Raw genomic sequence first — 72,089 nt, 5'->3', positions numbered from 1 at the left:
AATTTGCTAACAAATAAAAACAGTAAAACTAACTACTCTCTAACCTCATCATGATGTGATAAAATATTACCTTAGTAAACAAGAAGTTCAGAGCAAACAACTTAAAAACTATAGAAATGACAGAGACAGCTAGATACCTGGATAGTCACCCAAGGTTCCTCTGCAACACTGGGGCAACCATCTTTGCCCTACAGGCCTAGACTATCTGACAGGCTTTTCTGTGAAGCAGGAATTTTGAAGGATTGGCCTACCTTGTCTTGTCAAAGTTCAGCAGTCACTTCCTTTGTGTCCTGCTTGCCCAATTTGAACAGCATACTGCCAGCACTTGAGACAAGGGCAGTTTCTTGCCCAGTGGTTAGCTTTGCCACAATGAAAGAAAACTCCATAGGTTCTTTGATACCCATCATCTTCTCTGAAGTAGATTGATGCTGTCAGGAGCAAATATATCTCACTGTCATGAAAAGCTATGTGTTATTAAAACATCTTAAATGCCATATTCTTCAGATCTCTGAAGTGTTTGAAGACCAGCTATCTTCCTAAAATATATCTGATTAACCTTGAAAAGATACCCAACATGACTACAAGTTTGATTGTTATAGAGGACTATCTACTAACCTGCATTTATTAATCATCCTAAATAGTTTGTAATGATAGCTTTCAAGGACTAGAACTTTGCGTCACATTTTTACATGAGGTACATAGGTACAATGCCTTAAATAAGAGTATAAACATATGTAGAGTGTATTCTAAACAAAAACTAACCTTAAATTTCTATCAATACAAAAATCCACACCAATGTAAAGTATTTCAGACTAATAATTGCTTTTTAGTCTAAAAATAGAGTCAATAATCTAACCTTTAATCATATCATTCCTATATTACCTCTTTTTTTTCAGAAAGAGATCTCTGAATCTAACCTCCTTTGTTCAATTTCCTCCCGGACTGTAACCAACAACAACTTGCAACCATACCCTCCTAAAAATACACGTCATCCTTTCCTATAATAAGGATGAAGATTTATATTACAGTTTGGTTATTCAGTCCAAACAGACTTCTAACGCTGACAGATATCTTTTATCTTCTCAAACATAGAACAGGGAATCATCTTATTACAGATATTCATAAACCACTGAATGACCAAAAACACCCACCCCACCTCTCAGGAATATAGGCATCATGTTCTTAAAATTACTTGCCGATATCTGAGGGCAATGGCATCTTTAGAGGTTAATAGCCAAGTCCTGGGAGAGCTAGCTGTACCATTTGTTGCCCCATCTCTGTGTGATGGGAAAGTGCAGGACTTATCTCAAGTCCTGGCTGCAGTAGTCTTTGAGGATGGACCATCTCAATTAGCAGCTTGGAAATTTTGGATATAGATTTTAGAGGAAATTGCAACTGAGGTATTAGAGAGACTAGATAACGTGGGATACTTGTCTTTATTGGTATCTGGTCTTTTTTTTCCCTGGAAACACATAAACTTTTAAAGGTAGCATTTGTATCTGCATTAACACTTTGGAATGTGTAGTGTTCATAAATCAGATAAAGAGGATTCTCTGTTCTGTGTCTGAGCAGGTAAAAGGCATCTGTCAACTTTGTAAGTCTGTTTGGATTGCATAGCTGAACTATAGTATAAATCTCTATTCTTGCCATATAAAAGGATGGCATGTAACAAGAAGTCATGAGGACTTGTAGCCAACAAGATCTATCATGTCTCATCCATTCTTAGAGGGTTCAACACATACATCACATGTTTTGTAGACTTTCTTAGTTTCTTCCTTCATGTCTGTAGTCAAGACTTTCAGTTCTTCCCTGGTCAAATCTAACCTTTATTAATATTTAAAGAATCCATATCTTTTTGTTTCCTGTGGAAACAAAGGCATTTCCCCCAACATAGCACACTTCCTGACTTAAATTCTGAAGTTAAGACATCCTTAAAATATATATGCTGGTTTAATTCAGCAGTTTTTTTCTACAATCCAGTGTCTCTCCGCAGTGTTTGTTTTTTCTCATTAGCATTAAAATATTTAAAGTTCATAAAGCACTATAAAGGATTCAGACACCCTGTGCATTTCCCATCCTTATGTGACTTATTCTTTTTATATTACTTTACTCTTTCTTTAAAGACTTCACTTTATTAATTTTAAACTGTTTTTTCTATGCTGTCTATACTCATTTTCTTTCCTTTTTTCAGCATATAAGAACATTTCAAGAATATTGTATCTGTTTAGAGGTTTTCTCAGTCTGAACCTGGTTTTTTGCATGTCTGCAGCCTTCTCTGACCATGTTACTAAGCCTTAAAGGACCAGGCTACCCATTGCATGGTTCTGCTTGGTACATGGCACCGGTGCCTGGCTCCGTCCCCACTAAAGTCAGTCCAGCAGGCTACCCCACTGGCTCTTGGCTGCAGTGTTGTTTACCTTTCCATGAGAGCATAGCCTCATGCCTAAGGCATCAACAAGGAGCCACTTTTATCCACCCCTGCATCGAGATGTTGGTGAGCCCGAACTGAGGCAGGTGTTTCTATCAAATTTTGCCTCCACAACAGGACCTCTTAAAGGAGCCAAGTTCTTTTAAACCAAGAGCATAAGGCCTGTTGAGAAACTGGTTGCTAAGAAACTGACTCCGTATTTGGATTTTTTTTTTTTTTTTTTTTTTTTTTTTTTTTTTTTTTTTTTAGCTTTCTCAGGCCCTATGTGGATATTCAAATTCCACAATGGGTGCCAAATGTGGTTGGACTTTTTTAGACTGCCAGCTCTCAGATAATGACATGGATACTTCTTGTTAAATATGAAAGCTTAGCTTTAGCTTAGGTTTGTTCCCAACTAGATCTTAGAACTTAAATTAACCCTTTTAAATTAATCTATGTTCCTCCACGTGGCTCGCCACCCCTCTTCCATACTGTATGACCCACTTACTCTACCTCTTGCTGTTGAATCCCAACCCTCAGATTCCTTCCAGAGTTCCTATCCCTTTCTGTAAGTCCTGCCTAGCCTCTCATGCCTGTTTATGGGCCATTCAGGTCTTTATTAAACCAATCAAAAAGTGCCTTAGCAAAGAAATATCTTCACAGTATACAACAAGATTATCCCAACACTTATGCATATATATTGTGGTGGTTTGGATAAAATGCCCCCCTCACCTCATATGTTTGAATCCAGGCTCCCCATTTGGTGGGACTGTTTGTGTAGGAGGTCTGATTCTGTTAGAAGAAATGTACTGCTGGAGGTGGCCTTCAAACACCAGTCGGTGCCATTCCCAGGGCTCACTCTCTCCTGGCCTCCTGCTTGCAGATCTAGATGTAAGCTTTCAGCTCTTTCTTCCACCATGCCTTTGCTCTACTTCATGGACTGTGGCTCTCTGAAACCAAAGCCCTTAATTAAATAGTTTCTTTCATAATTTGTCTTGATTATGGTGTTTTATCACAGCAATAAAAAAGTAACTAAGATACACATTATAACACATACACAGACACACACACACAGAGGATAGAGATTATTAATATAAGATGGAGTAAGGAGACACATGGGAGGAGTTAGTGGGATGACAGAAGTGGGAATCAACCCAATTACATTTTAGTTTTTAAAATTTAATTTTAAAAAGGCCAAACAAGTTGTTGAGATTGGAAAATCATTATGTTAAATAAAAGAAGTTGGCCTTAAAGTTTACATATTTTTTAAAATGTCAATTTTTCCTTTAAAAAGCCTAAGAGAAAAGTAGCAAAATCAAGCTGTGAGCTTACAACAAAAGTTTTGAAATTAATTTTGTGTTCAGCTTCCTTGCATTTTCACGGGTCAGAGATGGACCACTAATGTTATTTATGAGTCTCTTATTGTTGTCCTCTTTGCATGGTGTTTCACTTGGTGTAATTTTCCCCTCAACAGTCCCCAGCACAGTATAGAAACTGAGGATTCTTCTTCCATTTGCTCATTCATTTAACAAAGAATTTGAGCCTTTAGGATCTGTTCTAGGTGCTGGGAATACCTCCATTTATATAGCAAAGATATTCCTCTTAGCGTCCTAGGAAATGACAAGCATAAGTAAATAAATGCATAATAGATAGCTAAGTAGAAAATCAAGAGACTGGGCAAGAAAATAGGTCACAAAGGAACTGTATTTCAAGCTGGTGGTCAATCATGCACCCTCTAAATACACTTGTGTGTGATAGAGACCTAAAGAAAGTGAGAGCGTTTTTCTACAGCTGATCTTTTTTGGTAGGGTCTCATATGTCTCAGGCTGAAATCATATGACCTACGATGACTTTGGAGATGAACTCCTGATCTTGCTTTCTCATGAATGGATGCTCATTGTAACATTATTTGAAGCCAACAGAAAGTGAAAACGACCCCCAAATATCCACCAAATGTTGGTATCTTTATGGTTTTCCTCTTGGGGTTGTTGGGACAAGTGAGGAGAGCTGACAACTTGCCAGTTGTCCACACTGGCACAAACTCCTCCTGGTCCTGCTTCTCCCTCCTGAGCTCTGGAGTTTATAGGTATGTGGTGCCACATCTTGCCCACCTTCAAAGGTTAAGAAAAGGCAATGAAAATTTAAGTCTGAAGAGAGAAAATTTAAGGGTTTATTAGAGTTTGCAGTAGGATACAGGGTATGAACCTTAGGCTTAGGCAGGGCAGGAGAGTTGAGAAGGGTCCTGCTGTAAAAGCTGTGTGGGCAACCTCAGTCTTGGGGCAACTTGGAGAGGAAGATGATGAGAGAGCATCTGTCAGATGTTCTGCTAGGTTGTGTCCTAATAGCAACAAAAATTTGAGTATGAGAAAGGACTTGTTCTTTACCCAATGGTGCTACTCAGTAGATCAAGCTTTTCCCCAAGGTCCTTCAAAATTCAGTTTAGAACAGAAAGCAGACATGCCTCTTGGGATGCTAGTATGAAATGCTCTGGCATCACAATCCAAATTCAAGCCTACTTCCACATCACTCATGTAATATGGTAGAAAAATTGATTCTCCACATATGTATTAGTTGGGATTTTCATCAACAGTTCAATCACGTAATTATTCTTCTACTCTTCAAGTTTCTGGTGGTCCTAAGACAGACCATCATCACAGTATACAATCAGAATTCTTGTCCCTCTCTATAAGTGATGAACCCTGTTAACCTGATCTTGTGTCTGATTGTCTTTTTATAGAAGACATGATTTTTTTCTTCTTCTTCTCCTGATGACAGTAGCAGAAAGATGGGAAATGGCCCTCATCTTGACCAGGGTGTTACAGGACATTGTTTTATCGGGCTATTTTAGGCCCGTTCATTAAGTTCTGAAAGTACCTTGAAAATTGGACATAGTAACTTCATAATTTGGCACGATGATTTGAAAAAATTAAATCTACAGCAAAAATTTCATACAGAAAAATTATGTTCCATATTTTTATTCTTATATTTTTAAGATTGCAATGTAATTGCATTGTTTCCCCCTTTCCTACTGAGCCTCCTCCACCTCATATACCCCTTCTTGTTCTCCTTCAAATTCACGATCTCTTTTTTGTTGTTGTTGTTGTTGTTAATTTTTGTTCCGCATTCATTCCACTGAACTTTGATGTTAGGGCTTTGTGAGGAGCAGAGTGGTTTCTGCATAGGAGTGGCACGACTCCCCGTCACTTGGAGTAGGAATGCCAACTGCAAAAGTCTATTGTACCATGAAGGAGGCATTTCAGTTATCTACTGTCTTTCATATTGCAATGCTTTCTTGTCAGGCATTTTGGTGCTTGTAATAGAAAACATCCATGTTGGCAGTCGCAAATGGCTGCCTGTATTTTGCTAATAAATTAGAAAATATAAATTCTCAGTAACCCATGTTATTAACATTTCATTTGAAAAGCTTAATGGCTATGCTTGAGAATGAGTATGCTGCCTAACAGAGAATTCCACAGTGATGTTCTCTAGAATTCTAGCCCAATTGAACATAAAGCTATACTGTTTCATTCTAAAGACTTTAGAATTTTTATTTAAAGAGTTTAGTTGATGTAGTACTGATCATTCGAGAAGTTAAGTATTTTTACATGTACATTTTTATATCAAAATGACAAGGTGGCTGAAAAGTCTCCTGTTGACAAGAGGTGTCGATGTGTGGTCAGAAAAGGCAGCAAAATGTTTCCCTTCATGGATTCCTCTCCAGATATGATTTTCAAAGCCTTTCTGTCATTCAAATTTTAGAAATTTTAGCATTTTCAAAGTGTGCAGGGCATTTGCACAGGATCTGCTTATAGTGAAATTTGTGCAGGTTACATTTTCATGTGTGAACATTGGAAATAACTTCATATTAGCATTTTCTGATCTTAATTTTTAAAATCTTATTTAGCGAAACTTTGATCAAAATATTGTTTCTCTTTCATTGTGAAATCACTTATAAAAATTCATCCCTTGAAAAATTTGGATTCTTTTTAGTACCACAGAATTGGTACTGTTTTCTTGCTTAATATATTAAGTATATAAGAAAATAAAATTTGTCTTTTTGTGGCATCATTGACCTTAGGGGTATTTTATTCAGTGTTAGCACCATACTTTTTTCCATATTTATTGGTGTTAAGATTGTTGGTCTTACAGAATCCATTGTAGATTTGCAACTTGTCTGTGTTAGCACCATACTTTTTTCCATATTTATTGGTGTTAAGATTGTTGGTCTTACAGAATCCATTGTAGATTTGCAACTTGAGATATGCTGTGGCATAATGCTCTTGTACACTGTAAAGATTTCTCACTCAGATTGGTTTAATAAAAAGATGATTGGCCAATAGCCAGGCTGGAAGTATAGGCAAGGTGGCCAAACTAAGGATGCTGGGATGAAGAAGGGCAGAGTCAGAAGTCACTAGGCAGATGCAGATGGAGCAGGAGATGAATGTGCCATGTTAATAAAAATACTGCCACATTGCAGAGTGTAAACAAAAAAGATGGGTTAACTTAAAATGTAAGAACTAGTTAGTAATAAGTCCAAGGTATTGGCCAAGCATTTATAATTAAGATAAACCTCAGTGTGTTTGTTTAAGAGTGACTGTGAAACAAGAAAACTCCACCTACACAGTGCATAGATTTTTCATTGGCCTGGGGATTGCAGATGGAGCACTATAAACTGATGCATTTACTGCACCTGGTCTCTGGTTTACACTCAGATGTTCTGGTTCTAAATGTCCAATTCTGTCTCTGGTAATGGAGCTATGTACCAACTGAACAGAGTCACATTTTTTTTAAGTTTTAGAATATATTAAACATGTAAATTATCATTTACTTTTAAGAAAAAAAAACTTGATTTCTGGACTGACTGATAGAAAACCTAGCCTGGATGAGAGACTGAATTCAGTCTCTGGCATCATAACACAGCACAGCAAAAGAGGGAGCTGGGTCCTGCCAGGAAAGTGTGGTGAACAACTGTGAGGACCTGGTACAGTGAGTGCAAGAGAGTCACCGTTTCTGTGACAGCCCCAGTCAGAGTCTGAGCTTTCTTTACACAGAAGAGAAATCACCATCCATGGACCAGAAAGAGGATACAGGAATCTTTCCTCCTATTCCCTGACAGATCAAGTGATCGGGTGGTGGGAAGAGCTCCCAGAAGGTTGAATCTGGTGTACTGGCAGAGTAGAGCCTTAGGACACAGCTCTATGAGAGGTACCGGTGACCATGATGTTGAGCAATCTGTGTCTCCACCCCTGCTGTGATAGCACGCCTTAAGGGATGGAGCAAGCTAGCAGGAAGGGTACATGGAATGCAGTGCAGCTTCCTGATGGGAGCGACAGATCCTGAGCTGCGGAGAACGCAGTGGATAGCGTGAGTGGAGCAAGATGGTCTGAAGCCTAAGGCCTCAACACCCTCTCCCCCGGCTGTAGCAGGAAGGGGCGGTACAGACCCCACAGACGCAGCAGTAGCATTGTGACAGAACTCCGTGGAGTAAACACTAGGAGGAAGCATTGCCTGAGACCTGATACCCAGGTTTCCTTCATTCCTCACTCATATTTGTCTCCGTTTAATCATTAATTTAAATGTTTTGTTTGCATTTTATGTTTTTTGTACACAGGTACACAGTTTTCAAAGTTAGTAGGTACACTTTTGTACTGTAGGTGTCCAGCTACTACACGGTTACTTGTGTTTCAAGAATAAGAGTTTTCTGAGAAACCAAAACACTGACTTCCATAGTGGTTGCACAAGATTGCATTCCCACCAGCAATGGATGAGGGTACCCCTTCCTCCACAGCCTCTCCAGCAAAGGTTATCGTTGGTGTTTTTGACTTTAGCCATTCTGACAGGTGTAAGATGATATCTCAAAGTTGTTTTGATTTGCATTTCCCTGGTTGCTAAGGATGTTGAGCATGTCCTTAAGTGTCTTTTGGCCATTTGAACTTCTTCTGTTGAGAATTCTCTGTTCAGATCAGTGCCCCATTTTTTAATTGGGTTAATTAGCATTTTAAAGTCTAGTTTCTTGAGTTCTCTATATTTTTTGGAGATCAGACCTTTGTCTGTTGCGGGGTTGGTGAAGATCTTCTCCCAGTCAGTAGGTTGCCTTTTTCTCAGGAAATTCGGGATCAACCTACCCCTGGACCCAGCAATACCACTCTTGGGAATATACCCGAGAGATGCCCTATCATATGACAAAAGCATTTGTTCAACTATGTTCATAGCAGTATTATTTGTAATAGCCAGAACCTGGAAACAATCTAGATGCCCTTCAATGGAAGAATGGATGAAGAAAGTATGGAATATCTACACATTAGAGTACTACGCTGCGGTAAAAAACAATGACTTCTCGAATTTTGCATGCAAATGGATGGAAATAGAAAACACTATCCTGAGTGAGGTATCCCAGACCCAAAAGGATGAACATGGGATGTACTCACTCATAATTGGTTTCTAGCCATAAATAAGGGTCACGGAGTCTACAATAGGTGAATCTAAAGAAGCTAAGTAAGAAGGGGAACCCAAGGAAAAACATATAGTTATCCTCTTGGCTAAGGGAAGTAGACAACATTGCCGGGGAGAAAATTGGGATCTTGGGGGTGGGGTGGGATGGGGGTAAGGGGAGATGGGGAGAGAAAAGTTAGAAGGGAAGGAGGTCGGGCCTTGGGAAAGCAGGAGGATTGGGATAAAGGAAGGTTGGACAGGGGAGCACGGAACCACAATTCTTAGTTAAGGGAGCCACTTTAGGGTTGGCAAGAGACCTGACCCTAGAGGGGCTCCCAGGTACCCAAGCCGAGGTCCCCAGTTAGTTCCTTGGGCAGTTGAGGATAGGGAACCTGAAATGACCCTATCCTAGAGCAATACTGACGAATATCTTGCATATCATCATAGAACCTTCATCTGGTGATGGATGGAGATAGAGACAGAGACCCACACTGGAGCACTGGACTGAGCTCCCAAGGTCCCAATGAGGAGCAGATGGAGGGAGAACATGAGCAAAGTAGTCGGGACCACGAGGGATGCACCCACCCACTGAGACAGTGGAGCTGATCTATTGAGAGCTCACCAAGACCAGCTGGACTGTGACTGAAAAAGCATGGGATAAAACTGGACCCTCTGAGCATGGCGAACAATGAGGGCTGATGAGACGCAAAGGACAATGGCACGGGGGTTTGATCCTACGTAATGTGATGGCTTTGTGGGAGCCTAGCCAGTTTGGATGTTCACCTTCCTAGATATGGACGGAGGGGGGAGGTCCTAGGTCTTACCATAGGGCAGAAAACCCTGACTGCTCTTTGGACTGGAGAGGGAGGGGGAAAGGAGTGGGGGGAGGGGGAGAAGGGTGGGAGGAGGGGGAGGGAAATGGGAGGCTGGGAGGAGGTGGAAACTTGTTTTTTGTTTTTTTTTTCTTTCTCCTTTTCTCAATTAAAAAAGAAAAAAAGAATAAGGGTTTTATGTGGCAGTTCTCAACCTGTGGGTTGTGACCATTGGAAAACCAATATTTCTGATGGTCTTAGGAACTCCAATCATAAATTTATTTTTGTTGCTACTTCATAACTGTGATTTTGCTACCCAGTGGTGTCTCCGGTTATGTCTTCCTTTTTCTTCGAACCTAATATTTATTATTTCTCACTTTCCTTTTATATTTCCAAAACATTGTAGTTTCCTTCTTATTCTTACTTTCCTTGCGCCTGTCCTGTTCCCCATGCCCTCTTTACTTCACTATTTAAATATTGATACCAACTACAGACTGTGTTTTCCCCGATTAGTATCCTAGCACTATCTCCAAACCTTATGGGGGACACAGGCGAAATGCACAGATGTCCTCTGCCTCGACCAATGCTGGGACTGCTTGTTATGTGGCAGTGTCCTCCAAGATTGAAACTTTCCATCTTGAAGGAAACTTGCTAAGACGGGACATTTACAGGTAGGAGAAACGACGGGAAAAGGGAAACACTGCAGGGAGGCTTGGTAAGACTGGAAGTACGTAACTCAATGCAGCACAGCACCAGGAAGCCCCTGGAACTGCCCAGATTCTCTAGGCCACTTCTCCCTGGGCACATAAACAGTAAAGACTGCCAGAAGAAGACCAGACCACACGAATGCCTGGGAGAAACAGAGACCAGCAGCGCTGCCTGAAAGAGGTTTGGACCAACTGAGCCATCTGGACAGGACACTTTCCAACATGTTGAGCTGCCCACAGGCTGTGCTGTGTTCTCCAGGTTGCCTGACTTTGTGAACTGTCCCCCATGTGGGGGTGGGTTTTGTTGGTGCAGTTGTCTTTGAGTCATTTTTGCTCCAATAAGTAACCCATCACCCCTATTCCTGTAAACAACTGAAATAAAATTCATTAGCTCACTGACCTGGACTTTGATTTGATTCCTGTACTTTGTATCTGTATCTGTACTTTGGAATTATATGAGCTCCTTGTCTGTGCTAAGGAGATGTGTGTGTGTGTGTGTGTGTGTGTGTGTGTGTGTGTGTGTGTTCTCTCCCTAGGAAACATCTGTCACATAACACTGTTGTCTAACTATCATAGTTCTCATTGCAGTCAAAACTCTCTGAACATCAATATAAGTGAAGGCAACCTCCCAGAAGAACTCAACAAAACAAACTAAACAAAAAACAGAGAGAAAGAGGCAGAGAGAGAGAAAACATATATTCCAACATATGAGTAAAGTGCAATGGAGGAACAACATCAAAAAACCAAAATTCTACTATGAGACTCACACAAGGTGATGACTTCTGGATGCTGGGAAACAAAGATGTTAAGAGAGTTGAAATGCCAGAAAAAGCTTTCAAAGTCCACTTTTAAAAAGGATTAACAGCCAAATGGTGCACTCAAAGTTATGAAGTTAATCATGACTTAGAGAAGACAATAACAAAAGTGGGTGAGAGAATCAGTAATTCAGAAGAATTTCTCAGAAAAAAAATGGAACGACTGATATTTAGAGTTATTGAAAGATGTGTGTTGCTTCTTGTCGTTCTGTTGATGTTGTAGTGCTTGGAACTTTCTTAGTTTTCTTTAATGAGTGCCATAGTATCTTTTTTTCCTCCTGTAGTGTGTTTATCCTTCTCTTTAGACTGACATATTCCTCCCAGTATTCTTCTTAGGAATAATTTGGTGGTCATTAATTCCTTTAGCCTGTTTTTGTCATGGAAAGTTTGTCTTTCACTATCAATTTTGACTGTTTTTCTGAGTGTATTAGAATGAATTAGCAGTTCTTTAAGAGTTTCAAAGACATCAGTCTAAATCCTTCTTGCCTTCAAGGTTTGTGTTGAAAAGTCAACAGTTATTCCAATAGGTTGACCATTGTATGTTACATGGTCCTTCATAATGATTAGTATGACTATACATGTCATGGGTGCAATAGTGGTACAGATATTATAGGAGTAACCAACTACTTTCTCATTGAACTTAAGGGCCACTGTTTAGGAAGAAACATTTGCCTATTACTATAAATCTGGCCAAAACGCATGAATGGAGATCTTCTAGGCTCCCAGAGTGGAACCAATTGCTATTATTTTGTTAAATGACATAGTATCAAACTGCTTTCTAAACTCCTATTTTGATACTTCATAGATCAGTACAGCTCTCTGAGCTCATTAGAGAAGTTTCTTGTGCAGGAGATAGGAGTTAATGCATAACTGATCAAAGTGCAGAGAATAAGTGTCTGTTGAGTGCTCAACCCAAAAAAGGACACCTATATAACCTGCCACTCAAAGCTCAGGCACTATCTCAAAAGAGAAGGTGTGGATATTATAAGGTCCAGAGGTCATGGAGGAGTGGAGGATAACAATGTCTTCTGGACATGGCAGTACCACTACACACATGAACTCACAGCAACTGTGGATTCCTCTTAGTAGGTTGAACACAGTCAAGTGGGTACTAACTTTCCCTATATAGTGTTCCTAATAACTAACCCAGTTAATCCCCCTCCCACTTCTGAGATAAGGTCTTACTATGTAGTAGGGCTTGAGAATTTCTTAATTCATCCCCTCCCCCGGGGTGTTAGGTTTACAGATCTGTCTCCTATTGATTCTTTAATCTCTTTTCATTTCTCTGAGAACCTTGACTAAGACAGTTAGCAATTGTTATTTCTGTTTGCGACATAGAGCAATACTCTTTATCCTGGTTCTTTGTTAAAAAGCACAATCTGTAACCATAAGACAACCCTTCATTTTAATCTTCCCAACTCTTATGGTAGAGGGGAGAAAAAAAAACTAGGTAAAAAAAAAATAAAGATTGTTTCCTGGAAAGGTAACAAAGAGGCAAAATGCTCCTGGCAGGTTTGGAGATGAGGAGCTTGAGTGGAGAAAGGTTCCATTTAAAAATGTAGTGAGAGTAAAGAGTGTTGAGAGCCAGGATCTGCCTGGGGCAAAATTTAAAAAAAAAATGGCATAGGCATTTTGAAAACACCCAACTTTCCTCAGGACAGGAACGGAATCAAAACCTGCTTCTCCAGCTAGGGGTATAAGTTATTCAATGAACACACCTTACACATTCAAGGCCCCAGGTTTGATTCCCTGGCAGAACACACAAAAGTCCCCTTTCTTCTGTCCATCTCTGTCTCCTTGATTTGGGGTAGTGGCTAGTGGAGTTTATGAGTTCTAACCTTAGGATTTGGGGATTCTTTTTTTCCTTTGGAAATGGAGTGTTGGTGGAGTTCTGTGAGGCATTGCTGTGAGTTGAAAAAAGTGTCAGTGGGTTCAGGACTAATAATTAGAAGAGGGAGAAACCATGGAAAGAGAAAGAGGAAATAGGTAGCTCATACCCAGAAAAGGAATACACTCCTTTGCTATTACACCGGTCACATTTCAGGCCACACAGAAGCCCCCAGTGGTGGCAGGGTGGTGACCATTTGGTCCCTTTCCTTCTACTCGCATTAGAACTCTGCCTTCCTCCCAGATTGCAGCTTCCCGTATCTTCTTATCTTGCCTATTTGGAGGTAGGTTGGGGTAGGGAGCAACCATGCTGTTGTCCTTGGACTTAGCCAAGTGTTTTCTAAATTTGCTATAGAAGTATGCCTGGGGATTCTAATTTTCAGTACATGGAAGCATCTTCAGGAACTAGACCCCTTGCCACCTTTGTGGCACATACCTGTAATTACAGAATGTGGCTGGAAAGAAGGGCTTGAGGCAGGAGGATCTGAATTTTGCAATAGACTCAGCTGCAGAGACTTTGGCTCCAAACACATAGCAGAATATAACCACCATTTGGTGCCATTCATTTATTTCAATATTTTAAATCTTTTCATTTCTGGAGTCCTTTTGAATCCAGTCCTGAAAATCCTTGGTTTCTATATCTATATTTGACAGGAGCAGAGAATGAAACACAGTTGTTTTTTTCCCAGAGTATGCTAATTAACTGGGAAAATAACAGGTTCTCTTTTGCTATTGGAAGATAATGTAACCAATAGAAACACAGTTCAGCACCTACACCCACTCTATGCACAAAATAAAGGAGTTCGTGCCAGTAACTTCTGCCTGTGGTTGCTTGACAACCAGCCACAAACATGCCTTTCATCATCTCTTACAACGTTACCTTCAGATTCCAAAGGGTAGTTTGCACGAGACCCAGAATAGAGTAGTGAGTTTAGAAAACTAGGTGTCCTTGCCAGTAAATTATAAACACATAGGCTTCTAGCCCTGAAGATCTCAAAATGAGGGCAAATTTTTCCTAATATGTGTTTACATGAAAGTAATTATTCCTTCATTCACTTCATTTCACTGACAAGAATCATTTTTGGAACACTGCTTTTGAGGATTACAGGAGAGGGAACTTGGTTCTATTTCAGTTATACTCTAACCCTTCAGCATCACCACTTGCTGGTCGATACTGCGATCCAGGTGACCATGAGATTTACAAAGTTTAAAGACTAAAAGGAATCAATCAAGTCTGGCTTCCAGTGCATGAACCAATAGGTAGGGCTCATCTGGGCAAATTGATATGTTTTAAAAAGGACAGTTGTTTTTTGAGTCTAGCCTGTTGCCACTGAACTCAGCGGTGAGTCTCATGTTCAGTGTAAACCACTAGATTCAGATTCAAGTTATAGTTTAGCAGTACATTCACAAGTAATATTTATTTATTATGTAGGCAGTTTGGATTCAACTTTATTTTATTAAGGTGGTGCTACCGTTATTGTTTCATAAGATGGTTGGATGCTTTTACAAAATGAGAAAGAAAGCTGTAAAGCTTAAGCAAATTATAAGGGTCTGAGAAAGTTATATAAAGTATATAAAAGGCCAAAGTTCAATGCATTGAGGTGAAACATCTGTTGGACTCAATGCAGTTATTGATCTGCTCTCCATGGTAACTATAAGGCCTGTGTTAAAGAACAAAAATGTTTATCTGACCAATGCTTAAGTGTTGTTTTTTTTTTTTTTGCCTGAGTTTTATCAAAATATTACACAATAGTTAAAAGTATCAGACTGGTCTAACTGACTTCCTGAGTGTCCAATATCCACACTTGGAGGCTTGCTATCCAAGGTCAAGTGAATCCCAGGAGACTGTGGGGCAGTCTCAAATGTCATCATTGTGGGGAATCATCCATTCTCTTGTTCAGGGAGGCCATGGAGACACCCCCTGGTGAGCTCTAGCCAGTATTCAGTCTACAAAGAGGACAATCAATACAGAGGAAACTTTCAATGATTCCAAGTGAGGCCAAGGTCAAGCAAGGCTTTGAATTATCTTCAGGTAGACAGAACAAGTGATAAATGAAGGCTAGAGGAGCCAGAGGTTCTTCTCGAGCCCAAGTGACCCCTGAGAACAAAATCTTCAAATGACCACGACAGAAAAAAAATTCAAAAAATCATTAGTTTTGGCCACCAGCATGATCTTAAACACCCAACAGGAAAGGATAACCAAAGACAACAATGACTGTTGTTTTTCTTTAATGTTTAAGGGATCACACTCCCTGGACATTAGGCTTAAAAACCATGAGATCTTGCTTAGATAGCCATTTCTCATTAAGAATTTTCTTCTTGGTTAAAAAAAAAAAAGTGTTAGCCAAATGATAGGACATCATGACCTGGCTCAACTTAGCAGTGCAGAGCCTTGCTGCCACAAAGATCAATGGCCCACTATTGTTTTTACTTAAAAACAAAACAGTGCTTAAATTTCTTCTTTCTCATCCAGGAAGTGCCTCACACCAAGTGCATCCACTCCAACAACAATTAACATGCTTGAAAGTGGACTGTGGGTCCATCGCTCTCCAGGCCAACCTCAACAAGCCTGCTCCTACGTGGGAACTTTTAGCAATGGTCACTCTACTCTGGTACTCTTCTCTCCACTCCTTCAGCCCCTTTGTTTGTACAAATGGTCCTGAAGATGGAGCTCCAGACACACTGACTGCCAGAATTTACCACAGCCCTCCAGCCTAGCCCCAGCAGGCTCCTTATAAAAGCCTCCCCTCTCACGGACCAGTTCCCCCAAGAAAACTCCCCATTGATATGAGATTCCCCTCTGTACTCTGTGAATAACACTGGTTAATAAAGGACTGCTTTGGACCCATAGCAGGGCAGAACTTAGCTAGGCAGGGAAAACTGAGCTGAATGCTGGGAGAAAGAAGGCAGAGTCAGAGAGAAACCATGCTGCCCAGCAGGAGATAGACATGGGAACTTTATCCAGCAAGCCACAGCCTCATGGGGATACACAGATTAATGGAGATGGGTTAAATTAATATGTAAGAGTTAGCCAATAAGAAGCTAATGGGTCAAGCAGTGATTTAAATAATTTAAATAATAAGGTTTCTGTGTGATTATTTCAGGGCTGAGCAGCCGGGAACAAAACAAGCGGCCTCCCTACAACGCCCCATGGCTAAATGTAACAGCTAGAACTTTCATTCCCCAGTCTGGCAGAAGTTGGTCAATCTCTGGGCAGGGGCATGAAGCAGTTAGAGGGACATCATCGGTAGATAAGGAAAATGAAAGCAAGCTTCGTGAGATGCCTGTTTCTTAGTCCCAGGAAACATCTCAAGGTGAAACAGTGGAAAGGCATGGAGGCAGGTATCTATCTAAACAGCACAGGGGAGGATTCAGGGGCCCTATAAAATACCCAACCCATCACCAGGTTGTGGGACTTCCAGCATGAGGCTTCTTACATCCTGGATATAGGAAGTTGTTAGTTTTCTCTGTGGCTTGGTCTTCTGTCTTCCCCAATTGCTAGAGTCTTTGTGCCAGGGAATGCATTGGCGATCTCCCAGACAACTGCCATAACCCCTGTTACAACTGGATTTTAGATCCACAGAAGTGTAACTTAAATGTAAATTCCATCTTAAAATTTAACAGCTAGATGGGTGTTTGCTTCCCTGTTCTATAATATTTAAATTGACTTGGCTATTCTGGAGTTGGGAAGCACTTCATTACATAAAATGGATAGGTGATCTCTAGATGATGTCTTACAAAATATCCGGGCACTCCAGCCTAGCAAAATTGATATAAAATTAACCCTGATGCTAACCTTTGCAATAGCTTACTCCTTCTCTGCATTGATGCAAGGGCTATAACGTATTTAATTTTACCTTATAGTTCTATGATGTAGTCTCATGTACTGTGCACTGCCAGCCCACAAATAACAACATGGAGACCTAAAAATTATAAAAGCCTGGCCTTAGCTTAGGTATGTCCTACTAGCTCTTGTAACTTAAATTAACCCTTTTATATTAATCTACATCTTGCCGCGTGGCATTACCTTATCTCTGTTCTGCACATCCTGCTTCCTCTGAGTCTAGTTGGCAACTCTGCTTTTCTTCTTCCTAAAGTTTTCTCTCTGCCTGGAAGTCCCACCTGTACCTCCTGCCTAGCTGTTGGCCATTCAACTTTTTCTTTCTCCAATCACAGCGATACATCTTCACACAAGTGTTCAAATATCCCACAACAGTTAGCCTCATTATATTAGACAAAGAACAGAAAGGCTAAGCAACTTGCCTGAGGTTATTCTGCTTGTAGATAGTTCACACTGGAACTTTCAGACTAACTACTAAATATTGTACTATTCCCTTCTCAAAAGGATAAAAACTGAAGCCATTGGCTCTTTGTGTTCTGACTCTCCTTGTAAACGTCCTTGACCCACCAGTGATGTCAGTATCATGTATCAACTTTTGCACCTCCCACAGTAGCCCTTGATACAGTCAGCCTCACCCTGATTGTCCAGTTGAGAAGGTTTTTTTGACACGCTGAGAAGGAATTATTGGCTGCAGCCCTCAGTGTGGAACAGAGATGATTTGAATCCTGACTCGGTCTCTAAAGCTCATTTCTTTCGCCTCTCTGTGTATGGTTATTGATGCCAAATATTGTAAACATGTCCCTGCTAATATTTTGTCTTATAGATCCTGAATTAGTTTAGTCAAAGTTGTGTCCCTCCCATTAAATAGCTCATACAAAGAGTGTGGACGTTTCAGGCCACTTGATGCCTCTGGAAAGAATATCCAATGCAAAGAATGGCAGGGAGGAGAAGAGGAAGGAGAAAGAGAGAGAGAGAGAGAGAGAGAGAGAGAGACATCAGTTCTCACCCTGTGGGTTGTTACCCTCTGGAGATCTAATGACCTTTCATAGGGGTTACTTAAGACCCTCTGAAAACATAGATGTTTACATTACAATTCATAATAGCAGCAAATTTAGAATAAGCAATTGGGTTCAGTTAGAGCAGACTATAAACCACTCCTGTAAGGTAAGTTTGACCAGATTTGCCTTCTAGCAAGTTCTTTCCTTAGAAAAGGAGATTCAATCCACAAATGAGTGACTTTGCAATTGGCCTGTTACACTGGAGTTAGGTAAAGTTACCTTTAGCCTGTTTTGAAGTGACTGATGTAAAAAGCCTTACGCCAGGATGCTGTTTCCCAATGGAGTCCAGGAGAAGGCAGAGTGTACTGTGAGCTTACTACAGATAAGGGTCATAGTGACCTAACCTTTGCTTCTTCCTCCTAAATTTTGTGATAAGGTTCTTATGTCAGAAGAGATATAGTCTGTTCAGGAGTTCCTATGGAGAAAAAGATCCTGGGTGTGCGCTTGCACACAAAAATGCTCTCCCTTTCCTTTTTATTCTTAAAAATACCAATAAAAAAAAACCAGTTCTCAAGAGATAAAAAGGTCTGCTGAGACCACAGATTGATAAAGGCCACCTTAATACCTGTTCACACAGTGCACAATCATCAGCCCCCAAAACAGAACAGACAACAATCACCAGAGAATCTATAAAAGAAAAGCCACGTTGTGTCAAGGCTTCAGAATGAGATGCTACTTCTGCAGCACTGTAGGGAGCACATCAAGGATGCTCCACGGAGAAGGGCACTGGGGCGCACTGCACACTGAGTGTGAGTTCAGGGTCATCCCACTTGCCTCTTGTAAGAGAGTATGTGATACAGCAGTTGAAAACATGGCTATGAGGGGACCTTGCCTGTTTAAGTGCCAGTTTGACCACTCGCAAATGGTCTCAGGTCACTTTCTCAGTCTCTTCCCCCAGTTTCCACAGTCACAAATACAAATGATAGCAATTATTTTTCTTTCTGTTTTAAAAAAAAAAGGTTTATTTTGTTATTTTTAATTGTGTCTATGGGTGTGGTCTGTGTGAAGGTATGTGCACATGAACTGGTGCCCTGGGGAGCCAGAAGCATTGGACCCCCTGGAATTACAGATCATAACTGCCCCACAAAAACACATAGATACTGGGAATCAAACCAGGATGTTCTGAAAGAGTCGTATGTGCTCTTAAGTGCTGAGCCATCTCCAGCCCGCTTTCTGGTACTAGGGATGGAACTCAAGGCCCTGTGTACCATAGACACTAACTACAATAGCTCCAAACTGAAAACTACTTCAACATCACACAGGGCTGGACCCCATCATAAAAACAAATGCATCAATTATGATAAAACTGAAAAATACGAAGATCTGAAACTGTACAGCAACATGAAAGAATCTTACAAGTAAACTGTTGAACCAGAGCAGTCAAACAAAAGGAGAATGCATAGGTTATGGTTTGATTCTACATATTAAGTGTATAAACAAAATTAATCTACTATGTTAGAAGTCAGCATAGAGGTTGCTTCTGGAAGCAAGCAGCAACTGCTTGGCAGGGTGAAGGGCTCCTAAGTGTTAATAACATCATATCTTTATCTGGTGCGATATACAAAGACAGGCTGCACATTGTGAGGATCCCCAAGCCACATTCAATATGCATCTTTTCTGTATGTATGCTAGATCCACTACCAAGTTCAATAGCTTTATGAAAATTGACTCTCTCCCCAACATAATCCTCAAGTCATTATTAGAGTTTGTGAGTCTACATAGACCAATGTTAAATGTACCCGATCTCCAGATGCTCTTGGACCAGGAGGCACAACTAGGCAACACAACTTAATCATTAATTTTAATAATATCTTAATTAAAACTTTTATTTTACAGTATATTTTGAGCATATTCTTTCCCCTCCTACAGTTCCTTTCAGATCCTCCCCACTCCCTTACCCACCCAACTTCATGAGCTCTCCCCCCCCAAAAAAAACACAAAAAGAACCTAATTAAGACTAAAAATATCAAAACAAAATGTGTACACAAGAAAACAGGGAGTCTGTTTTGTATTGGCCAATACTCCTGTGCCTGTGACTTGCCCTAGAATGTGGTGTTACAGCCCTAGTTCAGTGGAACTCCGCGCCCTGTGTAAAAATCCGCTCCCAGCGTTCTCATTCCACACCTCAGCTGTTCCCTCTCTTGACATGATTTATTTTTTACTCGTTTGTTTATTTGTTGGCTTGCTTCCACTTCGGTACTTGGCCGAAGATTCTAAGAGCTGTTATCTGACTATCCGAATCAGTTAAGACCTCCAGATCCTAGGCAATGCTTCTTTCACAAAGATGAAAACCCTTTGGCAGGCAGGACAGTTTCAAGCCATCCCAAAATGTCTGTTAGTGCAGCCCGAAGAACAGTGCTCTGTGATTTGTCAAAGAACTTGCAAGAAAACTGGAAGATGTACGAGCGCTATACACAAGCCAAAGCGTGGCTGTTCCGTTCTCGATTTCTTGGGTCATAGCCAAGATATCTCTGGCCTAAGCAACCAACAACACTCCCGGGCACCTCTGATCCAAGCCACCTCGGGAGGGCGGGGCGCCACGTCGAGCAGCTACTGGTCCAATTTGCCGTCGCTCTGTTACACTCAGTTGGCAATCAGAGAGGTCAAATTACCCGTGCAGGAGGCTCGATCCCATCTAGATCTATGATTGGCTGAGATTGAGGGCAGGCACCGAGACTTGCCGAGCATCAGCTGGTCGGAGTTGTTGTCAATCATCGGGAGCAGACTCCTCCCGGTCTCCATTTGGCCAGCGGCAGAAAAAAATTTTCGAGCATTTCCAGAGAGGAGATTGTGGCCTCCCTAATTGCTAGCTCTGGAGATTCGCATCAACAAGAGAAGTCAGCCTTATTTATCAACCTTCTCTTTACTTCCATTAGCTAGTTAAGAAATTTACAGACACAACCATCACAAGGTAAGCGCTTGAATAGTTCAATTCGCTCATTCCCCTAGGTTGTTGACGGGAATCTCTTGGCGGTCCTCGGAATGGAGCGTTCCTCAGGAAGGCGGAGAAATATGGGATGGGTTACTGCAGCTTCCTCGGCCTCGTTTTGAGGCCCAGCCCCATGCGCATCACCCCGGGCTCTGTGTGCCGGGTGGTGGGCAACTGTTCCCGCCGAGGCCCACCGAGGCTGCACCCGGGCATCCGGCTCTTCGGTTGCTGCAATCGGCCTTGAACTTGACCTCAGGCGGGAAGTGTGCGTCGTGGGAGCGGGGCTAGTAGGGTGGGCACAGTCGGAGGGAGGGACAGTGGGGAAAACCAAAGCCGCCCCAGATTCCCTGTAGCGAGGCCCCCCAGGTGCGCTCCAGCCCGAGGGAGCAGGCGTGGCCACTGCGGGACCTGTTTCCCGGAATGAAGACCCGGGGGTGCCCGGAGATCTGCTGGGCTGCGCTGGCCGGAGTCCTGCCGCGTCCCGATTCGGCCAAGGTCAGAAAACCAACTCAGGACCCTGTCCTGCGGGGTTTGTAAGGAGGTGGGTGTAGAGAAGGATTGTAGAGCCCTGGTGGCTCGGATCTGAGGGCTTGTGTTTTGCTTTGCTGGGAAAGCACCGTGTCTTAAGGCCAAGTGGCTCCTGGTGCCTGTTTCTGTAGATGAGCACATTCACCCGGAGGAGACAAAGATGAGGCTGTGGGTAGAAGCAGCTAGACGATTTGGAGTCTCAAAAGCGCCGCTGGTGTTTTGTGGTAGGAGTTGGAGAAATAGTAACAGCAAAAGCCCCCAGCCTCGCCCAGGTGCCCCAGGTGGGAAAAGCAGATGTGCCCCCTGCGGAACCTGAACTCCAGGGAGAAAACACTGGGGGCCGCCCGAGGTCTGCAGGGCTGCGCGGAAGGGAAGGTGTTTGCCCTGCTAGATAGAGTGTAGAAACTGGAGACCAGATCACCACTGCATGACAAATGTCATTGAATACGGAAGCTTTGGATAATGAGTTCTTGTTAATAGCTGTTTTCCTTGCAATCTGAGTCTCTTTTTCCTTGACAACGTCAGCACCCCTTTCACAGAATTGAGTAGTAAGTACTTTTCATTACTAGTCTCAGTTCGCCCGTCTAAACAGACGCCCGGGTTTTGTTGTTTTCTTTGCTCCTGTAAGCGAATACATTTTCTTTCCTCCTAAAAGGAGGTAAGGACATCGAGTGCAGATTTGCTAAAATACATTTCTGAGATTTTTCAGATGATTTTAGTTGTTTATTGGGGTGCAGTGGGTTTTCATTGGTGATGATGGTAAAGACATTTGGAGTTTAAGAATATTAAAAATCGGCTGGTGATGTCCCTTGGACTTGGCCGGTGAAGTTGCCTGGTGCCAAGCCTGCGGCTTGAGTTCTGCCACCAGATAGCAACAGAAGGCGCACCTCCAAGGCGTCCTCTGACCTTTGCCGGCTTGCACTGGCACATACAATAAACAAATAAAATGAAAAAATATTAAAATTACCTTGTGTTTTCCATTATGATAAGTTAGCACAGTGCCACTATGCAGGTAGTTACCGCACAGGGTTCCTGGAGAGAGGAAAATCTAAGCCATATCAGTAATGCTGCTTGCCAGAACTCCCGATTCTGCCAGGGCTTGCTTAAAGTGGTAGCAGGAAATTTCCCTTTTGAACTGTTTTGGGCATTCATCAGCAGTTGAACTCAAATTCCCCGTGCCAAAACCTGCTATAGAGACAGTGCCTCTTTTTTCCAGAAATACAATGGAACAGCTCTGGAAGTTAAACTGCTGGACAAGCATCACACGGGAGAAATATGAAGAGTAAAATCGGTGCAGTCGTCTTGCAGCTGTGTATGTGGGCGCTTGCGCTGTAAATTCAAAGGGTGGTTTCAAAGGTTGATGAGGCAGATGCATTTTTCAATCCTGATGTTTTTGTTGTTGGGACAGGATCTCAATTAGCCCAGGCTGGCCTTTAACCCCTGGTCTTCTTGCCTCCACACCCTAAATGGTGACATTCTAGGGGGTCAACCACCCCACAAAGCTCCTTTCCTGATGTCTTTGGCCTGGGATTGCTGCTCCGTAGAAGTGAATTTCACCAGTGCTGTCTTGAAGCGACTGTGCTGAGGAAGTCTCACAGCTTCCTTAGCCTCTGGCTGCGATTCCTGCTAGATGGAGTTACTTACATGGGGACAACTTGGTTCTAACATTGACTTCTTTCTTTCCTTTCTGGTCACTTTTAAGTATCAGGTAGAGGAAGAAGGTAGGGAGACTGACTTTAGTCATAGGACTCATTGTGGAAACGGTGGAAAGGCATGTTTTCAGACGTTTATAATAGATAGAATGCATAAGGTATTTTTAATTGTGTGCATGCACGCATATAATTTTAAAGACCAACGTTGATTAAATTGTGATACTCCATTTGTGTTTTGATTGAGAAATAAAGAATTTGAAATAGTTCAGGCAAGCATTCTTTTTTCCCCTTTTATGTACAATTACCAATATATTTGAGATTGTTATGTTGTATATCTAGGATTCCAAACGTATTATTTATCTTTATTTTCTTCCTTACCACAGTTCAAAGTTACCTTACTGTTAGTAGACTATGCCATATGCGTTTGTGTATATACTCTGAATTCCTTTTACTTTTCTGGGACATTTTTGTGTAGTAAAAACAGTAAAAGGGTGATTTCACTTTGAAAGATTAAATATAATTGTTTAAATGGCTTACTAATATTGGTTAGCTTAGATTTCTAATCCGCAGATTTACGAAACTCTCCCTGATTAGTAACAACTAGCTAAGTAACTGCTTTTTAGTGGACAGCTGAGAAGCTTATCCCAGCCCACTGCTGCTTGCTGGTTTGACAAAGGCAATGCTTGGGCATTTGTCAGGCTGTTTTCCATTCTGTTTAAGGGCACAGCTTTTTGTTTTGTTTATTGCTATTGTTTTAAGTGTTTACTGTCTCTCACACTTCTGTCGTTGTTCCCCCCCCCCCCATCTGCTGTTCTGTTCATGGTCATTTCTGCACCTGTTCCAAGATCTCTTGGTCTGATGGGGAGGGAGGGATGTTTTGGGGTTTTTTGTTTTGTTTTGTTTTTTTGTTTTTTCCAAACTTGAAACAGGGGGTGTCTTTCTTGATGTACAGAGATTTGTTTGGTTTGGGGTAAGGGTGTTTGCTTTTCTCTTGCTGTTTTTATCTTTGTTTGGGGGCTGCTTAGGTTTTGAATTGAGGGTCTTATGCAAGCTAAGACCTGGCTCCACCGTTAAGTTAGACTTCTGGCTTGTGTGGGGGTTTAATTGAGAGGTGTGTAACTTAGAAACACAGGTTGTCTTTGAATAGTTTTCCTGAGGCTCTAAAAGGGATCTGTGTGGTTTAGATTTGGTGTGGTTGGCAAAGGAGATGGAACCACTTAAATCTGTTTGTCTAGGTGGTGCTGACCGAGTTCCGGAGCTGCCCACACTGAATCTCAGCCAGCAGAATGCTCGCCAGCAAGCGTTCCTCTATAACTGCTCTGCTAACTTTCTGAAGTGACAGTGTTGATAATATGAGGGAAGGTCACACTGATGTTTATATCGGCTCAAAGGAACTGTCCGCTGGTACTTTAATTTTATCACTCACTAATATATCTTGTGAGCATTTCTTCTCTGATGAGAAAGCAGTTGTGTTTATCATTTGATTTTTTTGAGGGTTAGAGAGAAGCATAAGAGAAGGGCCAGAGAATTCTAGAAGAGCTATTTCAGTCGTTTGTCTGCTGTCCTGTTACTTTAAGGTGGGTATATGCTTGCTAAGTAAGTGTGCATGAGCTAAAGTCACCCACACAAACTTATTTTTTTATTTTTCACACATATTGCTTTATCTGTTAGAAGTAATAATTACTGCTGTGCCAATCACATCCATCAGTGATTAATAATTCTAATAATGCCACATTATGTTAGTTTGACATTTCTCTTTGCTGTCACCTATAAGACATATTTTTATTGAAACCTGTGACTCGGGGGGAAACGGTCTGAAACATTTGTTTTGGGCCAGGGAGATGGCTCAGAGGATAAAAGGGACTTGCTGCCAAGACTGGTGTTTTGTCCCTGGAGGCTACATGGCGGAAGGGGAGAGCCAGCTCCCTTCAGGTATTTCTCTGACCTCCTCGTATGCGCCAAGGAACTTGCACTCCACGCCCTTGTATAAGTAGATAAACCAATAGGTGTGAAAAATGAATAAAAGCAGGATAAGTTTGTTTGGGTGACTTTAGTTCAGGTTGCTCTGGGCCTTGAAGGACATGGTGCTGGAGGCGCTCTGATGAGGACTCCATGGCGGGTAGCACCAGGAGGACATGTGCGAGGGGACAAGTACACTCCTGTGCAGGGAGCCAGAGAGCAGAGTCAGGGCCGGCTGGGCCTTCCAAGTAAGTTGTTCTATTGGGAGCTAATGGGCTGCCAAAGTGTGACTTGAAATTTTTATGAGTCCAGTGTGGGGTTGAAGGTCTGTAAGCACCCTGGAGAATCGCTAGTGTGAATCTCCATTCAAAGGCTAAAGAAGCTGGGGTCTGGTGTTCCCTGGATCAGGAGGAAAAACATGCCCTTAAGAAGAGGGCCTAGCTTATTAGATGATGTCAACCATACTTAGGATGAGTCTTTTGCCCTCCATTTGCTGACCAAGCACTAACTCGTTTCTCATGGTCTCTGAAGACATCCTCACAGATACACCCAGAATGTGTGCTGCCAGTTTTCCGTGTATCTCAAAATTTGGTCAAAACATTTTATTACTTAAGAAAAAATTGCATGCAGTGTATTTTGATCATACTCAACCCCTCCTCCCCCACACACACTCTTCCTCCTAACTTTTCTAAAATCTACTTCCCAGTCCCCACTTTTGCCTTTATGTCATTTTCCCCCCTTGACCATTGTTTCCAATTTATATCATCCATCAACTCACGGATGTGGGGCCTTCCTGAGCATAGTCAACAGACCAGCTGCTACACCTGTAAAGAAAAACTGGCTCTCCTTCTCCCAGAATCCACCAGCTGTCCGTAGCACCTCAGGAGTGGGTTGGGGGAGTTCCCATCAGCCCTTCCTTCCTAGAATGGTGACTGGTTTGGTCTTGTGCAAGCAACCACAGCTGTTGTGAGTTCGAGAGTGCAGCAATGGTGTCAACTTTAGAAGACACTGTTTCCTGCCACTCCTCCCCAGCGAGTTCGAGAGTGCAGCAATGGTGTCAACTTTAGAAGACACTGTTTCCTGCCACTCCTCCCCAGTATGGGCTCTTAAAGTCTTTCTGCTCCATCTTCTTGGATGGTCCTTTAGGAGAGAAGTGTTTTCTGAGTGTCCCTTTGATCGGTTGTGAGTTTCTGCATCAGTCACTGTCCACACACAAAGCAACATCAATGAGGTCTGAGAGCGGCACTCATCTCTGGGTATGGAGATAGGACTTTCCAAGGCAGTCTCTGCGGACAGAGTGTGTGTGGGTGGATTCAGCAATGGGGTCTTACCGTAGAGTTCTAGTAGGCAACCAAGAGCAATCACAGCAGCCTGTATTGTGTAAAGAGTTTCTGGTACACCCCTGACAGACAGCCAGGGGAGGGGTAGAGGGTATCCTACACCCAGCCACGAACTTTTATTTGGCTACATATGGCTTCCAGAAGCATCAGCATCTCCTGTGTATAATTTCTCTCTCCCTCTCTCCTCACTCCCAGAGGATATTATATGTATTAGGTAGTTTGTATGACTTTTTCAAACATCCTTAGTGTTAGTTATCCCTCTCCCTACCCCCTTCTCCCACCTATCTCCCATCCTCATCAGGATTTCTAAGGGAGTTTTTTTTGTATTGCATCTTTCTTTGACTGTCTTACCTGCTGACCAGGATAATAGCCCTTCCCACCCTTAGCTGAAAGTTATCGTTTAAAGTTTGTGGTGTGGGCTAGAGAGATGACTCAAGGTTAAGAGCATTTCAGAGGTCCTGAGTTCAATTCTCAGCAACCACATGGTGGCTCACAACCATCTGTAATGAGATCTGGTGCCCTCTTCTGGCCTGCAGGCATATATGCGACAAAACACTGCATGCATAGTAAGTACATTTAAGAATAAATAAATAAAATTTGCGATGCATTTCTGCATATATGAACTCCAGCTGGCTTTTTTTTGTGAATGTTGATGCATTTTGGCGGGATTAATTGATACCATCATATCCACAGGCCCTGAAAAGATAGATTTTTTTAACTCATTTTTTTATTATGAAATAAATTTCAACTGTTTGTTTGAAACAGTGTTCCACTGTGTCTTCTAGACTGATCTGAACTGAATGGAAATGATTCTTCTTACTTCATTGTCCTCAGTAGCTAGCACTACAGACACAATCCTGGTTTGTGTGGTTGAGAATAATATAATACCTTTTTCCAGCATGGAGTGGGAAGGGGTGCATCAGTCCCCAACTGAGGAACTCTGGACAACAACAGATGGCCTCTGGGGGAGGAAGAGTCAGTTTAAGAGACTGGCTCCCGGTAGGTCAACTGCGCCCCTACCCGGTGGACCAACACCCAGGAGTACATTGAAGTTGATGGGCCACCCAAGTATAGAGCTGGGATGTAGGGTGGACCTTGGAGACATTGGTAGGAAGAGTTAGGTGAATATGACAAAAATACACTGTATGAAATTCTTAAAGAATGAATAAAAATATTTAAAGTAAAAAAGAAATCCTGATCCCAAATAGTGTCTTTGTTAAAGTTGGCTACTCTTTGAGTATAGAATTATTATAAATATTCTAGCAACCGCTGTTTTCCCTACTTCCGTCCTTAGGAGAGGCAGTTGTTCTTGTTGACAATTACAGTATCTTGTCTTTATAACGGCTGAGTTGGCGAGGAAAGGATCTCTACTTCCAGAGTGGGGCCTGAATGACCAGCGTTTGTGTGGTCACGGCTGAGTAGCATGTACCGTGTGACCTTGCTTCATGCCTGCCGAATCAACATGTTCATTTTGGCAAGGCCCCAAGGTGATAGCAGGTTAAATCGGAGATACATGTGTTGTTGGTATATGCATATTATCAACTGTTATAGAATTCAAACACTGTGAAGGGGGTAGGTAAATTATTTGATTCAGCATTCTCAAGAATAGAATGTGGAGTCCGTACACATACATGCCTGCGCGCACACACAATGTCAGACTCTTTATGGCATCCGATGATGTATTAGCAGTGTTTTGAATTATTGACTATAACCTTGTCTTTGCTCCCACCCCTAGGTACATCAATTTTCTTCAAGGAATTCTGCTATTGCTCTGTCTTTCCCTGTGACTGAGGCCTTTGGCATTGCAGTATGCTATCGGCGGCCTTAATTACTTTGGCCAGAAGTGGCGGGAACCAGGTGAAGAAAAGAGTGTTGCTAAGCTCCGTCTTCCTGCAGGACAACAGGCAGGTGACTCCTGCCTGCTACAGCTCCACCACCGAGCCCAGGTGTTCTCGATTTGACCCCGATGGAAGCGGGCAGCCAGCCACTTGGGACAACTTTGGGATCTGGGATAACCGCATCGATGAGCCAATTCTGCTGCCACCTAGCATCAAGTATGGCAAGCCAATCCCCAAAATTAGCCTGGAGAACGTGGGCAGTGCCTCCCTCATTGGCAAACGGAAAGAAAATGAAGATCGGTTTGGGTTCGCACAGCTGACAGAGGAGGTGCTGTACTTTGCAGTATACGACGGGCACGGGGGACCGGCAGCTGCTGACTTCTGTCACACGCACATGGAAAAATGTGTGACGTATGTATGACGACCTTGGTGTTGCAGTTGCTCTAGGCTGTTGAAATAGTCTCCCTGTGGCTGAGATAGCCAGTGCAGACCAAATTCCTCGAGTGCACACGTGCCACGGCATCAGTGTGTGCGGTAGTAAGCGTGGCCTGTGTACCCGTTGGCCATTTGAGAAACGCGGTTGAGAATCTGCGCCTCTAGACTACCATTTCCAGTAAACTATAAAGTACAAAGATAACTTGTGAGAAATTTTACTCATGTGTGTGCTCACCTGTGTTTGTGGTAATTTGTGTGTGGAGTGCGTGTGTGTGTGTGTGTGTGTGTGTGTGCAGGCATGTGTGTGTGTGCATGCATGTGTGTGCGTGCGTGCACCCATCTGTGTGTGGAGGCCAGAAGTTGACATCAATGTTTTTCCATATTGTTCCCTACTTTACATTTTGAGATTGAGTCTCTTGCTGACTGGAGCTCACACTTTTTTTGCTAGACTGGCTGTCCCATGAGCCCTTTGGCTTCTGTGTAAAGCTGCATGTTGTCTTTAGATGGAAGGTAGGGATTTGAACACAGGTCTTCATGTCTGTACAGCAAACACTTTACCCATGGAGCTATACCTTTGTGTTCCTGAAGAAGTATTTACTCTTGTCGGCACAGAGAAGTTTACTTATTGTCTTAGTTACTTTTCTGTGAAGACACATAGTGACCAAGCAACTTATAAAAGAAAGTTTATTGGGGACTTGCTTACAGTTTCAGGAAGTTAGAGTCCATGACCATGATGGCGGGCAACATGGCAACAGCCAGCAATAGCTGAGAGATGATATCCTTATCTACAAACGGGAAGAGAGAGAGAGAAAGAGAGAGAGAGAGAGAGAGAGAATGAGAGAACGAGAACTGGCTAACTCAGAATGGTGTGGGGTTTTAAAACATCTTAATCCTTCCCCCTCCCCCCCCCAAAAAAAAAACAGTTCCACCAGCTAGGGACCAAGCAGTCAAATACATGAGCCCGTGAAAGCCATTCTCACCCAAAACACTCATGTTTTTGAGACTCACACCGCTTCTAGAATTAAAGAGAGGAGACAGTGTGGCAGTCATAGCCATGGGCTACCGTTTTACCTTCCAATGTATAGTTAGAGGCAGTTTGTCAGTTGAGTTTTGCCTGATTTACCTCATTCTACAAACTCAGCGATTTAAGTCAATCGGGGTTGCACTACTAAGAATTCTTTAAGAACAGGAAAGGACTTGGGGATCGTGAGAAGGCTCAGAAGATAAGGACCTGAAGCTCTTTCTTTTTTTCCAATTGAGACAAAGACCCAACCACTTAAACTATATCTTCAGACAGCCTTGTTTCTTTTTTGAGGTAGAGTGCCACATCCTAGGCTGGGCTAGAACTGATTATTTAAAAACAAAGATGACCTTAAACTTCTGATCCTCCTGCCCTCACCTCCTAAGTCTTAGTATTACTGGCGACCACCAGCACCACTTCCCCCCGACTTAGATTCTCATGCCTTTGCCTTTAAGAAGCCTCGGGTTTAATGTAGCTCAGTTACTCCTACCTAACAGGGAACTCTGAGTTGCCTCTCCAGCACCACATACCTAGAGCATGATGGCATGAGCCTCAGCCCAACAGTGACAGACTTCACAATACTTAGTGCATTCAGAGACCTCAGTTCTTGAATTCTCAGCGAAAGCGTCTGAGAGGAAAGCGTGAGGCCTGTTGTGTGGAGTGGCTGCTGGAGCACTGCCTGAGAAGAGACAACCACTGCAGAGTGATCGCAGCTTTCTTTCCTCTCCCCAAAGGGATCTGCTTCCTCGGGAGAAAGACTTGGAAACAGTCCTGACCATGGCCTTTCTAGAAATTGATAAAGCCTTTTCCAGTTATGCCCACCTGTCTGCTGATGGTAAGCCAGTCAGGGCATGCCTCAGAGCCTTAAGGATTGGTGGGGAAAGGGGAAAGCGAAGGGGAAGGTCTTCAGTGGTGGGAATGTTGTTGTATGTTTGCTTGTGGGGAGTTTTTACAGAAATAATTTTATACAAAGAATCCTTTTCAATGCTGTTTAGAATCTGGACTGATGTCAGGGTCCCGCTTTTATGTTCGATAATGACCTTTCAGAAGGGGACGCTCCAAAATGGTTGTTACTGAATCTTAATTTGAAAAAGATTTTAAAATGTTTCAATCTATGTGATGAATAGTTTTATGGACAAGATGTCCGTACTAAGAGGATCTCATCCCCTGCCAGACCACTAGTTCAAACACTGAAGGATAATCCCATCTGCAAGGTTAATAATTGTTCAGCATTTACTTTAGGGAATCAGAGAGAGGGATTCGTGGGTAAAGGTGCCTGCCACCAAGCTTTATCACCTGAGAGTTCTAGCCCCAAGACCCACATGGGGAAAGGAAAGAAGCAATTTCCATATGTTCGCTTCTGACCTTCACACATGAGCTATGGCATGTCTGTGTGCACTTAAAAACAAACACATACATGCACACACAAAATAAATGAATATATATATATATATATATATATTATTATTATGTATACAACATTCTGCCCGCACGCCAGAGGAGGGCGCCAGATCTCAGTACAGATGGTTGTGAGCCACCATGTGGTTGCTGGGAATTGAACTCAGGACCTCTGGAAGAGCAGTCAGTGCTCTTAACCTCTGAGCCATCTCTCCAAAAGAAGAATATTAGCAATAAGTCCTAAGTCTGGCAGAAAATGACTGATTGGCACCCATTTGTATAGTCAGAAGGAAGATATTTGTCTTCTCTTTCTCCATCTTGCAGATTTCCTATGGTAACTAGTGATATTTTTGGTTTTGTTAAGTATAAGGACATGACAAATGTATTTAAAAAAAATCCATGTACTGTGCTAAGTTTTTAAAGTAAATGTTTTTTGTTTTGACTAAGTTTATCAAAATAATTTCAAGAAAGTATATCCAATATTTTCTAGTTAGCTCACCAAAAGTGCATTGATAATAAAGTTAATTTTGCAAGCGTCTGCAGCAGCCATGTAATGTGTGCTCCTGGCTGACAGGCTACAGCATTGTGGGGGAGTGTTGCTCTTAGTTCTCTTAACTTTTAACAAGCAAAGCGCCCCCCAGGAATGCCATTTTCAGCCAGACGGAGATTCTCCCCATTTCACACACAAGGAGCTCCAACTCATAGAGAAGAAATGGTTAGTGGAGATTAGGACCTTGTTCATTAGCATATTTAATAGCAAGATGGGGGAAAGTGTACCATTTAAATATCAGCCTCCCCACCACCATCCCTGTTGAACCCAGGGCCTTGGAACATGCCAGCCCCTGCCTTCTACTGGGAGATGCTTACCATCACACTCCCCAGTACACTTGACGGTCCATTTGTCTGCACATGTAGTTTTCACTTGGTGAGTTATTTGAAATCATTTTGTCTTCTTCCTTTTGCGCCCAAAGTTATCTCCCCTTCCTTTAGTGGGGACTTGACAGAGGGTGCGGTTTCTGCTTAAGATTTAGCTTTTGTTCTCCTAAGGAGTAAAACACATAAAGAGCAAGTGAAACAGTTTCTCATGGTTTTACTTTTTGGGGGGTGGGGACAGAGTCTCAATTAAGCTTCCCAAGCTGGTTTGGAGCTGGCCATGTAGACCAGGCTAGCCTCAAACTCACAGAGAAAGGTATGCGCCACCACACCCAGCATTTTTAGAATAACAGCTGTATTTACTGCCCATGACTCATAGAACACAGTGTCCCAGAGCATTGGCATATGGCCAACACTAAAATTCATTAACCCTTCATGAGTGCAATCAAGCTTTTTTAAAATGATATAATCAATGCTGGTGATTAAAACCATCAATATTAAACTTGGTGTCGAATTTAAAAACATTTACCCTTAATAATTATAATTCAGGAGATGGAATTTATAACATTTAACTTGTATGTATATTTTTAATAATCATAATTCAGGAGACTTTGAATTTGATTTGTACATCTTCTAGAGACTTTTTAGATGACTCGTACAATCCAGTTGTTAAATAAATAAAATATCATTTATTTCTAATAACCAAAGTAAGATATATTTTGCTACTTTAGTTGCTCATTCATCCTTTGGAATAATCTTAGAACTTCATAAAGATGTCTTAAAATTTATTATTCTTTTTAATGAAGAACTGATTAAAAGGGAACAAAATAGGATGGCACCCTGTGCACTGTTTAAGACAGGATAGTACCCAGTGCGCTGTTTAAAACAGGGTGGTACCCAGTGCGCTGTTTAGAACAGGATGGTACCCAGTGCACTGGTAAGAACAGGATGGCACCCTGTGCACTGTTTAAGACAGGATGGTACCCAGTGCGCTGTTTAAAACAGGGTGGTACCCAGTGCGCTATTTAGAACAGGATGGTACCCAGTGCACTGGTTAGAACAGGATGGTACCCAGTGCGCTGGTTAGAAAGTGTTTAGAAAGTGTTCTGTGTACTATTGTGCATATCATATGCTTCTTAAAAACCAGAGTTTGAGAACTATTTTAAAGATATATTTATAAATATCTCTCAGATGGCAAAATAAAGTTACTAAAGACAGAATACTATGTGCTAGTCTTTCCGGATCAGATTAAATGGAAATTAGACCTGTCTCACATAAGGTTTCAAAGTTATCCAAATTTAATTTTTTAATTGAAGTATTGAGTTGAAATACTATTTTAATGTTTTTAAAAGGTATTTTAAAGGTAGATAGTACACTCTTTTTGGTGTGTGTGTATTGAGCCAGAGCTAGCTGGCAAACATTCTCAATGACCAGGGTTACCCTTGCTTGCTGTCTTTCCTCATTTCTTTGTATCTCCCCTACTTTCACTTCCCCCGAACCCTTTCTGTGAGACAAGGGAGTGGGGATTATTTTTTAGCAGACCTCATACACCGAGACAAGTGTTCCACCACTGAACTAGCCTTCCAACCTTTTAGCATCATCTTCAAAATTTTAAATTCAATTTATGTCAGTCTTTTACATTTAGTCAAACCAAGCAATGAGTTAAAATACCCTCCCTTCCTTTTTTTTTTTAACAAATAACCATTTAAAACAAAACAGATGGTAGGCAAAAAAAGTTATACATGTCAAGATCACCGATTTTAAATAAATTTTGCAGCAATATTAGTTTATAAGGATTATTCTTTACGCAGCTTAATAATCACTGGGGGTGGCATTAGATTTTACTCTTTTTGTTGCTGTTCCAAATTGTGGTCATTTTCCTTCTCTTCTATCGTCCTGCAGCACTGCGGAAAGAGAGAGAGAGAGCAGCAGAAACACCTGCTTTAGATTGCATCAAGTTACAAACATGATAAAAAATCTTATCATTCAAGAGCCACACTGGCCTTCATATAAACATTGAATTTAAGTCCTCCAACTGGAAACAGTTCTTTCCGTACTTAATTCTTACATTATATGCTATGAACAAATGGCTTGTGTTCTGTTTCTGGCATAGGGGGTGTTTTGATTGCCTCTCCATGTAAATTGAAACCCCCGTCAGCTGGTGTAAACTATAGTACTTCTATGTACTGATTATCGAATATAAATTATTTTGTTTAGGGGACAGTTCTAATATTGCTATGACCCAAATTTATACTTCATTGTTTTCTGACCCAATAAAAAGACTGAATTTGCTATCTTCAAGATTAAGTGTGTGTGCACGCATGCGCGTGCGTTTGCGTGTACACTCGCAACACACATATGCAGATACATGTCTGTGTCAGCACTGGTGTTTTGGTACAGATGCATACGTGCGTCCTTTTTTTCTATCTTAGAGTTTCAATGCTATGAGAGATGTTAGTCTGATGGGAAAAACAGACACTATTAACTTGAAGCCGCTGAGTGTTGAAATCATTGATGTAGCATCTCCTGCTATAGTATGTGATTTGCGAGGGAAATGTCCCCTACTGGAAACCCTCCTCCTTATTTTGCAGCTCCCTCTCTGCTCCCCTTTGTGTTACAGGATTGTTGTGTTTGAGCGTAATTTCTGGGTGAAATTCCCCTTTGCCTCTGTGCGTGTTGTTTGTGGCAGAGAACTGTGCCTCCTCAGCAACTCTAGACCTGGAGCCTGTGGACTCTCTCTGCTGGGCTTCAGCGGAAAGAGAGAGCTGTCTCGGGTGAAAAGAGTCTCGCAGTGCCTAACCCAAGCTGCTGGGACATTTCTATTTCCTCCTTGTCCCTCTAGTGAGAGGATGTACGGTATAAAGTATCCAGTGAGTGTTAAGTCTTACTGACAATGTCTTAGTTTTCTAGTTTTGTTGTTAGGGCAGACGATGATGATTGTTACCTCTGTGTTAACTGTTACATGGAAGTGCTGATTCACTAATTTATATTCTTAGATGCATATCAAGCCAGAATCAACGGTTAGTTTTGAAACCTTCCCCATATATCCTGAGATTTTGAAACTGGGAAGGTGAGTTGATAAAAGCCCAAGGTCTTTTAAATTCAGAGGTGAGAGAGCTGGGAACTACAGCCCAAACTGAAATTTCATTTATACATGCTAATTCTTTTGTCGTCTTCAGTTAAAGATCACGTGATGAAAAGCTGTTGATGAGAGCTAACGTGAAGAGTTCATGATTCCCTGGGCTGGTAGCATCTAATGCATGCCTGACTTCTTTTAAAGCCATTTGAAAGTAGATCATATAATTGACTGAACTGTATATAGTCTATTGTTGTATAGACTTTGACTAATATCAGGTTGAAAGTTGCAACGCTTGTAAGATAAGCATCACTGGTCCTTATGTTAAAACATTTCTGTCGTGTGCTGACATACATCTCAACGTTGCTGTGATATGACAGCATTGCTTTGATCTAATGGTTCCAAACTCAAGAGATAAATGGGAATACAGTGCAATTGTAGATGCCGTTTCTCAGTGAACTTAGCGTGACCACAAAAGACTGAGTAGACTTTATCCATGCTTTTCCATTTACTTTCCTGATTAAAGCAGGCATTTTAATATAATGACTGGAAAATGTATTCATCGCTTTCCAAAATGCGTTATTTGGTGAAGTTTGAAAAGTTGTCCCTAAAAAACATCTTGGAAAGACTTGTCATTTAAATCAATTACAGGTTTTTAAATCAGCTAATAGCGTACAAGTCGCCTTTGGAAGGTCAGGAAGCTGTCTACAAATATTACATAGAGCAACAATCAAGTGATTGGATATAGAATTCGTACTGCAAAAAAAAAACTAATCCAATTAAACTTTTGACAATGCTTTATAGGATTAGCAGTATCACTAGAGATAATTCCTGCTTTAAATGAGTTACTTCTCAACTTCCTCCACTTCGCTGTATTGTCCTTCAGTTCATAGTTTGATAGTCATTCCACTCTCCACAAGGCTCCACGCACCTTCTACTAGCGGTAAACAACACAGAACAGGTGATGTTATAATAAATCAAAGGAAGACGCACAAAGGTGATAGGCTTGGGGAGAAAAAGAGCAGCAGCCTCAAGCCTAGTGACGCTGGGCTTTCCTCGATGGCAGAAAAGATGTACATTGCTGACATATTCCTGCCCAGGCAGGGCTGCAGGAGTCGCAGCTGGCCATGCTCATCTGCTTTGGGCTGCAGATTCTGTTACTGGATACTTTTGGAGCTAATCGTGTTGAGTATGTCATGTTGATGAGGAACTGGCATGAATTTCATTTTTACCATTCAGATCTAGAATCTAAGGTGTGTGTGTGGGGGGGGGCGGTAACTTTTCTTCAGGCATAGAGCCAACAAAGATCAAAACCAGAAATGGATATGGTTCTTTAACTGTGTGCATGTGTGTGCGTGTGGGTGTGAACATTTATAAATTGTAGTTCTAGCAGGTAAAAAATGTCTTGAAGAGCAAATGGTTTGGACTTGGCATTTCTCTCCTCCCCTGCTAACTAGTACTGCTTTGACTGGACAGGAGTGATGAATGAAAGAGAATGATCCAAATCTCATGATTTTAGAAAGGCGGCCCACCTACTGGGCCCGGCAGATCTGCCATCTGCCATAGCAGCCAGATTAGTGGCATTTCCGTGTTTTGTTTTGACACCTGCTATGCACACGAAGGCATCATCATTGTGATGCTTTTTACACAGAGACCGTTTGGAGACACTGATGCTTTGCTCGCCAAGTTAGCTTGCCAATCTTTCTGTTTGCATGGAGCCTTGTAACTGAATTAAATAATTAATTGTTTCTCTGCATGGTCTTCCTTGGTTTGTTGGCAGGGCATTTGCATAGCTCTTGTTAAATTAGACCGGTACCGGCCAGCCTTCGGTTACAATGCTTCTGTTTTATTCTTAGTAAAAATCCCATATCTGTCGCTAACTGATACTCTGTTTTGTAATATTTGTAGCAAGCCTCCTGACCTCTGGGACTACTGCCACGGTAGCCTTGTTGCGAGATGGTATTGAACTGGTGGTAGCCAGTGTTGGAGACAGCCGGGCTCTTTTGTGTAGAAAAGGAAAACCCATGAAGCTGACCACTGACCATACCCCAGAAAGAAAGGATGAGAAAGAAAGGTACTGCCGCCATGACCAGACATTTTATGGGGTGATACCTGTAGTTGCCATAGAAATGAAACGTGGCATTCCCTCTGCTGGCATAAAACCCCAGGGCCTCTTTGCAAGCATTGCTGTGCATAGCCACTACCTCGGGCCAGATTTTCTTGTTTGGGGTGGTTTGGGTTTGTCGAGACTGGAGCTCACCATGCAGCCTAAACTGTTTTCTCCTTTCTCAGCCTCTCAAGTGCTGGGCTATCAGGGTGTGTACACCATATGTGGACTAAGTCTTTCATTTTTATCTAATTTATTTATGGACTTAAAAGTTTTGGCATTTACCATGGGCTTACCTTAAACTCGAAATCCTCCTCAGCCTTCCTGAATTCTTGGATTATGGGTATGGGCTGACATAGAAGGCTCCGGATTTCAATTTTTAAAGTTGGTATTTAAGCCAGTGCTTTAATTTCCTATATTATTGTCATCATCATCATTGTCATTAATTTTATCTTTTCCTAACTAGGATCAAGAAATGTGGTGGGTTTGTGTCTTGGAATAGCTTGGGACAGCCCCATGTAAACGGCAGACTCGCAATGACGAGGAGTATTGGAGATTTGGATCTTAAACCCAGTGGCGTAATTGCAGAGCCCGAGACAACGAGGATTAAGGTAAGAAGGGGTCAGAAACACTGGGAATGACCCGAGACTGTCCTGGAAGATTTACCTGAAGGAGATGTGTTTTTCAAGGGGGAACTAATGTGTGCAGAATAAACTTTCTAAGTGAGATGCTAGTTTCCACTCTGAGGAGGGTAATGTCTTTGGCTTTTGTTTTCCCCTGGCAGAGGGGCTCTGTGGCCATCCTTTCCGAAGCCTGCCAGACAGAGGCATTCTCTCAGCTCGGGAGTCATTCTTGGCCTCCCTTCTCCACTCAGTTCAACACTCAGTATAACGCCTCTTTTACTCTAAACTGAGCCCAGCATGATACAGGTCCCGCTGTTTGCTTCCCTAGAGCTCTTGAGTCAGCTTTCACAAATGGTAGGGCATGAATGTTCAGAATTCAAGGAAGGATTTCCGGCCTTAAAAAGATGTCTTATTCCAGGTGGTGGTAGTGCACGCCTTAAGTCCCTACACTGGGGAGACAGAAGCAGGCCCATCTTTTCAGTTTGAGGCCAGGCTGGTTTACAGAGCTAGTTCTATGATAGCTAGAACTACACAGAGAAACCCTGGCTCAAAAAAAAAAAACACACACACACACACACAAAAAAAACCACCTCATTTTGTGAAAAAGAATACTTACGTAGTATTTGCTTTGTGGCAACCTCTGTTCAAAAGAGATATAACTTTCTTCGCTTTAAAAGGAAGAGAAACAAATTGAGATAACAGGACAAGTTAAAGTAAAAAGAGGCTCACACCGTCGAGTGACGGAGGGGTCAGCCAAATAATACAAGCCGCATTTAAATCCAGACTCTCGGCATTTGGCTGTCTGGCCTCTTTCTTGGTATTGCTAGGTAAAAGTTTGGTTTGTCCCAGGTGGTATTGATTCTCAGCTACATTTTCAGTTTGCCCATGAACTCTGACCCACTTGGCCACTCTGCAAAATAGATAAAGTTTCCATGCTATTGGATCACTGGAAGACACAGCCTAGTCTTAATCACATCTGTTTGCTTCTGATTGCAGCTCTACCATGCGGAGGACAGCTTCCTGGTCCTCACCACAGATGGGATTAACTTCATGGTGAATAGTCAAGAGATCTGTGACTTTGTCAACCAGTGCCATGATCCTAATGAAGCAGCCCACGCGGTGACTGAACAGGTGACGTAGCGGAGCTTCTGGTGGGAAATTCCCAGAGAGAAGAGGATGAAGGACAGCAGAGGCCTCTAGTGTTTTAGCTTGAGTACAGTGAATTTGAACACAGGGTCTCTCGCGTGCTGGGTGAGCATTCTCCTACTGAGCAAGGCACAAAGCCTTGAGAAAAACAGAGCTCTGACTGTTTAGCTTTGTATCTTGTTGTTAGTGGAATCGACTTATAGGATGGGATTTTAGTGATTCATATTTCAGGACTGGAGAGATGACCCAGATTAAGAGCCCTGGCTACTCTTCCAGAGGTCCTGAGTTCAATTCCCAGCAACCACATGGTGACTCACAACCATAATGAGATCTGGTGCCCTCTTCTTGTGTGTAGGCATACACGGAGGCAGAACACTTTATACATAATAAATAAGTAAATCTTTTAAAAGATCATATTTCTTGTTTGTTTTTCCTCACTGCCTATTATTTTATCACTATTTTTAATGGTTACTTTAACAACTATACATAAAGTATAATGGTATATTTGATACATTTTAAACGTGTTTTTCTCATAGGATTTGTTTGTAAGCCTTTTATAATCCTTGAAGCTGTTCATACCAGACATCTTTTAACTCAGGCTGTGAGATCTTTTGATCTGTTTGATGCTAACTGCAACCCTAAGCCCTTCTGAACAGTACTGACTCACTATTTGAAATGGTTTACAGTCCTGCTGCAGGCACTTTAGTTAACGCCCACTTAACCATGGTAGAAGGAATACTACAAATGTTTTTGTACATACCCATTTCTGAGATTTTAGATTTTAAGTTAGCAAACCAAGGGGTAGGTTTCTAGTATTGTTTTCAGACAAGCATGTTATATTTTCTTCCTTTTTATTCCTCTCCAAAGCTCTTAAGTTCTTCAACTAAATTCCTACAGGCAATTTTGTTGGTAAGAATTAGCACTTATTAAGGCTTTTCCATGATTGGCACCATGCTAAGGGTCTTGGGTGTGTCCTATTTGGGAGCCACTCAGCAGTGTTTCTCAGTTTAAAGCTGTTTCAGTTGCCAAGATTGGTATAGTGGAGGATGGGAAATAGTTGGATAATCTATTGTTCATGTGCAGTTAATAACCATAGTGGAACATAGATACAGGGTTGAGACAGTCGCAAACTGTGTTAGATAATTGCATTTGTTAACTGTGTAGAACCAGTTGACTTTGTGGAGAAAGGATGCTGTCTGTTTGCACAGAAGTCCAACAACTCCAGCTCTTCGCTTTTCTCCTTCTCCCGGCTTCTGCAGGCTCTACAGTATGGTACCGAAGACAACAGCACTGCAATCGTGGTGCCCTTTGGTGCCTGGGGAAAATACAAGAACTCTGAGATAAACTTCTCATTCAGCAGAAGCTTTGCCTCCAGCGGGAGATGGGCCTGATCGCCAGCCTGGACTCAGGGTTCCTCTGCTGCAGGTGTCAGCGGGCATAGCAAGAAACTGGTAATACCCAGAAGGCCACCTGTCCCTGTGTGTCCCTGTGAACTGATAGATCCCAATGCAGTGTAAGCTTACCAGCCATGGGCACGGTAGTGTTTTCATAAACCCTCATCACTATGTGCAACTGTACATGCTCAGCGTAAGCCCCATGACAAAGCTGTGAAGCCATTGTGAGTCTCCACGCTGAGTGGGAGAGGAAGTGGTTTGGTACACTTGATGAATGGTAAATCTATGTGCTTTGTTTTGTGATGCTAGAGAGTGAGTCTGGGGCTTTCAAATCTTTAAGATTACCAAGCAGATCTGGCTTCTTTTTAATGAGTTCGTTCTTTATTCAGTTGGATAGGTTTTTCTGAATTTTGACAGCTAGTCAGTGCATTATCTTCAATGTTTCTCTTTTCTTTCTCTCAGTGTTTAGCCCTGCACTCCTTGGTTCAGTCAGTTTTCCTACTTCGGTTTCCTGGGTACCTGGGACTCCAGGATGCTCCAACTTACAAGTGTCTTTTTTTTGTTTGTTTATTTTCATTTTGAATGTTTTAGAGACAAGCATAGATTTACTAAAGAAAAGTACTCCCAGGAGATGCAGAAATTCCAAGGGAGGAATACCCACAAGTGTTATTTTTTAATAAATGTTCCAAGGAGTCAAAATGAAAAACTTTTCTGTTACTGTATCTTGTACTCTGGACCATTTATTAGTAAACTTAACCCTGCAAACTTCTTCAGACAAAAGACAGGACTGAAGTGTATCCGGATTTGTAAATAGCCCTCTTGTGTATTTGAACTCTTTTTAGCCCCTTCCCCATCCACTCCCATTTTTCTGCAGTTAAATGTGCCATATAGCTCCAACTGTTCCTTAATGTCCCAAGGAAAATGTACAGACTCCTTGATCAAAACATGTACAGGGAAACACGGACAGTGTTTCTGTTTCTTGATGGTGTATGTAAGTTTGTTGTTGTGTGTTTTGTAAACAGTATATTTGTATCACTTTTTCCCCGCACAAAGTAAGCTAGTTGGGTCATTTGTTAGTAAAGATAATGTTGCAGTGACTCACACTGCTGTAGACATAGCTTGAAGTTTATGTCTCCATTTTCCTCATTTCTGAGATTTATGAGGAAGAATAAATCTTTTAGAAAGTGTATTCAAACATGTCAATTTGCTAGGTAAATTAGGAATGTAAACCTACACTCCTTTTTTACCTGAATTATAAATTTGCTGTTAAACTGTGAATCCCTAAATGTGTGTTTGGAATTAATCTATAGTTTATTTTCACAAACTGTGTAAATTTGGTATATGTGTGGTGTGTGTGTAAATATTTTGAAGTAATATAACATTAAAGGGAGCAGACTTATGGAGCCTTTATGAGTTAGCTTTAAATTATTGATATATTTATCCCGAAGGACACTCAGCAGATCGAGTGGTTTTCTGTAGTAAACAATCAGTGGTTATTATTAGATAACCACTTGGATTAAAAATATATATGGGGGCCAGATGTGATGGCCCATACCTATAATCTCAGGACTTGGGAGGAAGAGGTAAGAGAAGGAGGATGGTGACTGAGATCAGCCTGGGGCTGCATAGCAAGTTCCAGGGAAGCTTGAGCCACAGCTTATCTCCTAAACCAAAATATCAACAACAAATGGCTATAAGATACATTGTATTATGCATAACTGATGTGGATAACCAAAGAACAGAAGCAGCCATATTGTATGGTAATTTGAATATAAAATTGTGGGATATGAAAAGACTAGGTAATGTTAAGGGTGACATGGAATTTTGAGGCAGAAACAAGAGAAAAAATAATGAAACATATATGCCTTCAAGTCTGGCGTGCTTTCTTCCTTTAATTTTTGTTTTAAATACCTAGTAGAAAGAAAATGTCCCAAAATAAATTTTTCATCTTCTTGTTTTTGGGAAATGGAAAAAAATATATTTTCATTTTACCTGCCTACCCTATTTAGAACAGTCTCAAAAAAGAATTTAAGGTCTTTTCATGGATGTTAGTCGGAAGGAGGAAAACATTTGCCAGGCATGTTAGTTTACATGTGCCGTTCCAACGGGTAGGAGACTGTGGCAGAGGAATCCTGTATTTGCTATGCATTGTATAACAAGACCCCGGCTCAGGAGACAAACAAAACCTACAGAAGGAGCAGAGTCTATGTGTTCACTGTCTAAAATGAAGAGGTGCAGGGAGACTAGCAGAGCTGAGGCACTTTCTTGTTGAATCAGGTGTTGGGACAGAATTATGGAAACAACTTTTAAGAGCATTGAGAACTTGTGAGCTAATGCGCGCATAAAAATGACAGCATTCTGTATGTAGCATTCTGATGTGTGGCATCCTGGTGTGTGGCGTCCTGGTGTGTGGCGTCCTGGTGTGTGGCGTTCTGATGTGTGGCGTCCTGGTGTGTGGCGTTCTGGTGTGTGGCGTTCTGGTGTGTGGCGTCCTGGTGTGTGGCGTTCTGATGTGTGGCGTTCTGATGTGTGGCGTTCTTGTGTGTGGCGTCCTGGTGTGTGGCGTTCTGATGTGTGGCGTCCTGGTGTGCGGCGTTCTGGTGTGCGGCGTTCTGGTGTGTGGCGTCCTGGTGTGTGGCGTTCTGGTGTGTGGTGTTCTGGTGTGTGGCGTTCTAATGTGTGGCGTCCTGGTGTGCGGCGTTCTGGTGTGCGGCGTTCTGGTGTGTGGCGTCCTGGTGTGTGGCGTTCTGGTGTGTGGCGTTCTGGTGTGTGGCGTTCTGGTGTGTGGCGTTCTGGTGTGTGGCGTTCTGATGTGTGGCGTTCTGGTGTGTGGCGTTCTGATGTGTGGCGTCCTGGTGTGTGGTGTTCTGGTGTGTGGTGTTCTGGTGTATGGCGTTCTAATGTGTGGCGTTCTGATGTGTGGCGTCCTGGTGTGTGGCGTTCTGGTGTGTGGCATTCTAATGTGTGGCGTTCTGATGTGTGGCGTCCTGGTGTGTGGCATTCTGATGTGTGGCGTCCTGGTGTGTGGCGTTCTGGTGTGTGGCGTTCTGATGTGTGGCGTCCTGGTGTGTGGCGTTCTGGTGTGTAGCATTCTGGTGTGCAGCGTTCTGGTGTGTGGGCTCCATTTCTTCTCTGAGTTCTTTGCATTACTGCTGCTCCTTCCCCACACCCTATACCCCTCCCCCAGTTTGTTTTTTTTTTGTTGTTGTTGTTGTTTTTTACTTTGAAACCGGTTTAGAGTAAACTGGTGGAATTCAGAGACCTGAGGGTCATTGATAGATTGAGGTAAATTTAGATTTGACAAGGAGGAGTCTGTGGATAATGGCCTTGGGTGCACTTGACCCTGTTTCTTCTGGAAAAGACTTTTGGTGCTGGTGGTGAGGTTTAGTGTGTGTGTGTGTGTGTGTGTGTGCATATGTGTGTGTATATACATGCATGTGTGTATATGTGTGTGTGTGTATTTGTATCTATATGTATTTATTTTTGGAAAGACTTGTCTTAAACCCCTGAGTGCTGAGATTATAAGCATGTGCTTCCAGGCCTAGTTTTACCTGGAAGAAACTGAAAACCCTGATCAAATCATCCTTGATAAAGGATAGAAAGTGCTGGTCTCCATAGGGGCTGGGCTGTAGCCTTTCCTGCAGCCTTTCTTAACATATATTTGTTGAGAACAAACCTGAATAAACTACAAGTCAGTATGAAAAAAAATACATGTGTCTATATTTTCTAAGTCTCAATATTAAGATATAATTTAAAGAATATAATTATAATCCTATGTATACGCGTGCCCCTGTTCTTGCAAATGGTACAATAGTGGAAAGAAAGGGACTGGTCTTGCATACTTTTTAACTATGAATTTTGCTGGGAGTTTGCATGTGGGTCTAGGCTTGGTATAAATGATAAAATACAGAAAGTGTAATGGTTGTGTGTATGTGTGTGCCTTTCATTTACATGTGGTTTGTAAAAAAATCTCTTTTGTGTTGTGCCTCCTGTTATTTGGTGAAATGTTCTTTAAAGTATTGTGACATTTTACAATTATAAATTATAAATATCTTATCAATTCAGAAGTAAATGTAGCCCTGTTCCCTGCCAGCTGCTCACTTGTCAGAATTCTTTGTGTCTCTTGACTGCTTCAAATCCAGGCATTTTTCCCCCTTAGGGTTGAAAGATCCTTCGGGAGGGATCCATTTTGCTTCTATGTACTGTATGATATGAACCTTCCCATATTACAACACTTAAATTTTTACTTTGAAGAGGTAGTAGCACATAATCTAAAATACAGAAATTATTTGAGGTTTGAAATTATTTAAAATTTGATTATTAATTGTTAAAGAATGGATATAATTAATCTCGTAGTAATGGGAGAGTAAGAAGATGCTTCCGAGTGGGACCTGGGGAGTTCAAGTTTAGAATTAACAAGTGTAGCCAAGTGTTGCGTTTTCCTTTACTGCCAGGGTCCCCCACATGCCTGTGTCTATAAAACAGTGTCCTGAGAGTTGGGTTGTTACATTACATTGAATTTCTTGGCTTTCATTCTAGGAATGGCTTAAGCAGGAATAACAAGTCATGTTTTGCAAGGTAAATAAAGCAGAATGGTGACTTGCCTGCTGCATTTGACGGCTGGGAAAAGACCAGCTGGTTCTGTAACAGCTCCCATTGGCCGCTGGATGGTTAGAACATCAGGATGGAGTCCCGAATTCTGGGCTCTGAGAACTTAGATGTGTCCCACCACCAAGAACGACTGAGCTGACATTGGATTCTAGGGCAGAAGGCAGCACAGCGATGTGACCTAAATTAATTGAATTTCTGCTGCAGTTCTCTTGTGTGCATTTGTTTTGCAATTTCCAAAGTTCTGCTTGGTACAGTCCCTTGTAGCAAGTCTGGCTATTCTTGTAAATGTCTGTCTCAGTGGTAAAAACAGCCTAATAAAATGCGCATATTAAACTCCTCTGCTCCACTTCTGCTTATTTGGCATCCAGATTGTTCAGTGTTTATCGTGTCTGATCTGAATGGAATAAAGGATTTAGTGTCAATAAAGACTTGGGGACTTCCTTACTAGCTGTCTTTGGGTTTCTGTTGCTGAGAACAGACACCATGACCATGGCAACTCTTACCAAGAAGACATTTAGTTGGGGCTGGCTTACCATTTCAGAGGTGCAGCCCATTATCATGATGGCGGGGAGCATAGAGGCATGCAGGCAGGTGGGGTGCTGGAGCTGAGTGTGCAACATCTCGTAGGCAACAGGAAATCAACTGTAACATGGAGCAGGGCCTGCTTATTGTTGGGGTTTTTCTGTCCTGCCCGGTACCCCACAACTGTTTAGCCCCAAAGAAAATCACACATAGGTCTCCATAAATTATAAGCTGATTGGCCCATTAGCTCTAGCCTCTCATTGGCTAACTCTCACATCTTAATTAACCCATTTTTCTGATCTGTGTTAGCCATGGGGCTCAGTACCTTTTCCAGTGGGGCAGATCACATCCTGCTGCTTCGGTGGTCTGGGCAGGAGTGGGAGGAATCAGCTTCCGCCTTCCCAGAATTCTCCTGTTCTCATTACATCATTTCTACTTCCTGTCTGGTTTTCCCGCCTATATTTCCTGCCTGGCCAATCAGCATTTATTTATAACATGATTGACAGAATACAGACAATTCTCCCACACCATCAACTGACTGCCACACTGAGGAAACCTGAGCAAAAGAGACCTTGAAGCCCACCTGCACAGTGGCACGCTTCCTCCAACAAGGCCACCTCTCCTAATAGTGCCACTCCCTTTGGGGACCATTTCCTTTCAAACCATCAGTGTAGCCATATTTTAGCTATTTGCCAATTAATGTCAAGAGGCTGTAAAAGGAAAGAATTTTCTTTAATTTTTGTACTGAAGATTGAAGCTAGGTCTTCACAAAGTCTAGGCAAGCACCCTGCCACTGAGGCGAATTTTCGGGCCATTTTCCACCGCTTTTTATTTTGAAGCACAGTTTCACTAAATTGCCAAGTGACCCCCCCCCCCCGCCTGGGCCTCCTGAGTGGAGGGATCTGAGTCTGTGCCACCAGACTCAGCAAGATGCATTCTTACCTGCCCTGTCATCTCTTTTGCTGCCCTCTTCCAGAACATTCTGTGGAAACTCGGAGAAAAGGTCATGATGGTTTCCATAGTAGATTACCTATAGCAATGTACTTCGTGGCAGCATTTTTAGAATATAGAAATTGGAAACAGATGTTTGTCCATTACACTGAGTTCCAACATTATGTATTTATCACAGACGTTTTTAAATTTCCTGTTTGAGTGAAACGTAGGCGTTAGCATTCTATAGACACAAGAACCCATCTAGGGTGCGTTCCTCGGAGATGATGTGGGGAGCTTACGGGGAGTGTTTCACGTATGCTTAGCAGCGTTATTGTCGGCGTTTGTCCTTAGTTTACTTTTTAACTGTTTGGAGTCAGGGAATCACAGTCCAAGCCTTGGACTTAGGATGTAGCTGAGAACGATTTTTTCATTTCTGATCTTTCTTCCTCCACTTTGCCAGTGCTGAGACTGTAGACATGGTCACCACACCCAGTTATTACATGGACTTGGGGCGGAACCCAGGGCTTCATATACACTAACCAAGCACTGAGCTACATCCCCAGCCCTTAAATAAGAAATTAATTCATTGAATTCTACTTTAATGTATTCTAGGGGAAAACAACTATGAATTTGTTGTGTTTTATTGTGTTCTGTTGTGTAGCTCAAGGTGACTTCAAACTTGTTATATAGCTGAGGTTGGCTTTGAGCTTTCTTCTTAACTTCCTGCATCCACCTCCAAAGTCCTGGGATTTATGGCCTCCACCACGTGATGGTGTCCCTTTGCCAGTTTCCTATTTAAGTGTTTACTCCCATAGTAATCTTTTACACATTTGTAAAATACCAATGCATTCAAAACCTCCCTTAAATACAGTCAAAGCCTAAAGGAACAGTGTTACACGCATGAGATTTCTTTGTGTCATGGTCTTTATACATGTTCTTTTACAATGTCACAGGAAGTCTTTCTCTTTTTAAAAATCGATGTTATTAAGTGTCTGGGTATTGTACTTGCATGTATGTCTGTGGACCACATGTGTGCCTGGTGTCCACAGAGGCCAGAAAAGGGTGTCTGATCCTCTGGAAATGAAGTTACCCGCAGTCGTGGAGCTGTGAGGTACCATGTGGTACTGGGAATTAAACTCAGGTCCTCTGGAAAGAGCAAGCAATTCTCTTAACCACGGATGCATCACTCCAGTCTTTACTGTGTGGGTGTGTTTAATAATCTTTCAAAATTTCCTGTATACATACAAGACATTTTTATCTCATTTGCCCTCTATTCCTGTCCTTACCGTTTCCCAACTTCATGTCCTCATTTTTATTTTTTTAAAATAATCCACCAAGTCGAATTTGTACTGTCCATATATATTCATGGGTGTGGAGAATCCATTGGAAGGTGGGTGACCTACTGGGAGCCACAACCCCTGTGGTGATTCAAAGGAAAATGGCCCTCAAAGGGAGTGGCACTGTTAGAAGGTGTGGCCTTGTTGGAGGAAGTGTCACTGTGGAGGTGGGCCTTGAGATGTTATATATGCTCAAGATACTGGCCAGTATCTCAATTCACTTCCTGTTGCCTTTGGATCAAGATGTAAGGACTCTCCAACACTATGTCTGCCTGTGTGCTGTTTTGCTTCCTGCCATGATGATAGTGGACTAAGCCTCTGAACTGTAAGTGAGCCACCCCAATTAAAGTTTCCTTTATAAAGGTTGCCATGGTCATGTTGTCTCTTCTCAGCAATAGAACCCTTAAAAAAAAAAAACTGACGCTTTTTACCCGTGGAAGCCGTTAGCTGTCAACAGCTCCTTTCCTAGAGGCGGGACTCATGAAAACCTCGCTGTATGCAGGAATATTAGCTGCTCTTGTGCAGGTAACCACAGCTACTATGAGTTCCTGCATGTAGTCATCCTGCCAAGTCCTAAAAATATTTTCTCTGGTCCTCCCTGTCCTCTTGCTCCCTCAGTCTTTTTACTCCCTCTTCCATGACAGTCTCTGAGCCTCGGGAGAGGGTGGAATATCGATGTCCCATTCATAGGTGAACATGTCACAGACTCTCATTCTCTGCATGTTGGACAGTCTCTACTTTTCACCGCTGTCCACTGCACAGAGAAGCTTCTCTGATGGCCTCTGACAGCATCAATGAGTATAGGAATGTGAACTTAGAGAGGAGTTCAACACGCTGTCCATTTACAAAATAGTAGTCCATTCACTCCTGGGCCCGTAAGCTCTACAGCCATGGGTTCTTGGTCATATTTACAGTAGCAGGCAGAAGTACAAGTAGAGTGTGCAGAAAGGCAAAGTGGTCGCCTGGATTGCTGAAGCAAGAAATCTAACCAGAAGTCATTGAGCTTTTGGTCGCACATCAAGTGTAGGGCTCCCTCCAGAACCAGGATACCATGCCATATTGTAAGAGGCTATTAGCCAGAAACAAGACTAGCTACACAATATTGTTGTTGCTCTCACTTACAGCTTATGGAATACAGTTCATCGTTGCCTTGATTGTAGGATAGAAAGGCAGGCAGTCATAATATATCCACAGTTAACAAACAAATGCTTCTTTCCCCACTTTCTCCTTTTTGTTCCATCTGGAGCACCAGACGAGGGCTGCCCATACTCCAGGTAGGTCTTCTCTCTTCAATTTACCTGTGCAGACAAACCTAAAACACACCCAGAGTTGTGTTTCTTCGTGGTAAGTTTAAAGCCAGTCAGGTGGACAATGAAGATTAACCAGTGCAAAAATAGTGTGTGCCAGTTTACGAGAAGGCCTACCTGGGGTCTGGGCAGCCTTGGGCTGGGGCTCTCGACTAAACAAAAGGAACAAAGTAGACAGACCAGCAACATTCATCACCAGAACGTGGATGTAATATGACCACCTGCCTTTCTGCCACGTCTTTGCTGCAGTGGCTGACTGTATTCCTTAGGCTGTAAGTGAGAACAACAATACGATATGTGAGAATAATCCTTCCTCTTTCAGGTATTTGGTCAGAGAAATAAGAAAAGAAATTAATGCAATATGAATGATCAAAATTAAATCAGACAAAGGAAAACACTTTCTCCTTGTTTGGAACATTGGATGTTTCTCACTTTTACATGTGTTTGTTTGTTTGCAATGTTAGGAGTAGAACTCAGAGTCTGTGCATGTTAGACAAGAGTTCCAGCACTGAGCCACATTCCTCATCTGTAAATCTCTCCTTACTTTGTACCATTCTCTCTGCCAAAGATGTTAACTGCTGTCCCAACTGGTCCTGCAGTCATTCAGTCCCAAAGAAACACACAGAGGTCTGTATTAATCATAAACTGGTTGGCCTAGTAGCTCAGGCTTCTTATTAACACTTATAACTTTTATTAGCCCATAATTCTTGTCTGTGTTAGCCACATGGCTTGGTACCTTTTTGGGCGAATCAGTAAAATCTTGCTTGCTCTATGTCTGGCTTCCTCTGTGTGTGGGTCATGATTGCAGACTGACTCTTTTCTCCTCCCAGAATTCTCCTGTTCTCCTTGGCCTGCCTCTACTTCCTGCCTGGCTGCCCCACCTATACTTCCTGCCTGGCTACTGGCCAATCCGCATTTTATTAAACAAGTATAAGAAACAAATCTTTACAGGGTAAAACCATTGTCCCACAGCACTTCCCCCTTTTTTAAAAACAAAACAAGAACTCTGAATCGAATCTCCTTTGCTTAGCTTTTCTTCTGACCATTATCCATAACAATTTGTAACCAGCATTCTAAAAAAAAGGCAAACACCCATAACATCCATAATCCATTTTTTGGGAATGTGGGCATAGTGTTCCATGCTACGTCCTGCTGATTGGGGGCACTGATAATCTTATGGGGACCTAAAGAAAATTTAAGATTATGGTCAAGTCCTGACTGGAAAATTCTGTGAGGCTTGATCATCTCCACCAACAGTCTTGAAACTGTTCTGGATACAGAACTCACAGGTAACTCCAACAGAGGTCCTCTGAAATGTTGGATTATCCGGACCATTTGCTCCTATTAGTGATTCTTCAGGGGGGGTCTTCCTTGATTAAAACTGATTTTTCTTAGCCCAGAATGAATCCACAGTCTCTCATTTCCTGTAGAAGCAAAAGCAAATCCTCTTCTCCAAAGTAAGATTTCTTTTGACTTAAATTTTGAAGTCAAAGCATTTTCAAAACATATTTGTTGTATTAATCCAGCAGCATTTATAATCAAATGTCTTTTAGCAGCTGTTAATCCTTCCTCAGGAGTCAAACAATTTAAAGACAACACAATAACATACAGTATCCAGAATCTCTGTGTAATTTCCATCTTTATGTGGCTTTATTTTAACCTCTATTTCTTTTATTTTTATTTTTAATTTTTTGGCTTTTTGAGACAGAATTTCTCGGTGTATCTTTGGCTGTCCTGGAACTCAGTCTGTAGACCAGGCTGTCCTTGAGCTCACAGAGATCTGCCTGCCTCTGCCTCCCAGGTGTTGGAATTAAAGGTGTGCGCCACCACGCCCAACTACTCTCTTTCTTTTTTTTTATTTTCAGGACTTTATAAACTGTTAAGAGTCTTTTTCTTCTGAAACTATCTTTACTGTATATCTTTTTTTCTGACAGCTTGAGTCTTAAATTTGCTAAGCAATATGGATATGGCTAGGATTAAAGCTGTGGTTTTGACAGCTGGATCCACCCCATTCCTTAACTTTCTGAGAGTCTAGCCTCAAGGCAGAGGTACCAGCAGGAACCCTGTTTATTGCCACAACTCTTTGGAGTTTCAAGGTCTCTGACACCATGAAGAAGTATGCTGTTAGCAATTCATAAACGCCATTTAAGTGTTCGCACCTCTTAAAAGAGCTGCAAAATTTCTCAGCTAAAACTGAGTTAGGAAGCCTCTCTTAAATGAGATGCGCTTGCTTCTAGCAAAGAGAGCAAACCGAAGAAATTGCTGCTACCAAGAAGCCATGCTTAACACTGTTATTTCGTGTCTAGAATCTCTTCCCAAGCTCTCTCAGGTTTTCTGTAGATGCAGTGTCCATACATTGGGCACCATTTGTATACGTGAACATTTTAATGTATTAAGTACATATACAAAACGTAAGTACACTAGTTATTTAGGTCTTCAGCCCTGTGAAACAGCAAGCAAAGCAAAACAAACCATGAAGTGCTGCTTGCCCTCCTGATGCTCTGCATTCTCTGCCATGCTCTTTCCAGACATGAATCAGAAACTTGATTGTGAGCTTGATGTCTCAAATGCTTGTAATAGCTACATTCTTTTTCTGCCCTCGAGCTGCTTGTCTACCAGTTCAAACACAATTAGTCTAAGCGTTAATAAGGAGAACATGCCAATGCCTCCTGTTCTGCTGTGATGTGCAGCTTTGAAAACTTCAAAGAAAGCCAGTGTGGTGGTACATACCTGTGAAGCTAGCACTCAGGAGGCTAAAGTAGGAAGCCACTGGGTTTGAAGCCAGCCTGGAATACATACTGAGACTCTGTCTCCAAACATAAATGAAAAAATAATAATAATCAACTTAAGAATTTTGTATTTAAATACTTTGAACTCCTGAGCTGGAATTGATCTGAAAGTCTCCTCCCTGAGGACTAGCTTCCATGGTACAAGAAGGCACCATGCAAGCTTCCCAAAGAGGGAGGTGACCCACAGTCCTACCCTGCTCTGACACCTATGACCACATCAAGATTAGTACAATAGGACAGTCATGGGGTGAAGCAGTGGCATGCAGCCCATTCTGGTAACCAACAGCTGATGCACAATTAATAAAAACTCAGGGTCAGGAATTGTGGTTCAACCTGAAGATCCAAAAAGTAGAACAGTCAGCCACTGGCTCTTACCTTGACCTCAGTCCGAAAATGGTGATCCTGCCTTCAGGAATCTCAGAATAAGACTGTGTCTGAGAGCTGTCTCCTCCTGTTTTACAGTTCTCTCTAGGGCTGGGATTAAAGGCATGCACCAACCAATTTCTATGGCAACTAGTGTTGTGGCTACTAGGATTAAAGGTGTGTGTCATTGTGGTTACTGGGATTAGGGGAGTGTGTTACCATAACCTGGTCTGTAAGGCTGACCAGTGGGACTGTTTCAGTCTCAAATCTTCAGGCAGTCTTTACTTATTAAATTACAACTGAAACGGCACTACATATAGCTCTCTAACCTAACTTAAGACTTGATGGAGGAAGGTCATTGGTTAAGTAATAAAGAAACTGCTTGGCCTCATAGGTTAAAACATAGGTGGGAGGAGTAAACAAAACAGAATGATGGGAGGAAGAGGAAGTGAGCTCAGACTCGACAGCTCTCCTCTCGGGGGCAGACGCCTCAGAGAAACGCCATGCTCCCCTCTCCCGGGCAGACGCAATAGTTCTGCTCTCTGAGGCAGACGCATGAAGCTCAGACCCAGGATGGACATAGGCTAGAATCTTTCCCGGTAAGACTGATGCTACACAGATTATTAGAGATGGGTTGATCGGGATATGAGAATTAGCCTGTAAGGGCTAGAGTTAATGGGCCAAGCAGTGTTTAAAAGAATACAGTTTGTGTGTTGTTATTTCGGGGCATAAGCTAGCCAGGCGGCCGGGGTGCAGGGGACACAGCCCCGCCGCTCCTAACACTACAAAAAAGACTTGCTCAATAAGATGTTGTTTGGTACTGGAAACCTAACTAACAACTTAGTGCTTGTGACATCATGGTTATTGGAGGAGAATCGATAACCACTTATTTAGTAAACCACATAAGACCTAACAATTTATGAACATTTGTCTCCACCCTTCATCAAAGAAATTTCTTTTCAGAACAGATGGACACTACTATAGAAAACCACAACCAACCTAAGTCTCAATGGATACAGCTATAAAACATTCCTGCTCTGAGGCTTAGGGAACCTTACAGAAGAGAGGACAGAAAGACTGTAAAATCCAGAGGTCAGGGAGCTTTCTATGAGAGTGTCTCCTAGTAGTACCAGAAGCTACCCGTTATCTCATCAACATGGCTGTCCAAATATGAACCACACCAGGATGACAACATTGAACATGATGAATAGAATAGAGAGGGGAAAGGCTGAGAGGGGAGGCCTCAGCCCTTCAGAAAGAACTGCAGGCAACTGAGGAAAGCTGGGAGTAGGAGAGGTGGCCTTTTCCCGGGAAGAGCACACCAATTGATTGTTCAGTTCCACACTAAAATCAGACAGACAGGAAACATTATACAGACCAAGGATAGGTAGATAGATAGATAGATAGATAGATAGATAGATAGATGATAGATAGATAGATACATAGATAGATACATGGTTAGATAGATAGATAGATAGATAGATAGATAGATAGATTATATACATACGCTTATATGCATGCAATAACAATTGGAAAATAAAGAAGCTATGAATTTGAAAGAGAATGGAGTGGTGTTATTGGAAGGGTATGGAAGGAAAAAAGGCAAGGGAGAAACATTGTAATCAAATTATAACTTCAAAAAAAAAACACTTCAAAGAAATCCCAGTGTGGTGGGCATACCTATAAAACCAGCACTCTAGAGGCTGGAGAAGAAAAGTACTGAGTTTGAAGCAAGCCTGAACCACATAACAAAAAACAAACAAAAAGACATAATAAAACAATAAATTTAAATATTTTTAAATTTTAAACTAATAATAAATGTCTCAAGAAGCTATTGAGGCAGACATAGCTTCTTGTTTTGAAATTTATAGGTCTGTTTAATGTTTATAGATCTAGTTGTACTATCATTTAGTTTATAACACTGATTATAAAGGCTGGATCCAATAATTACGTGAGAACAGCAAGATATAAGAACACAAGTCTTGGCCCTTTATCCTGGGATGTTTCTAATATCGTAGGTCAAACCGAAAGGCCAAATTTAAGTGCTGCAAGTTGCAGTTAGTAATTCGAACACTTACTCTTGGTGGATAATTGCTAAGTATCAGAACTTATTCCATGAAAGGAATTATTCCCATCTCCTAGCTTTATGTGGGCAGATTATCCTAAGTTTACATGTTGTTGTTGTTGTTTCCTTGAACAAGCTTCAGTATCAATTTCCACCCACACTTTCAAGGTTGTGCGTTTTTCTTAATAAGCATGACTTTTGCTCTGACTGTTCACCTTTCCACATGGGAAATATACCAGCTCTTGTCTTCCCATTGCCCCCAACAAGAACTAGTTGGGGATTTCACACAGGTTCCCATAAATGTATAACTTATTTCTAGTTGTTTGAAAAATGAATGCTCTAGGTTAGCTGAACGAGCAGTTAGGTTGTGGGAGCACTACCTGATTCAGCATTGAGCCAGGATTCTGCAAACTGTGTTCCGTAGAATCTGGAAGCTCCTCATACATTTTGTTCTAAAATTCCATTTGTGAAATTGGCAGCTATTCTTGAAATACAGTCTCTATTTTTCAAAATAATACGTGAACCCAATCTTACGAAGATTTATGAATTGATAAGCACATTTTTAACACCATCTAGCATGCTAAATACAATCCAAGGGACTAAGGATACCTTGATAAGCACAGCAAATTCAAACCTATGCCCAAGAAAAAGAGAAACCTATTAATGAGTAATATAATCACAACAAAATACGAGGTAGTTCATGAATGCTGAGTAAGAGAACTGCAGGTTCAAATTTGTAGGCCTCACCAAAAAGCTGCCATTAAAAGGGAATCCTAAGGGAAGTGAAGAAATACAAGATGCAGATTGATAGAGAGCATTCTAGTGAAAAGGAACAGCCAGTGAAAAGTTTTGAGGGAATCCGTGTGTGTGTATTCAAGGAATCGCAAGGAGAAAAGACTGAGTTACACCAATGAGGATAAAAGATCGGAGAAGAGCGCAGACGGCCAACATCTCTCTTTTTATCCTTAGAGGACTGTATGTCCATGTGTTGGGAAACCTTTAATAATAGAGGTGTATATTGGCCTTCCAATGATATTTTTCCCAGAAATAGTTGCCATTTCAGAGCCTGTCTTCTTTTTTTTTGGGGGGGGGGGGCGGGGGGCTTTTAAGATGAGGCCTCATTATGTAGCCCTAGCTATCCTGGAACTCACTGTGTAGACCAGGCTGACCTTCAACTTAAAGATTCACCTGACTCTGCCTCCCCAGTGCTGGGATTAAAGGTGCACACCACCTCTCCTGGCTCGAAGGCTGTCTTCATGGACTTTTTCTACAAAGAAAACATGATTATGTAAATAATCAAATACACATATAAATAATAGTTTGCTGAATGATGGTGTGTGTATGCGGTGATTTGTATTTATTTCAGCGTAAATGAACTTGCGCGTGAGCTGTTAATTATCAACTCGCTCTTTCCTACTACTGTGTCCTAGAGATCCTTCTCTTTCACTACTGTATATAATTTCTGCTTTATTTTTATTGTTTTCAGCAGTAGAGGTCAATTCTGGGGCCTTGTCCGTGATAGGCAGGTGTTTTAGTCATTGAATTGTACTACACCCCAGTGCATTCGGTGTTCGCTGTATTTGGTTTGGTTGGTTTCCAGAATGCTATGTGGCCTTGATGGCTGAGTCGAAATGAAGCTGTGCGTTAGAATAAACCACTCATTTCACTGTTTCTTGCTCACTTTTTTTAAAAAAAAATTGACACTGCCAATCTAGAGCTCGTAGCTCACATCCTCCTGCCTCAGATTTCCAAGTAACTTACACCACCACACCCGGTTTTATTGGAGAAATTTTCTTTTAATATTGAATGTTTTTTTTTTTTACTTTCCTGCCCTGTGGATTTGTGTGTGTGTGTCTGTGTGTGTCTGTGTGTGCAGAGTCCTGGATCTCTAGCAGTGAAGCACTGTGAAGTTCACTAAACTCCCTCTGTGTTCACAGTGTTGATTGTCAATGTTTCTTTTAAAAAAAATTAAATAACATTTTTCACTTATTTTACATATCAACCAGTTTACTCTTTTCCCTCTGTTTCTATCCGCTCCCCTCTGCCCACCCTCTCCCCTCCCCATCAGCTCCTCCTCCATCTCCTTTCAGAAGGGGACAGACCTCCCAGGGGCTTGCACAAAGCATGGGACAGACTGTTGAGGTAGGGCCGAACTCCTCCCCTTATGTCAAGGCAGTGAGGTAATCCAGCATGGGGAACAGGTTACCAAAAGTCAGCTGAGGGTCCAAGTAGAGGTTCTGCATTTGCTATTGGAAGCCTTACTAAGAGACAAGCTACACGATTGTCACACATAGGCAAAGGGCCTAGGTCAGAGAGGTCCAGCATCCATGAGCAAGCTCATGCTGTCTCTGAGGGTTCCCCCATCATGACCCCTTAGCCGGTACAGTCTCTCCTTCCTTTCTTCCAGGCTCTTGAAGCTCAACTCAGTGCTTGTCTGTGGATCTCTACATCTGCTTCCATCAGTAACTGAATAGAGTATCTCTGATAGCAATTAGGATAGTCACCAATCTGATTATAGTGGATAGACAGTTCAGTAACCTTCCCCACTATTGCTAGGAGTCTTAGTTAGGGTCATCCTTGTGGGTTTGGGGGGCTTACCCTGGCACCATGTTTCTCCCCAACCCCATAATGGCTCCCTCTATCAAGAAGTCTCTTTAGTTACTCTCCCTGAACCCTGCAGGTTGGGATTTGATGGTGCCCTCCCATGTAGGGCTGATTGTTCCAATGGTCTCTCACTGTACACATTGTCTGCTTGTGAGTCTCTATATTGGTTCCCATCTGCTGAATGAGGACGCTTCTTTGATGGTAGCTAAACAAGGCACTAATCTATGAGTAGAGCAGAATGGCATCAGAAGTCATTTTATTGATACTTTTTGTTTTTTTAGCCCAGTAGCATTTGGTTTAGTCCTAGGTCTCTGGACTATCTAGTCTCTGGCTCTTGGTCACCCAAACAGTATCAGGTATGGGTTCCATCTCATGGAGTGGGCCTTAAGTCAAATCAGACATTGGCTAGTTACTTCTACAAGCCTTGCCCCATTGCCCTGGCATATTTTTCAGGCAGGCTAGATTGTAGAACAAAGACTTTGTTTCTGGGTTGGTGTTTATGTTTTTTTTCTTTTGGAGCCTGCAAAGAATGTCCTAAACCAAAGACACTAGATTGTAGGAGGTAAACGTTCTCTGTAGGCACCAGCTCACTCTGTCTGTGTTCAATGAGTTGTGTGGGTGTAGCTCAGCAAGCCTGGGAGCAAACCAGTAAGCAGTGTTCCTCTGTAACTTCTGCTTCAAACCCCTGCTTAAGCTCTGGCCTTGGCTTCGCTCAGTGGCAGACTATAATCTGCAAGAAGAAGTAAGTCCTTCTAAGTTGCTTTTTGGTCATGGTGTTTATCACAGCAACAGAAACAAAACTAGAACAATTAGCATGCTTTTCTCTCCCCCTTGGTTTTGTTTGAATTAGTCCAAGGAATCCTATACCCTAGACATTAGGCTTAAGTCCATATAAGCTACTATATGGAGAGCCATTTCTTCATCTGATTTTTTTTCTTGATAAGAACTGTTGCTATATACAAAACACCATGCTTTGGCTCAGTCTCAACACTGCAGCTGAAAGACAAGCTTGCTACTAGTGCTCTAACATGAAAACCAAATAGTGGTTAAATCTCTTCTGTGATTTCTCCCTTGGCAGAATCCACCTGGGAGGAACCCAAAGCTGTGTTTTTAGCCACTCACTCCCACAACTATCAAAATGGCTGAAGGCAGAGATCTCGGGTTTATCACTCTCAAGTCAAAATTTGGAGACCGGATTGAAAAAAATGAAAACAACCTCCACAAAAGCAATGAGGAGCCCAATAAACCACACATGGCTTGGCGCTCTTGGCAGCCTATTGAAGGATTCTAATAGGTCTCCACTTTTCAATGCCTTTGCTCTGGCTCCTCCTGGGTGTCTGCCTAGAGCTCGTAATGCGAAGCTCTTGTGTGCAGCCATGCCTGCTCCTGGTAGGACATGACCGTTTTCTCTGACTAGAGGCCTGCAGTTTCATTTCTCCCCAACTATTTTCTTGTCTTTACTTCTTTACCCTCATTTTTTTTTCTCTTTTTCGAGACAGGGTTTCTCTGTGACTTTGGAGCCTGTCCTGGAACTAGCTCTGTAGACCAGGCTGGTCTCGAACTCACTGAGATCCGCCTGCCTCTGCCTCCCGAGTGCTGGGATTAAAGGCGTGCGCCACCATCGCCTGGCACCCTCATATCTTTACTGAGGCACAAAGCAACTCTCCTCATCACACATGGCCACTGTACAAACTTAACCTCCATTCTCCTTTAAGGTCTCTTACACAGAGCCACTGTAAGGGAACCTCAACTACCACTCCAGAGAACAGTGAATGAAGCCATTCACTGGCCAAATAATGTAACAATGATTTGGGTTACTTCTCCAGCATAGGATGAGAATAGGAAACAAGCTAGGGAGTTTTAGGGAGGGGATCTCGAAAGCAGATTTACCTTGTCTAAAACTCAGAGATGCTCCTGTTCCAGTTTGCAATTCTGTCCTTGCTGAAGCCCAAAGATGCCAGAAATGACTAAGCTAAAATGTCTTTTGTTCTGCCTGGATCAGAGGCCAGGGATGCAAGAAAGGATTTCTGCATTCTTTCTTTCCCTCTTCCCTCAAAAGAACATCTCTGCTTGCAATCTATATATGAAGACATGACCAAAATGTAGAGGAGGCACCAGGGTAGCGCATGTTTGGGCCATCTGGACTGACAGCTCCTGCCCTCACTCCTCCAGTTTCCACATGAGTCTTACACAAAGTCCCAGGTCAGCAGTTTGATGGTACCCTGCTTCCGAGGATCTCTGGCTTCTTTCTCTAAAGCTCAAACCTATAAACTGCCAATAAAAGCACTTTCTTAACTCATTCTCCCATGAACAAGAGCTCCTGAAAAGATTGCTTGCACCGGGTTTTGGGGATGGGGGTTGTTGGCATACACCCTTAATCCCAGCACTCAGAAGGCAGGAGGATCTCTGTGAGTTCAAGGCCCATCTGGTCTACAGAGATAGTTTTAGGATAGCCAAGGCTACCAAAGAAATCCTGTCTTGAAAAACACTCCCCTCCAAAAAATTAAAAACAAAACAAAACAAAACAAAACCCACCACCACCAACAACAACAACAAGAAATCCTGCGATACTCTAGAGAGGTTGGAATGTTGCAAGTCTAATTACCTTCTTGGACTAGTTTCAGTGAGCCACGCCTCCTTATCCACCTCTTTGTCAGATCTAGCATCCTGTGACTAACACCTAAAACCATTTTGAATATATTAACTTAGCAGGCGCCTGCTTTCCAGCCTTGAATTTGTTGAATCAGTCCATCATCAGGGGTCCTGACGGGTAGGACAAAATGTATCAAGCTGCAGGCTTTTGTCTCAGGTCAGGAAGGGGAGGAAGAAGCCAGACATCTTGGATGTTGATCATATTTATTACCTAGTCCCTCTCCTTTTCCGTCTGTCTAAGGCCTAGTCTCTCAGGACCTCGGCATGAGACTCAGAGACTGATTCACTCTTCACCAGACCAATAACTTGAAAGCAAGCCAGGTATCTGTATGGACCCAATGAACCCAGCCGCCGGGTCCTATTCCTCAGGTAGATTGTTAGTTGAGGTCTTTCTGGGGCTACAGACCTCCTGTGGTTTGGTCAACATTCCATTCTCTTTATTAGCTGCTTAAATAAGGATTATAATTTGATAGATACCTTTTGTGGTCTGCTCTGAAAATATTCACTTTCAGGGCACCTGTGTGTTTTGAAGGCGTTTTGGTCCAGACCTTGGGTCTGGACCTCTTCTTTGCTTGCTCTCAGCTCTCTAGAGGCATTTCAGAATTTGGTTGCTTTTGGAACTTTGGAGACATTTTGGTTTCTGCTTTCTTTGTCTTTAATATATTTTGACTTATTCTTGTGATGGTTATTCTTGGTTATCAACTTGACCACATCTGGAATTTACTAAAACCCAAATGATTGGGCACACCTGTGAGGGATTTTTTTTATTAATTGAATCATTTGAAGTGAAAAGACACACTTCTAATCAGGATCTCTGTGGTGGGAATACAAAGATTTTTAATTGAGGTGGGAAGATCCAACTTTAATCTGGGTCATGCCTTCTGCTGTCCGCCTATATAAAGGACATGGAAGAAGAAAACTGTAGTTCGTCTCCTGTTTCCTCCCTCCCTTGCTAGCAAGACCTTCCTTTACTGCCATTGGAGTCAACTTCTCTGGGATTCTGGCATGTACTGAAGACCAGCTAGGCATCCAGCCTTATGGATTTAACACCTATGGCCCTTCTGCTGGTAGAGAGCCATTGTTGAACAGCTGGATCACAGCCTGTAAGTCAAGTCATTCTAATAAAATTATATATATACATATATATACACATATATGTATTCATTCTATAAGTTCTGTTACTCTAGAGAACCCTGACCCCTGACTAATATAGATTTTGGTATCAGAAATTGTTCTAGAGCAACAGAAGCATAAGGATGAATTTTTTTTTTCAAGACAGAGTTTCTCTGTATAGCTTTGGTGCCTGTCCTGGAACTAGCTCTTGTAGACCAAGCTAGTCTCAAACTCACAGAGATCTGCCTGCCTCTGCCTCCAGTGTGCTTGGATTAAAGGTGTGCGCCACCACCACCCAGATAAAGTGAATCTTTTAAGTATCTGGAATAGGCTTTCCAATTTGCCAGCACCTACAGGTACTGAAGCCTCTCCAATTACAGAAGACTCTCTTGAGAGATTGGAGAGTACTGAAAGCCAGTGCTGTGAACTATTCTACAAACTTAAGGAGACAAATGCATTTGATTATCCTGATACACCATTTATGAGAGGCAACAGATTTGGTAACTCTGTACACCCAGCTATACTACTCTTGGGCTTATACACTTGCTCAACTATGTTCATAGCAGCTTTATTTGTAATAGCCAGAACCTGGAAACAACCTAGATGTCACTCTACCGAGGAAAGGGTAAAGAAAATGCGGTATAATTTCACAGTGAACTATTACTCAGCTGTTAAAAACAAGGACACCAGAGAATTTGAAGATAAATGGATGGAACTAGAAAAAAATAATCCTGAGTGAGGTAACCCAGACCAAGAAAGGCAAATATGGTATATACTCACTCATAAGTGGATATTAACTATAAACTAACATCTATGCTGCAATCCACAGACCCAGAGAGACTAGGTAATAAGGAGGGTTCATGGGGGAACAATCAGATCTCCCAGGGAAGGGGAAACAGAAGAAATTTCATGAGTGGACTGATGGCAGGTGGGGATGAGAACACGAGTTATCAGAGTGCTGGGTGAGGGCGGGGCGAGGAGGGGACCTGGATGTAGGGGGACAGTACTGAAAGAGACCACTGGAAAGGCAGGGCATTTCAGGGTCAGGTAAAAACCTGGGACTCTCCCAGGAATCTACAAGGATGACCCCAGCTAAGACTCCTAGCAATAGCAGGCACATAGCCCGAACTGGCCAGATTGGTGCTTTCCCCAATTATCAGAGTCTTCATCCAGGAACTGATGGGAACAGATCCAGACCCACAGCCAAACATTAGGCAGAGTAAGGAGGGAATCCTGAAGATGAGGAGGAGGAACGATTGTAGGAGCCTAAGAGGACAAGGACATCACAAGAGAACCCACAGAATCACTAACCTCGCTCATAGAGGCTCACAGAGACTGAACCAACAACCAGGGACCCTGTATGGGACTGACATAGGCATTCTGCACAGTCGTGTAGCTTGATCCTCTTATGAGACTCCTAACAATGGGAACAGGGGCTGTCTCTGACTCTTTTACTGATTTTGAGACCCTACTCCTCATACTGGGTTGTATTGCCCAGTCTTAATACATGGGGAAGTGCTTAGTCTTACAGCAACTTGATACGTCAAGTTTTATTGATACTCATGGGAGAGGTGCCCTTTCCTAAACAGAAATGGAGGAGGAGTGGATTGCGGGGTGGGAACAGAACAGGAGTGGGGGGTGGCTGATAGAAGAGGAGGGAGGGGAAACTGTGGCAGGGATGTAAAATACATAAATAAACTTATTTATTTTAGAAATTAAAAAAAAAGAATGGGATCCTGTAATGTGGGATACAGATGTATGGGAGGACCCCATTGAAGCTCAGAACTTTGAACCCTCAGATTCCATGTTGTTGTTGTTGTTTTGTTTCTAGGACAGGATTTCAGTTTGCAGCCCTAGCTGTCCTGGAACTCACTCTGTGGAACAGGTTGGCCTCAAACTTAGAGATCCACCTGCCTCTGATTCTTGAGTGCTGGGATTAAAGGCATGTACCACTGCTGCCTAGCTAACCTTCAGATTCTTAAGGGTTTATATCACTTGAGGAAGTAGACTGTCTACACTCAACAGAAAATGTACACACACTCCCAACCTCTAAAATATTGCCTTTTATGCTTTTGGGTGAGGAAATTGATCCTTCATTGTCTGCTACATCAGCAGTGACTTTCTCCGAAGGAAAAGCCAGACACGATGAGACTGTGTTCTTCAGGGCCCACCAACAGTGGCCTCTAGACCTGGAACCAGATAGAAGGCTAAGTAGTCTCCTAGAGGGGAGATAGAAAGTGTAGCCCGGGAGGAGGTGCACTACTGTACTACAGAGCTTCAAGAGTTTGCTAACTCCTCAAGCAGAAATCTAGGGAGCATGTGTGGGATTGAATTTTAAGAGTGTGGGATAATGATGAAAGGAACATTAAACTGGATTAGGCTGAGTTTATTAATATGGGCCCACTGAATGGAGAGACCAGGTTTAATGTGGAAGCTTTCATAATTTTAAAAAATTATCAGAAGTTTGTTTGGATGAATCTCCTTTTAACTTTCCTATCTGGCCAGTACAGAAGACAGACAGATCATAGAGAAAGACAGTTGACTGTCAAAATTCAATCAAGTAGTGACTTCAATTGCAGCCGCTGCACCAGATATGGTGTCCTTATTTGAACATATTATGAAGCTATTAATCTAACAAATGCCTTTTTTTCAGGACCTGTCCACAAGGACCACCAGAAGCAACTTGCTTTCAGCTGAAAAGACCAGCAGTATCTTTACAGTTTTACCTTAAGGATATTTTAGCTCTCCTGCCTTGTGTCATATTTAGAAGAGATCTTGATCATCTGTCTCTTCCCACAAAATATCACATTGATTTACTGTATTGATGACATTGTGCTCATTGGACCAAATGAACAGGAGGTAGCAACCATTTTGGACTCATTGGTAACACATATGAACATCAGAGAATGGAAAATAAGTCCAAACAAAATTCAAGGGCTTTTTACCTCAGTGAAAATCTTAGGAGTCCAGTGGTGTGAAACATGCAAAGATTTTTCTTTTGAGTCAGGGTTTCTCTGGAGCTTTGGAGCCTGTCCTGGAACTAGCTCTTGTAGACCAGGCTGGCCTGGAACTCACAGAGATCCGCCTGCCTCTGCCTCCCAAGTGCTGGGATTAAAGGCGTATTCTTTCTGAGGAGAAGGATAAGTCATTGTATTTGGCTCCTCCCACAACCAGGAAAGGAGCACAACATTTAATGGGCCTATTTAGATTCTGGTGACAGCACATTCCTTACTTGGATGTATTACTCTAGTCCATACACCAACTGACTTGGAAAGCTGCTCTTTCTGTGGGGTCCTGAAACAAGAGAAGGCTCTTCAACAGGTCCAGGGTGCTGTGTGGGCTGCTCTACTACCTGGACCATGGTCCAGCAGATGCAATGGTCCTTGTGTCAGTGGCAGATCGGGATGATTTTCGGAGCCTTAGGCAGGACCCTATTGGTGAGTCACAGAAGGGACCTTTGGGATTGGAGAGTAAGGATCTGCCATCATCTGCAGACAACTGTTCTCTCCATGAGAGACAGGTCTTGACCTGCTATTGGGTCTTAGTGGAAACTGAAAATTTACCAATGGGCCACTAAGTTACCCTGCAACCCGAGCTGCCCATCATGAGCCAGGTGTTATCTGACTCATCAAGTCATAAAGTAGGATCTGCACAGCTGCAATCTATTATCAGATAGAACTGGCTGGACCCAAGAAGGTCCCGAGTGCACAAGCAAGTTACAAGAACAAGTTGCACAAATGCCTGGGATTTCTACTTCTGTTACAATACTGTCTCCTTCCAATATGCACCTGTGGTTTCATGGGGTGTGGCCTTTCATCAGCTGCCTAAGGAAGAGACTAGGGCCTGTTTTACTGATGGTTCTGTACATTATGTAGGTACTACCCAGAAATCCAGAAGTACAGCTGTAGTATCACAACCCCTTTCTGGGACAACCATAAAAGACCCTGGTATAGAGAAATCTTCACAGTGGGCAGAACTTCCAGCAGTGCGCACAGTCCGTCATATGTTTTGTTTGGGAGGAGAAATGGCCAGATGTGTGATTGCTCACTGATTCATGGGCTGTAGCCAATGGACTGGCTGGATATTCAGGGACACAAAAAGAGCATGATTGGAAAAATGGGTGAAAAGACATCTGGGTAAGTATGTAGATGGGTCTGTCCAAATGGAGGAAGGGTATGAAGATACTTGTGTCCCAACAAAAGGTGACTTCAACTGAGGAGGCATCCAGTAATGGCATAGATAGGGACAGTCAGCCTCTTTCCCCAGCCATTCCTGTCACTGCTCAATGGGCCCATAAGCAAAGTGGCCATGGTAGCAGAGATGGGGGTTATGCATAGGCCATGGTAGCAGAGATGGGGGTTATGCATAGGCCATGGTAGCAGAGATGGGGGTTATGCATAGGCTTGGTAACATGGATTTCCACTCACCAAGGCTGACCTGGCTACAGTGTTGTTGAGTGCCAGATCTGCCAACAGTAGAGACTAACACTGAGCCCCAGATATGACACCATTCCCTGGGGTAACCAACCAGTGACCTGGAAGGAGGTTGACCATTTCCTCCATGGAAAGGCAATACTTTGATCTTACTGGACTAGATACTTAACCTGGTTATGGATTTGCCTTCACTGCATGTAATAGTTCTGCCAAACCATCATACGGGGACATACAGGATATTTTATCTACTCTCATGGTATTCCACACAGAATTGCTTCTGACCAAGGAACTTACTTCCCAGTCAGAGAAGTGCAGCAGTGGGCCCATAATCTTTTAAATGTTGGTTTTGAATAAGATAGGGTTTAAGGTAAGCAAACACTCATAACAAGAAGGTGTGTCAAATGAAGGGACATAATATCTTTATTGGTAACTTCTCTAATACAAAATTTGCTTTATCACTTAAAAATATATCAGTAGAAAATTAGAATATCATAAAAATTTTAAATCTAATTGCACAGTTCTCTAAAAAACATAAAGAGTGAGAGAGACTATATTTGGTTACTTGGGGTACTCCATTGTCAGGAGCAGCTGAGATGAGTGTCACCCAGCAATCTTGAAGTTCACGCCAATGTGCTCTTACATAATGTGAGAAGGTTCGTGGCCTCCCAGGAGTGGGTTAAAAAGATCTGGATTCAGTTTTGTTCTTTTAATAAGAATGGAATCTTTGATGTGATGTCATGTTTTTCCTTTTAACTGATGAAATCATGGGTTTTTTTTAATCCTTTGAGACTCTATAATTTTGAATTTTAGTATCTAAAGTTAAAAGTCTTTTACAATATGAGTTTTCACTATTAGCTTATCAATAGACCAAGCTTTCCGAACAGATTTAAATATTTGTCCATTAAAATGTTTTTATAATCACTATGTAATTTAGTAAGAATATTCTAAGTAAGGTTGACATAAAAACTACAATTCTCATCTTAAAGGGAATAAGAGACAATTTATTCTAGAGCCATATTGAGTGACCATAGCTCAAAAACACTAATCTAGGTTACCCCAAATTCCATGTGCCGATGTGGAAGCAGTTTCGCGAAGCTTTTATAGTTTTACAGAACAGAGGAAGTCATAAATCAAAACAAGTATAAAATACTTTGGTGGGGATTGCAGAGGCAGCTACAGCGATATGGGGGAGCTATTCTCTAGGCCACCAGGCTCTCTGATGACATTCTCAGCGTTAGAATTGGCTGAAGGTAGTGCTCTGCTAAGTCAATAGGACCTAAGAGGCTTTTATTTCTTACCACAAGATGTTGGTTGCAATACTGGGTGTCATAATGAATGGCTGTTCCAGGAAGCTAACACTGTCCCAGATAAGATAGCCTCTGAAACTGCAAATTGCAGTCCGTAATTCCAATTGGTCCATCAGTCTCTGCAGACACAAACTCCTTTCAGCCTTTCAGGGATTTTTCATTCATAGCTTATGACACAGATATTTCTCAGGAATTTTTCATTCATAGCTTATGACACAGATATTTCTCAGGAATTTTGGCCCACAGTAGGCCTCACTCTCTAAACAGATTTTTTTTTTGTTAAAGCGGTGACCATTCAAAATTCAAATGCTTTGTCCAGTGAGAAAACATTTTTAAAAGCTAAAATTTAATCATAGGTTTTAAAACTTCATTTAGAAAAAGGATACTAAATGTCTCTCTCTCTCTCTCTTTCTTTCTCTCTCTCTCTCTCTCTCACACACACACACAAACACACACATGCACGTACACATACATGCACACACAAAGTCCCTTGAATGTATTCCAGTTATAAATAGAGGTAAAGCACATTCACACATTTTTTCCTAACTAAATTTAAGTTAATTGCTTGTTAGAGATTTAAGTTATTATTACCTTGATATGATTGTTTTGTTCAGAAGTATTTGCTTTCATTAGTGTTTATGAAGCAAAGTTTGCCATTTATGACTTTATTATCTCCACTTTTTATAAATGAGTAACAATGTATTTATTATAGCTCTTCTTTTGTTTTTATTGCACTATACATTTGTCTCAACGTATAGCATGAAGCTATTTATTTTTAGATGAAAAACTACAAAATACCTCCTTGTGATATAACACATTAAGCTAATCTGTAAACCCTAACATGAATTTATAAGCCTCAAAACAGGTTTTTAAAATGACAATTAAAAAAATGCTTAGGGTGTTTACTTACATAGGCCTAACTAGCATAAGGTTCTTGAAAACACTGTTTGGAAAAAAAAAGAAAGAAAGAAAAAATCCTTAAAGTAATTAAAATGTTGGTATTCATATACATATTCACATATATATGAAACATATATAAAGCGCAGACATAAATTATCTTCTTAATCTCTGTGATAGAGTTTAACATCTCAAGGGAGGGCAATTGTCCATAAGGAAGAACACATCCTGTATAAATACAGCAACCGTCTCTTAAAGTTAATTTATGTTCTCACAATAGGGACCATGTTGTTGAACCAGCACTGGGATAAAGATCAAGGAGAACATCCTGACCGGGATAAGAATCAAGGAGAACGTCCTGACCGGGATAAGAAGCAAGAACATTTTGACCAAGATTGTGTAAATGTATATATATATATATATATATATATATATATATATATATATATATCTTGTTCATAAAAGTTGATTTAAGTTTTTTAACTTAAAAACTTAAGTTAATTGTCCCCCAAAGAAATCGAGAATGATTAGCCATCTCTACCTACGTGCTCACATTGATTAAATTTATCTTTTATCATTATTTTGTTCCTTCAAATTTTAGTTTTACTATGAGCCAAAATAAATCTGGGTCAAGAAAACAACTTTAGTTTACATGAGCACTTACTCATGGAAACTAAGCCAATTTGGCACTGCATATATTATGAAAAAAACCTAGGACTTTGTCAAGCAGGCAAGCTAAGCCAGTTTAGAAGCAGCAAATGTTTCTCCTCATTTCCCCAAATACTTGCAAGTTAGTAATTGTCACACATTAAATGGCTAGAATACCAGACTGCAGTTTATCTCCAAACATTTCCTTCTTGGATACCTTCTGTGATGCTGTTCTCAGTTGTCAACCTGACTACATCTGGAATTAACTAAATCCCAAAAATGTCTGAGCACGGTAGCACAAATTCTAATTGGTCTTAATAAACAAAGCCTGGAGTCATATATTAGGGGTGAAAGCTGAAGGATCAGAGAGGCAGTACAGCCACCACAGAGACCTTTAACCTCTATGGATGCTTAGAACAAAGGGGCAATCCTGACCTCAGACTGTCTCCTCAGACTGCATCCTCAGACTGCAACTGTCTCCACCAAGCCTCAGATTGCAGTGAGCTCTTGTCTCCACCCTTCTTATATTCCTCTCTCTGCCCAGCCATGTCGTTTCTGTCTCTGCCTCTCTAGTGTTGGAGTTAAAGGCATGAGACTCCCAAGTACTGGGAATAAAGATGTGAGCCATCACTGCCTGGCCGCTAGTGGCTGAGCTCTGCACCCTGATCTTCAGGCAAGCTTTATTTGTTAAAACACAAACAAAATATCACTACAGAGCACAACTGTGGGGAATCTTTTTTCTTAATTGGATCATTTGAAGTGAGAAGATCAACTCTAATTTGGATCTTTGAAGTCGGAAGCCCCAGCTTTAATCTGGACCATAACTTCTGTTGAAAGTATACATAAAGCCCATGAAGAAGGAAGCTCTCTCTCTTTGTTTCCTCCCTTTCTTACTGGCAAATCCATTCCTTCGCTGTCATTAGAGCCTATTTCCTCAGGATTCCAGTGTATATTGAAGACTAACTGAAACATTCTGCCTCATGGAATGAGCAACTACTCAATTCTTGGAACTTCCATACATAGGCAACCATTGTTGGACTAGCTGGGTCACAGCCTGTGAATCATTCTAATATATTCTATGTATTGGAGAGAGAGAGAGAGAGAGACAGAGAGAGATTCTGTTGAGGGAGCTGCGGGTTGCATTCCGCCAGCCCAGCTCCCAGCCGCCTAGCTAGCTTATACCCCGAAATAACAACACACAAATTGTATTCTTTTAAACACTGCTTGGCCCATTATATCTAGCCTCTTCTAGGCTAATTCTCACTTATTAATTTAGCCATTTCTAATAATCTGTGTAGCACCCTTAGGTGCACTTACCGGGAAGATTCTAGCCTACATCCATCCTGGGTCCGAGCTTCATGGATCGTGTCTGCTGGGGAGAGGGGAGCATGGCCTCTGAGCTCACTTCCTCTTCCTCTCAGAATTCTGTTCTGTTTACTTCTCCCACCTATGTTTTAACCAATCAGGGCCAAGCAGTTTCTTTATTACTTAACCAATGAAATCAACAGATTAATATATGACACTCCCACATCATTTCCCCTTTTTCTGTTTAAACAAAAAAAAAGAAGGCTTTAACTTTAACATAGCAAAATTATATATAACAAAACAGTTATCAAGCAAGAATTACAGTTACAATATTTATATCTATTTTATCTTTTATCATAACAAAGGAAAACAACTATAACTATCTATCTATTTTTTAACTGCATCAAAGATTCCAGAAGGATATAATGTTACCTAAGTAAACAAGAAATAAGCAACTTTCAAAACTCTAGAAATGACAGAGACATTTTGCTGCCTGGACAGTCACCCAAAGTTCCTCTGTACTGTTGGGGCATCCATCTTCGGCCTACAGGCCCATAGTTTCCAGCAGACATTTCCATGAAGCAGGAAATTTCAAAGGCAGTCACTATATTCTTGTCCTGAAGAATGTCTTGCAGACTCTTTCATGAATCAGGAACCCCGAAAGATCATCTCACCTTTAGGCAAGTTCAATAGTCCTCTCTCTGCGGGTTCTCTGTGTCCAGTTTATGCAATAGTCCAGGCAAGAACAGTTTCTTGTCCAAATGGCTATCAAACTCCATAAGGATCCTCTTCAATACCCATCCTCCTCTTGAAGTAGATTGGTGCTGCCAGGAGCAGAGTGTCTCATTGTCATGAAAAGTCCTAAGTTATTAAAACATCTAAAATGCCATATTCTATAATCTTTAGAGCCGGGCGATGGTGGCGCACGCCTTTAATCCCAGCACTCGGGAGGCAGAGGCAGGCGGATCTCTGTGAGTTCGAGACCAGCCTGGTCTACAGAGCTAGTTCCAGGACGAGCTCCAAAGCCACAGAGAAACCCTGTCTCGAAAAACCAAAAAAAAAAAAAAAAAAAAAAAAAGAAAAATATGAAGAATACCTATCTAAAATATATCTATGTACATCTAGAAAATCTTAACTAACATGACTACAAGCTTGACTATTATTGATTATCCATTAACAACCTATATACATTACATTTTTAAGTGAACTACACAACCATAATACCTTAATCAAGGTCAGAAATACATATACATATAACAAAATTGACCTTAAATCTCTATCAATAAAGCAAAATCTATACTAATGCAAATTATTCATACCTATATCATATCCCCCTTTAAATGTAAAAGAACATTTATAAACAATTTTTGGGAATGTGGGCGCAGTTATTTCTCTCCTAACTGCTTCCTGCTGAATGGGGGCGCTGTTAATCAGATCTTTTATGGTGTAACCTGTGTGCTAGATTCATCTCAGTCGGCAGTTGAGTAATTCTAGAAGACGACGTCCCCTTTCCCAGTAAAGTTTGCCCTTGGGTTTAGGGACATCATTTCGGGGTTGATTATAATTAGTATACGGTTGAGGGTTGGGGGAGGAATTTTATAAGCTCAGGGATCATTTGAAAAAAAAAAGAGGGATAATGGGATGATGGGATAATAGATTGGTACTTGTTGGTACTCGTGAGTTATTGTTTTGAGACAAATATATTGGTATCGATTCTTATATATTGATACAAAGTGAAATTATATTGACTATTGTATGCATGCATGTTTCTACCTCTGTTTAAAACATTTTTTATGTATTAACATATTGTATTGATATATATATTGTATATATTTACCATATTGCAGTGTACATTTCTACCTCTGATTAAGATACTTATATATTGTTTGTGTATTGATATATATTTACCATACTGCAATGTGTATTTGTACATTGTTTATATTTGGAGGTCATTGTCCTCATTTGTTTCACAGTTGTATATTGTCTTAGTCTTTAAGTTAGATAGATATTGAGAATTATATAGATCAATAGTATTCTTAGTTTGTCATTTATAATTAGACTAATCAGGTTCTTTAGATGCATAGAGATTATACTCAGTATAGATAGATAATCTTCAACCTCTTCAAAGAGCTGTAGAAAATGGCCTTTAACCTAACTCAGAGTTTTGTGGTAGTGAGACACAATTGCTCCTGGCAACACCGCTCTATACCCGAGAGAATGTTGAGCACCAAAGACACTCCACCTGGAGCCTTTCTTTTTGACTGAATTGGTCTTTGGGCAAAGAAATGCCCATACCTCAACCACTGACAGAGATACAGAATATCCATGAATGGAAAAAACAGGACTGTCATATCCTGCCAAGACAGGGTAAGATAGTTTTGACAAGTTTCTTGCCTTTGAAAATGGTATGTCAGTTATGTTAGGCCTTAGCCAAAGTTGGTTGCTTCAACGCTGCAAACGTGACCTTGGGTGATTGCCCAGGTAGCTAGTTGTCTCTGTGATTTGTTGCATGTTTTGGAAGTTGTTTTACTGAACTTCCTAATTACCCAGGTAACATTATTTCACTTCTCAGATCTTCGATAGGGTTGAAGACTATATAAATGTAGTTACTTTCCTCTCATGACTTGGCCAAGCTATTTATTATATAAGACCTAAGCTAGTTAGAATAGGATATTTGTACTTATTGTATATAATTTCGTAGTAGGTTTAGAACTCTCTTACTTAAACAAAAGGGGGAGGTGTTGCGGGAGGTCCTTCCATTCCTCCAGCCAATAGCCGCTGAGATACCAGCCCATTGGGGCATGGTCTCTCACTTTAAAAAAGCAGTGTCTTCCCTCCTCATGCTCTCTCTACTTCCTGCTCCGCTGGCGACTAGACTCCTTCCTGATTGCACAGAGGGCTGTTGTCTGGGACGGTGATCTGTAA

General features: G+C 41.8%; 1 protein-coding gene across 8 annotated transcripts; it reads left to right on the top strand.

Annotated features, from left to right (window-relative positions):
- The first annotated feature begins 20,707 nt into the window (after window positions 1–20,707).
- LOC121439768 (protein phosphatase 1K, mitochondrial) lies at window positions 20,708–41,261 on the top strand. Of its 8 annotated transcripts, none has more exons than XM_041640391.1 (10): window positions 20,708–20,870; window positions 22,633–22,728; window positions 24,304–24,472; window positions 24,569–24,645; window positions 28,264–28,616; window positions 30,396–30,496; window positions 36,917–37,082; window positions 37,582–37,726; window positions 38,735–38,869; window positions 40,144–41,261. In XM_041640391.1, the coding sequence occupies exons 3-10, from the start codon at window positions 24,421–24,423 to the stop codon at window positions 40,273–40,275; spliced, it is 1,161 nt and encodes a 386-aa protein (XP_041496325.1). In that variant the 5' UTR covers window positions 20,708–20,870; window positions 22,633–22,728; window positions 24,304–24,420; the 3' UTR covers window positions 40,276–41,261. The 8 variants fall into 8 exon arrangements, with proteins under 8 accessions (XP_041496325.1, XP_041496323.1, XP_041496324.1 ...); XM_041640389.1 differs by having other exon boundaries at window positions 24,563–24,645; XM_041640390.1 differs by lacking the exon at window positions 22,633–22,728 and having other exon boundaries at window positions 24,563–24,645.
- The last annotated feature ends 30,828 nt before the right edge of the window (window positions 41,262–72,089 follow it).

Source organism: Microtus oregoni, unplaced genomic scaffold (genome assembly GCF_018167655.1).
Source record: "Microtus oregoni isolate MIOR12 unplaced genomic scaffold, Mior012 000062F_ref0000492, whole genome shotgun sequence".
NCBI lineage: Eukaryota > Metazoa > Chordata > Mammalia > Rodentia > Cricetidae > Microtus > Microtus oregoni.
Note: the sequence above shows the minus strand (reverse complement) of the source record. Positions and strands in the feature narration are given on the sequence as shown.

Coding starts and splice junctions, on each gene's coding strand:
- LOC121439768 (XM_041640390.1), top strand. CDS start 24,421: ATGAGGGAAGGTCACACTGATGTTTATATCGGCTCAAAGGAACTGTCC. Junction 37,083..37,581: donor AGAAAGGATGAGAAAGAAAG/GTACTGCCGCCA, acceptor TTTCCTAACTAG/GATCAAGAAATGTGGTGGGT. Junction 38,870..40,143: donor CCCACGCGGTGACTGAACAG/GTGACGTAGCGG, acceptor CGGCTTCTGCAG/GCTCTACAGTATGGTACCGA.